The sequence below is a fragment of the Taudactylus pleione genome, unplaced genomic scaffold (genome assembly GCF_031769625.1).
Source record: "Taudactylus pleione unplaced genomic scaffold, aTauple2 ptg000959l, whole genome shotgun sequence".
Classification (NCBI taxonomy): Eukaryota; Metazoa; Chordata; class Amphibia; order Anura; family Myobatrachidae; genus Taudactylus; species Taudactylus pleione.
In genome coordinates, this window is record NW_028285360.1 from 6,362,626 (window position 1) to 6,434,714 (window position 72,089).

At 44.7% G+C, this 72,089-nt stretch overlaps 1 protein-coding gene across 6 annotated transcripts; it reads right to left on the reverse strand.

Moving 5' to 3' along the window:
- Nucleotides 1-1,195: 1,195 nt before the first annotated feature.
- On the reverse strand, nucleotides 1,196-39,913 carry L3MBTL3 (L3MBTL histone methyl-lysine binding protein 3). Of its 6 annotated transcripts, none has more exons than XM_088460021.1 (22): nucleotides 39,893-39,913; nucleotides 33,805-33,907; nucleotides 33,506-33,632; nucleotides 33,344-33,407; nucleotides 25,585-25,753; nucleotides 24,253-24,307; nucleotides 24,018-24,106; nucleotides 23,738-23,842; nucleotides 18,742-18,877; nucleotides 18,560-18,651; nucleotides 18,272-18,423; nucleotides 15,329-15,405; nucleotides 11,837-11,922; nucleotides 10,404-10,514; nucleotides 10,184-10,298; nucleotides 9,946-10,036; nucleotides 9,698-9,862; nucleotides 9,511-9,612; nucleotides 2,698-2,753; nucleotides 2,448-2,614; nucleotides 2,272-2,334; nucleotides 1,196-1,716 (listed from the first exon to the last, which is right to left on the reverse strand). In XM_088460021.1, coding segments are annotated over exons 1-22 (2,256 nt in total). In that variant the 5' UTR covers nucleotides 39,895-39,913; the 3' UTR covers nucleotides 1,196-1,587. The 6 variants fall into 6 exon arrangements, with proteins under 6 accessions (XP_088316147.1, XP_088316148.1, XP_088316149.1 ...); XM_088460022.1 differs by lacking the exon at nucleotides 39,893-39,913 and adding an exon at nucleotides 39,568-39,679 and having other exon boundaries at nucleotides 33,805-33,906; XM_088460023.1 differs by lacking the exon at nucleotides 39,893-39,913 and adding an exon at nucleotides 39,604-39,661.
- Between the last annotated feature and the right edge of the window lie 32,176 nt (nucleotides 39,914-72,089).

Below are 72,089 nucleotides of genomic sequence, written 5' to 3' on the forward strand. Positions count from 1 at the left end.
CATTAACTCTGTCCTCAAAATAGACAGGGCTCGTCTGAGACACATATACATAAATCCTCAGGCCCTGAATCCGAAATTATAAGACCATGGCGGATTGCCAGGATGAGTTTTAATACTCTGTGTGAACCCACATCCTGTTTCTTCAAGAAGGCTTCTACTTCCGAATCCGCCAATAACTTGCCTTCCTCGGTCGTGGGAGGGGTGATCTGCGTCAGTCTCATCCCCAGACTGCCAACTTCCGGCAGAAGTCTCTCTTTTGATGGACGACAACCGGAGGTCTCTGCCTGTATCCTCATGTTCTTGTAATATGTAATTTAATAAATAAAATAAAAGTGAGCTGTAGAAGACAGCCCAAAGTGCTAAGGCTCCCTTGGGCACATGTCTAAAATTGGGGCTGATGGGGCATAGAGGGGGAGGAGTTAGTCACACTTCAAAATATTTAAAGTGTCCAGCTCCACTCTACCACCGTCTATACCCCAGTGTCTTAAGCTTCAGTGGACGAAGGAGAAACCTCAATAATGGCAAAATGGATAAAGCATTAGGTAGCATTGCTGTTGCCCTATTTACACACTTCTATTTCTTTCCACTCTTAGATCATTAGCAGGAGGGGTACCCACATTAAATTAAAATTGTATGTATTAATATTTTGTTTTTTTTATATTATAATGGGTCATGAAATTTGATGACTCAGACAGACTGTTAACCTTGGGTCAACAGCTGGAGACAAGTTTAAGTGTAAGTATATAGGAGAATACTGCCATGATAAGTTATAGCTATCCCATTCACAATGGCATGCAGAATACATAGGTCTGTTGCATGTAATGTTCACATATGCAATTGATGGGACTGTGTGAGATACAAAAGCCATCTACATGTGGTCACCTATGACTGCACTTAGGGGCTTATTTACTAAAGTGGTGTGTCTTGTAAAAGCCTCCACTTCACAACATGTTAAAACACTGGGTGTATTGTTATTAAAAGCCTTGCCCTTTTACATTTCAGGTTTAAACCCACTGAGAAACGGCAGCTTAATAAATAAACCCCTAGTGCATAGAGATATGGATGATTCTAGAGACTGTTAATGTTTTGAAACATTTATGTCCGATCTGGCAATCTTTATATAACATGTTCATAACTACAATATATATAAAAGTCACTTTATAAAATGTGCTCTTAAAAATAAAGAGACGTGACAACAAAAAAAAAAATATTTTACTTTTTGTGTGAGAAACCAAAAATATTCTACTATACCTTAAACCCCTAGTGGACGAAATCACTAGGAATAAATGCAGCAAGGCACCACAGCAAGTTAATCATTGTGTCCCTTACTTCAGCACTGGAGTGCTACTACATAATGATTAAGCAGACACCAAAACATCTGAGCATATACAGAGAAATCCTCACACTCCACAAGTTCATCCCAGAGCATGGTTGTGCAACATAACTAGGTGGTAAGGATAGCCTCTTTAGTCGTGTTTTCTTGCAGCAATCTTACTTGGTGTGTGCCTTCCTGGCCTATGGCTGGGCAATTAAGTTGTTGGATTGTTGTTGTACCATCTTTTACATTTTTATCCAGCTCTGCACACTTCAATTCTGCGCCAGATTGTGGAACATAGTGATAGAGTTAGAGATTTTCAGAGCAGGTCCCAGTTTTAGCCCCAAGATCTTCACCAAGTCACTCTGAGTAAGCAGCAGGAAGGCTTCCCCATCTATCTGCTGTGAGAAATAGAAGGAGGCATTATTGCACGTTTAAAATGATATACAGTATGAAGTGGTCCCAGCCGTGCAATTTAAAAATGCATTCTGGTAGGTAGGGAGAGGGAATTCATATTTTTCCAGGAGAAAGAGCGTGGTGGGGACACAGACTGTGAGGAGTTCCCAAAGCTGCCCTTATGGGTGAGTATGCCCATAAATTGTGTTGTACAGGTCCTTTCCTTCAATACTAGCATCTGTACGCAAAAAAAGACACTTCTGAACCAAGGACCAGGTGGTCACCTAACACAGCTGCCCAGCTAAAGCCCCATCCCTCATGAGTTTTATAGCTCGCAAACATTTCAAAAGCTGCTCTGACCACTTTTCCAAGGTTTGCCATGTTAACCCATGCAGAGGATAAAATGGGTCTGAGGCATCCTACCAGCTAAACATAACGATGGTTTCCATTTTTCTATGGGTGCAAAAACATCCAGTACACAACATTTCTGTGGGTAAAAAAAAGCCTGTATAATGAGCAAGGTCAGAGGAGAATGACCAGACCGGTGAGTATCCTCCTACCTCTTCTCTGAAGATAGAGGCTTGTTCCATACACCCTGGCAGTTGCTGGACAAATTGAGAAACCTACAGAATAAGGAGGACGAAAGCTTCAATAAATAATGAAATAGGATGATTTTTTGGGGGGAGGGTGACAATCAATTCACTGTGTAGAATCTAGTCCCCATGCGGGATCTTACTTCTTCGGCATTCCACTTGCTGACGGATTTGGCAGTATATGCTGACACCTCAGGAAGCAGGTGACACTGCTGTTCCCAGCACAGGTGAATGCGATGACCAGGGTCTGAGGACAAGGATGTCATGAACACTGACTGATGCAGCGGTTGCTCCAAACTCAATTCACAATCTGGGAAATAACAGGGGAATTCCAACTGTAGCATCACCACTTACGAGAAGTAAACATTGTATAACAGTGATCAGACTACATACCTGTACCATCTCTATCCTGTCTAATCAGCTGCAGGCGGATATATGTATGAGCACCGCTAAAACAGAAACTGGTGTTAAAGAACACAAACTGCCAACACTATTATAAATCTGCATATATAACAAACAAATGACTGCAATAAAACATTATCATCATGCAATTAATGTTAAGAAATAGAACTAAATACTGTATATCACAAAATTGGGCTATGTCATTGTACCCAGCAAAATCTCATACTGAGAAGAAAATAAAATCCCACTGCTCAGAAGATTAACCACCTATGGGGGTATTCAATTAGCTGCAGGGTTTACAATGCAGCTAATTGCTGCGCCAGAGCTATTTAATTAACGTGGATTACCCCGCATTCGAGTCCCCACAGTCGGGCTGCTTTCCACGGAAAAAACAAAATCAGGTTCATGCACAGTTTAGTGGAATCAGTGGGTTTCCACCCAAGTCCCGACTTTTCCGCACAAGAAAAAGGCTATTTAATTGAATAGCCTTTCCCCATGCTGCAGGGATTTTTGCCGACAATTTTCTGTGGGGTAAATACAGATATGGCCCTAAGTGGAGCGCAACGGCACAGTATGTGACAACCTTTACATATACAAGTAAATGTGAAGTGCAGTAGTTTTTGACCCTTATACATATTAGGGCTATAAGAGAAAACAGGGAAAGATAGAAGCTGACAGCAGGGCTGGCTCCAGGGGTCGGAGCACCCTGTGCCGGCCCCCACCAGAGCTCCCTCACTGGGGGCGTGGCCTAATTACCATAGGTCACGCCCCCTACGTTACATTATTAGGAGGTGTGTCCGCCTCCAAATAACATCAGGCTGGGGGGAGCCTCACTAGCTGGGCTTCCCCCAGCCCTCTCCTGTTACAGAATGCGCGCATGCGCGCAGCATCCATTCAGAGTCTCCGGGGTCCGGCACCGCCGCACAGCTGCGGCAGTGGGGGTGTCCCCAACCTCCCGATTTAACCACCCGCGGGCCACTTCAGTAATGTCCCGCTGAAATCGGGATGTTGGGGGAGGGGTGAGCCATCTATGGGTGGCGCCCCTGTGCGACCGCTCAGGTTGAACACCCCTAGAGCCGGCCCTGGCTGACAGTATATGGAAAGCAGACAGACAGCGCTAGCATAAGTCAAATACAAAGCAGAAATAACATGGCTGCAAAGGGCACTACATTCAACTACACAGACCCAGTGGCGGGTAGGCTATAGCGCCACATAACCTGACTCTAGGGAGAGGTATGCAAGGGGACCGGACCTAGCGTTTCCCAGAGAGAGCTGTGGCTGTGCATTAGAGAAAATGGCCGGCGGGGTCTGAGGAGGAGAGCAGCTCTGAGCGGCAAGACCGCGGTGGAATGGCGCCTAGAGCTGGGGAAGGGGCAACTGAAAGGGAATGGCTGACCTCCCCATGACGATTTTTAACCCCCGGGGCACTGGATTCCCAATCCAGATGGTGTCCCTGGTGGTCTAGTGAATCCCGCAGGCCAGTTCATTCAGCATCTCCGCTCTGTCCCCTGACCAGAGGTAAGACTGCTAAACTGCGGGTTAACGCGAGGGGTAACCCACCTAACTGGTCCCCTGACTGTGTTGCAGTCTGGGGTTCTCCAGTGGGACCGGCTAGCTAGGTCCCCGGGAGCCCCTGCCGAAAGTACCGAGCCGTGGCTGGAGTTGCGGCCGCGGAGGGGTGATGGAGCGGCAGCACAGACGTCCTAAGGACAGTCTGATGCTGCGCGCTCAGTGTAAGAATAAGAAAAATGAATCAAACATAAATCTTTGGGCTGCATAAGGCAGCCCACTGTCTAAAAAGGTGACAGACTCCTCCCGAACACCAGCAAAACTGAAGTGCCTCAGGCCTAGGGGTAGGGTATAGGGGGAAGGACCGAAGCATTCTGGGAGCTAAAAAGCTTGACTGTCTGGTGTTCGCTCTTTAACCACTACATACACCCCATGGTATCCCTGTGGATCCCTATGGACCCTGAAGAAGAAATCACAACCCTGGATGGAACATAATGGTGCTCCTGTGTAACTTCACAAGTGGTCATCTGGAATATAGAAAATCTGAAACATTTGTAGTAAACCCGGGCTGCTATGGAGCACTTACAAGAAAAGGAATTATCAGGTACACAATTTAGTTTTCTCCTTCAGCATCCCATGGCAGCTTTTACAATGGGATGCACACAAGCTATGCAATAGGGAGAGCCACAAAGAAACTATTAAGCCACATATGCTGCAAAATCAGACATTTATATAAGCGAGTGTGTGAAGAACATAGTCTATCCTCTGCTGATTCTCAGTTTTGGAGATTATGTTTGCGATGGTTATAAAAGGCATGGACAGATGTCCGTCCTGCCACCTTGCAAAGTTCCGTCACTGACATCTGAGCCTTCTCCACCCAATTAGAATGGGCTCCTACTATTTCTAGCACTTTATGTCAACATTTCTTGTGTGCCTTTAGGACTACAGCTCTGATCTTTCTAGAAATGGTTTGTTTGGAAGGGACATAACCTTCCTAAGGTCTTTCGTCTTGGATGAATATGAAGCAATTGCTCTGACTAAATCCAGTGAATTCTGCTGCTTCTCTTCCCCATCCACCAGCTGTGAGCAAAAACATTGCAAAATAATTTCCTGGTTAATATGAAATGTAGATAAGAACTTTGGTATAAAATTTGGATTAGTTCTCAGAATCACTGTATCCTTGTTCCTTGCACCATAGTGCATGCAACTTCTCTCAAGGATACTTCCTGAACTGGTTCAAATTGAACATTTACTACAAAAATGGATGAACAATTCTTCTGAAGCCAATTTAGTTGGTAATAATGCCATAATGTCCATCTGAAGACCAACTCATTCAAACAGTAATTGGAAGACTTCCTGATGTAGAACAATTCTCCTGGAACCACTTGCCTGCAATTTAGGTAATCTGCCATTTAATTTTCCCTGCTTGCTGCATAGAATACTGAAAGTGACTGTAGGTTTATTCTGCCCATGGTATTAATTCACTAATTCCAACATCATAACTCTGCTTCGGGTGCCTCACTGGTGATTTATGAAGGCCACCACACTTCTCTTGCCTGAGAATGCCCTGAGATGCTTCCCTTGTGTTACCTTTGTATCATTGGAATCTGATTCCAGTGATACAAATGTCATAGGTGACAAACCCCCTGCCCTTAATCATGGGTCTTGCCACCAGATTACAGAGGGCCTGATTCAGAGCTGAACACTCTGACCAGAGCGCTCGCTCTGAATCAGGGCCCTCCTACCTGAAAATGGAGCGGCCTCATGGACACTCGCATAGCTGTGGGTTACCACCCACAGCTATAGCGAGCATCCATGATGATTGTCGCGATGGTCAAGACCATCGCGACCATCGGGCTTGCGACGAGACCCTGCGGTAGGGTCTCGGTGATCGCAAGCCCTGGAGTGATTTTGGCTCTATCAGAGCCAAAATCACTCCCACTGACATCACTAGTGATGTCAGTGGGGCCGGTCCCAGACGATAGGCGTTCCCATGGGAACGCCTCCGTCTGGCAGCCACGCCCCCGGCACGCCCACCAAAGGGGGCGTGCTGTCAGTCACCATCGACAGCACGCCCCCTTTGGTGCGAGACCCCGAGCGACGTATTTCTCGTCGCTCGCCGGGTCAAGCGCATGCGCACGACGGAGCTCCCTCCATCGTGCGCATGCGCATTCGCCCAACATCGACCAGCTTGCGAGCGACCTTCGCTCGCGAGCGGGTCTGAATGACCCCCAGAGTTCTTGACAGGTTCATGATATAATTTAGTGAAGGCTGTTTGTGATCCAACAGAACAAACAATTGTAACGTGAGATTGCTTATGTGCCATCTTTTCTAGGGTGGAGGAAAACATCCCAAACAACTGAAGCACTCTCCACACTGTTGATCAGTGATAAACCTGTATGCACCAAGTGCTGTACTTTAAAACGCCTCTGCTCCAGCAGAGTTACTTAGTTCTCTATGGAGTTTATTTTTACCTCTAGAAAAAGTATTTGTCGTTAGGGAACAAGTTGACTTTTTGTCCATTTTACAATCTAGCCATGTTATCACTTATCTATAACAAGGATGTCATCCACAAATGGCCAGATATAGACCCCTTTCTTGTCCCCGTCAATTTTATAAAAGGTTTTAGTTATATATTTATTAACTGTTATTTATATAGCGCATACATAATATGCAACGCTTTATAAAGAATATTTCATTCGTTCACATCAGTCCCTGCCCCAGTGGCTCTTAGGGGTATATTTACTAAAGTGAGTGTTTTTAGAAGTGGAGAGGTTTCCCATAGCAACAAATCAGAATCTAACTATTATCTTCTAGAATGTGCTAGTTAAATGTTAAGTAGAATCTGATTGGTTGCTATGGGCAACATCTCCATTTCTGAAAACTCTCACTTTAGTAAACATACCCCTTACAAATCAATATTCCCTGCCACATGTACACACAATAGGGTTAATTGTTGCCCAAAGTCAATTAACCTGCCAATATATTTTTGGATTGTGGGAAGAAACCAGAGCAAACTCATGTAAACATAGGGAAAACATACAAGCTCCACTAAGATACTGCCTTGGTGGTAAGTGAACCCAAGAGCTCAGTGCTGTGAAGCAGCAATGTTAATCAAAATCTTGAAAGCCCACGTGGTAGATGTAGAAGTAACCTTCTGTCTACTGTATTGCATTCCAGATGTATAACTTTTTGTGCCACCGACTTGCTGACATGGCGGAAACTGAAAAAGCTTGGAGCCTTCTTGTAGCAATTCCTTTAAAAAGGACAGATTAGCCAAACTATTCTGATTGGTTAACAGATGCCCATGAGTTTAAGAAGAGGGCTCTTCTAGTCATTAATGTTGATGCAATGTGATTAAAGTAGGTTCACAAAAAATAAAAATTATAACTCCCTTCTGTATAATTTCCAAACTTTGTAATAGGTTTTGCCCGTTTTCATTGTCCTCAATAACCATTTAGAGATCATCTCTCAGCAATCTCAAAGGCCTATCAAGAGGCTATGGTGATACCCAATTCCAACGTGGTTCCTGAGGAAATAAGGTTTCTTCTCCTAAGGAAACATAAGGTTTCTTCCTATCCATGGAGTCCTTCAGTGGACACCCTTCTTCTAGTGAGTGGGTAATGCTCCAGGCTGCATCCACTTTAGGACCACGGCCCATTTAAAAAAAATATCTTCAGGTCACTTAAGTTTGTCTATTTCTTAAAGATTAGAACACGTATTAAGTATTACATTCTTTGCCACTCTGTTATTGTGGTTGTGCTCCCCAGAAAGAGATTTTGTGATAAGGTGGATGTTATTAGGTCAGTGATTCCCAGAGACTTGGACAGTGTGGAATGTTTGCTGAGAAACCTGTACAAGTTAAATTTCCCCAGATTTTGCACTTGAGAAATCTTCTACTTTCCTGGCGAAATCAGTTTCTGAGTAAGAAACACCATCATCCATGCTAATAACCTTGTTCTTCTAATCCCATGTTTAACACAGTGACAACCAGGCAAATTATTCAGACATTCCTCACTTAACGACCTACCTGTTTAGCGGCCGTTCAGAGTTACGACTGGCGCTCCGACCAGCTTACTGCTTGCACTGATACAAAAAAAATAAAAAAAAAAGACAGACACTGCCGCGAGAGGGGGCTGTGGCTGCAGCGCAGGACACACAGGAGACCTTGCCTCCCATGAGGGAAAGGTCGGACAGGGATGCAGTGCGCTCTTGGAGGAGGTGGGGCACACACAGGCACGTGTCATCCTCAGCCTGGGTGCTGCTTCCTGGCCACTAGTCTCCCTCGCTTAACGACAGATTCGTTTAACAACAGAGTCGCAGGAACGAAACTTGGTTGTTAAAGTGAGGAATGTCTGTATTTTCTAAATTAGCATCCAGAATAAAAGACTCCTTTAATTTGTGCAGAAAAAAAACCTTTTATCCTCATAGAATCACAAATTATTCTGAATCGATGGATTTGAAAATACCTCAAACTAAAGGGGCTTACTTCCAGTGGGTGTCTTCTAGCCGTTTGGGATTGGGTTTAGGGCCTAATTCAGAGATGAACAGTAATGCATACGCAGCTGCATACTCTCATGGATTGCAGCTGCTAAATATGCAATGCTTTCCAAAGCACATCCGAGCACACAGACGCCCACTGCTGCCTTCTCGTATCCGTACGACAACATGCAACAGCATAAACATCAGTATCATGGACTCACAGCAGGCATCCATGCTTCATCGGCGGCAGGTCTGACCAGCCGAGGGCTCGGCAGCTCTCCTGACACGCAGTGAGCTCTCTTGCTGCTAAAGAGATCGCAATGGCTAATTTATGCACGCCCATGGAACAGCATTTAAATGGTCAGACACTCCTGCATTTTTCTAACCACCGCTCCCAGTTACCACCCAAACGCGGACTACCTGTCACTCACTTTGCAAGTGGGTACTCTGTGCGTTAGTAATCGCAATGCAATCGCTGTGTGTGTGCAGTCTGGCGTTTACGAATGCGTATCAGCAAACAATCACTCAATCTGTGTAAAAATCACCATTGCATCCTTCTCGGAATCAGGCCCTTAGACTCATGCTTCTGAATACATTTTCTTTCATTATGCAGAACCCTCATTTAGAGTTTACCGGTCTCTACCCAACTAAGAAAGGACTTAACCAAGTGTAAGGGTGGCCATGGAGTACTGGTGAAACTGAAAAATATATAAATATATTATATATAATGTCCATGATCTCTCACACGGAAAAAAATCTGAATATTTCTATATATATTTGCCACTAAAATATGAACTAGCAATGAAGACACACCTTTTAGTCTCTGGCTTAGTTTCTGCTTCCTCCTCTGGCCATTCTGCCATCTCCCACATGTTGGCTCGTCCCCATTGTTCCTCGGTAGGGGTTGGACACTTTCTGGAAAGGGATAGAGTTGAATTTTTAGTGATAATGGTTCCTCTATATTTCATTAGAATTAACAGTGAGTTTGCATCTAAATCACCTGGACTGTGGAGAATCAGGAGGGGGGTCAGGGATAAGGTTGGGTGTCCCTGGTCTACGGGACTTTAATGTGTTTTGTGTTGGCGAAGGCCGTTCCCCACCAAGACGATCCTGCAGTAAATTTTCTCTGTTCAGGTTTACCTCAGAGTAGGGACATCCAACAGCACTGTGATAGAAGATAGCATGTGTTGCTGGACTCATCTATACTTTCAGATGGTATTTTATTGCTATTACTATCAATTCACATACGTGTAATGGGTGCCATATCTCGGCCCTCGCACATGTCCAATTCCTTTGCATCCAGCAATAGGACAGCCCTGTCCAGGAACAGCAGTTGCGTCTGCAACATTGGGAAGAAAAAAGTGTGTTACTCATTCCATGCAGGTGACTAGGCTTTTCATGGCATTTCATTATTATTATTATTTTTTAACTCAGGGGCAAGTGTACATAAATTAACATATAGTTCCGTTTAGCCACTTCCTCTTACCAGGAGGCAACTGGAGGGGGTGTCCAGTCTTTGCACACCAGCCAACCGGGTGAATATCCGGACTGTCAGCATCCACCCAGAAGTCATAAAGAGAAGTCCAACCATCAAAATGTAGCTGAAACAGAAGTACACCAAGTGTCATTATGTGCCCCCCTTATTACCAGTACTGAAAAAGTATTCCTCCCTTTTAAAATAGCTTTCCCATTTGTTCTCAAGTCACCTTAATACGGTTTTCCTCTCTCTGTACAATACTGCAGACTCGGATTAACATAGGATTTCTCTTGTCTACAGCCTCAAGCTTCATGTTTGGTTGGAACCCATGAGAAGGGCGCTGGAAAAAAAGGGTAAGTGTAGATATGACTTCTTAAAACCAAGGGGGTATTCAATTTGGAGCGAAAAGTCTGGAGGTTTGGCTGGGGATAAAGTGTCAGGTGCGTGCCCGCATATCCCCGTATTCCATTCCAGTAGCTGCGGAATTGGGTCCCTGCGGAAAGGTAAGTATGGAAAAAAATGGGGAATTTTCGGGAAATCATCCAGGGACCCCCCCTAAAGATGTCCAGACATGTGGGATCACTATGGGTACCCCCGTTGTTGCCTGCTGAAGGTAATCGGGGTTTTTAAATAGCCGCGGCAGGTGCATAAATGCGCCTGTGAAGAAGGGATGCAGAATAGCACTTAGCTTTTTTTGGGGGGGGGGAACTACTTCCAGCAAATTTGGGGTACATGAAAATGGGTGTAAGCATATTTTTAAGTCCCTTAAATGATTTTTAAAAATTCTTCAAAAATGCACCTGCCGCTAGCTCCCGCAATGAAGAAAACACCTGCCGCATACTTGGGAACCCCCCTGGAATCTATTTAGCTATTTTAGGATTTTATCCCCAATATTTTTTTTTATTTTTACCCCAAAATTCAAGTACATTTTTTGGGGTGTCCCGGTTTTTTTTTTTTTACTTTTTTTGACACACATTTATTTTAGGGGACATTCCCAGGGGTGCAGGCTATTTTTTTTTAAGCCTGCACCAATAAACCACAATTCTGCACTTATTTTTGCCACCTATTGTGTGAAGAAAAGTTATCCCCGTTTTTTAACAAAGACTTTTCGCACCGGCGGCGAAAAGTCTTTGAAATTGAATAAAGGGGATAGTTAAAACAGGCGAAAATTACGTCAAGGTAACGGGTATTCGCCTCAAATTGAATGCGGGTCCAAGATGGATAAATGACTTGTACATGGGATTTGTACACATGTATCACAGTGTCAGGGATGTTCAGAGAGGTGGGAAAGAATTTAGTAGAGAATGAGGTAAACAGAGAATGAGGTAAACATACTAGGTACTTTTATTATATTTTATTTATTTTTATTATATTTATTATATTTTCAATTCAACAGTGAATAAAAATACAGCAAATTATATATATATATATATATATATATATATATATATATATAACACACACACTGTATATCTCTCAATAGTAGAACCAATTACAGTATCAATCAGGTTCTCTTTGCATAGGCTTCCAACCGCTTCTTTATGGAAAATCCTAAGAAGCAGTGCCACATGGGTATTTCAGTAGCCTGGAAATCGCAAGGCCTCTGCTAAAGGGCCAACACAGAACATAGGCGCAAATCAGCATATCACAATACATACTTACCACTTTAAAAGCCCTTGCTGGGGCTGCCTGAGCTCCAGTCTTCTCCAGATATGACTCCCAGGAGAAACTTTTAGGGTCTTTAAATTCTAAATATAGATACAGCAGTTATATGTACAAGGCAGATGAACACTTTGCTGACAAACATTTCGATAACCCTGCTCTTTGTGATCAGAGTCAATGTCACCTTCAATATTGGCTAATGCTTCCCATCCACTAGGCGATAACGACCGTCGTTATCACTCTATCTCTTGGTAATCGCCCGCAAATCTGGCAGTTTAATGTAAAAAACTACCAGCGATGCGCGTGCCCGCTGGTCGTTTTTGCCATCTATCATGCTGGTCAGCCTGACAAATTACGTCAGGTTCAGCATGTACGGGGGATGATGGATGTGCCTACACTGAACGACTGAACGTCCAGTGTAGGCACATCACAGACATAGAAACAACAATTACAATTACAATGTTGTAATCGTGCTGTCGTTTCTATGTTGTGTAGTGGATGGGCAGCATAAATCTATTCTTCCAATACTGTTGATGATAACACTTTATTGTAAATATTTAGTACTGTTGATAAAACTATTCTTTTATGCAAAACATATAGTTTTTTAAAAATCACATAAGTTTAATTATGTACTTTGTACATTTATGGTATTTAAGGAGGAAAAATTATTATATACACTATCTGTAATTACAGTTGTAAAAACTAATTTTTATATTGTTTACATAAAGGTTATATATTTTGTCAATATATACTTCATTAAAAAATAAATTAAAAAAATCAATTTTTCTAGATAGACTCCTTCTATAGCGAATCTTAATCCAAGGAAGTTGCCTCCACTGTTAGAACATGCAGGGTTTTTCTCTTTGCTTCCAGAAGAACACCATCAAACAGCGACTGCATTAATTTACTCTTACCTGGGACACCTGGCCAGTGCAGAGGACAATGTATGACTGCTATAAGCCTAGATACTCAAAAAGGATTGAAGTCATCAAATGGAAGCACTTTATATGTAAAAAGGTAGATTATCCACACTAGTACATGATAAATGCCTATTTCATGCATAGTAAGGGCATGATTTAGCAAGGAACGCAGTGGCTTATATGCACGCAATCTGTTGATTAATTCGCACTGCACATGCATCGCAGTGCGCAAGCCAAGCGCTGCACTCAGAACTGCGATTGCAGAGGCTACGCAGACCCATGGCAGAGTGATTGACAAGAAGTGCCGTTTGTGGGTGGCCTGGCGAATGAAGGCGTGCCAGTGCGTTTTAACGCTGTTGCAGGGGCGTGCATAAATTATCCACTGCGATACCAGATGCCGCCTGTGGCATATATATATATTTATCACACATACATACAAACATGGCTCCAAACGCTAGAATTCTGCAATTGGCAGTGATTTGTAAGTTTTCCTAAATTTTGCATCTTATTCGCATCGTAGCCGCAGACAAAGTCTCTCGCAGTGTACCAGACACACTAGAAAAATATTTTTTTCTAAAAGGATTTGGTATAAAGTTGCAGATTAAGAATAAGAATATGTGGCACGCAGCCTGGAGCAGTTGCTCATAATGGAACAATTTTTTTTTCCAAAATAGAAAACCTCTATAAAAGCATTTAGATAAGCCTCTGTGGAGGAATGATTTTTGAAACAGACAGCTCTTATGTGTAACACGATGGCTAAATCACAAAAAAATATTTTTTTTTACACTTTACAAAGATAAAAGTGCAAGTCTACTGTAACATGTGTTACACACTACTAAGATGCAATTGCATGCAGGCAAAGACCAAACGGTATGATGCCTATGGGACTATATATATTCATTTGGCTGGTGTGTACAATTTACATTGCACGGTGAGGTTTCTATGAACACTGCCTACTCCACTGTAACAATTTGGATGTGCACTTGATGGAACACATAAATTGATGTGTCTGTACATGTGGCGAGTGAGATCAGAACCCTGACATCTAATAGAAAAGGGAGGGCCACAAACAATCAATTTTCTCTGAAATGCCTATGATGATTTATTATTTGGTACGGAGGCACTTTATATTTTGCTACCTTTCACTGGCTATGAAACAGTATTACACTTTACTTTGTTCAATTCCTGAGGTATTTACAGATAAGCATGTGGTGTTCAAATGTAGTACACAGGCACTTTTCAGATGGGCGTGTAGAGCTTGGATAGATTAAACTACTGGACACACATAAACTAGTCTTTCACAGCAGAACATGGAGATTTTCAATTCAGGGCGCACACTGCGTGCATATTATAATTTTCAATCCTATCTTAATTACTACATTATCAGCTGCTTTTGGCCTTCTCTTTTCTCCATAAACTTTTTGGTACCTGCTTGAACAATGGACAACTAAGGCTGGGTACACACTAGGACGGCGGAACGGTCACCAAAATTGCGTCCCAGCGGCCGAATGGTAAGCTATACACACTATAGGCCACTTAATATATATGGGCTGACATCACAACTGGACGGGCAAATTGAGTTGAGATGTCGGCGGGACCTGCAGCAAGTGTATGGGTGGTAGGCGGGTCGCCCATATACACAGCCAGATGCCGAAATATCAGCATCGGAATCAGATACATTGGCATCAGCTGTGCTGCAGGGACGACCCGATATGTCTGTGAACAACGTCGTTCACAGACATATCTGATATACACACCCACCGATGCAATAGAACAAGCAATACATCGACAAGAGTTTACCCAGAATAAGGATGGCAGTCACTCTAAAAAATGGGGAAGTGTACTATTATCAAATCATCACTGACTAAACACACTCAACATTCTGTGTACTTCTGACAATATATCTAGACCATAGACACAAGTGCCCAGTCTAAACCATTATTGTAATATCTGTATGTACGACTGTAATCAATTCATATAGATATTGCTATATAACATACATATATAAAATTACACATACATACACACATGGCTCAAAATGCTAGTGTAACTTAGACGTTTTGCAATTGGCAGAGATTTGTACTTTTTCCTAAGTTTTGCATCTTATTCGCATCGTAGCCGCATACAAAGTCTCTCGCAGTGTACCAGACACACTAGATAAGTATTTTTTTCATAAAGGATTTGGTATAAAGTTGCAGATTAAGAATAAGAATATGTGGCACGCAGCCTGGAGCAGTTGCTCGTAATGGAACAAGGTCTTTTTTTTACCCAGATTAGCGACTTAGTCGCACATAGAAGAACACAAATGCCAGCATCAGTATTCAGTATACCCTTGTATTGGACTTTTGTCACATTAGTGATGTAAATAAGATGCATATTTTGAGAAAAATGTGGGACGGTTATGCAGATAAGTCGCAAAGTCTATGGTGTGCCAAATAGTCCGATTTGAGCAAAGGTGAATGACACATCTGTATATATATTTATCTAAAGTATACATATTTGGCAGAGGAATCTCGATTGTCATCACCAAATGTTAAAAATCACAATTGTTGATGAAATAAACCAACCTTACCTGGAGGGGGTGTCAGAGATATACCAAACTCTTTAGAGTGACCAACTGGTCGGATGTATGGACTGCTGGCATCACACCTAGGAAAGAAAGAGTATCAGGATGCTGGCTAGCCAACATACATTATAGACCCAATAGTGAGCTTCTAAAGACTAGAAAATAATATCAGATCATCTCTTCCCACCAGTCAACAGATTTGTGCAAAGATATCTGGAATTCAAATTGTGTCTTCAAAACGCAGATAAATAGCTGAAACCACTACATTTCGAAATAATAACGGTGTTAAAATAGGTTTAATGGTAAGTGAAAAAATCCTATTTCACTGAATCTATTTGCTAACCTTGGATATAGTAGGTTCTGCACATGAGTAATCACTCGTGTAAAACTAAAAACTTGTTTGCAATCTCTCTCCTACACACTCCACCATTCGGAGATCAGATTACAGACTAACAAAGCCCATTAGATAGAATAGAAAAAAGCAATCAAAGAAGAACAACACTCAAACATACACTAGTGATGTCAGTAGTGGACTTCCTGCTCTATTAGTGCAGGAAGTCCACTCGGGCTTGCAGCAGCTAGACCCTAACCCAGGGTCTCGTCGCAAGCCCGATGGTCACGGTAATCGCGACGGTCTGCAGCCCGCTCGCACAAGCTGTGGGTGGTCAACCACAGCTTTGCCAGCGGCCTGGAGACAAAAAACAAAAAGCCCACAGACCCGGCGAGCGGCCATCGGCTGCAGGCGGGTCTGAATCAGGGCTTCTGTCTTTGGGGAAGTTCCAAAACTGCCCCTATGGGAGGGCATGCTGAGACACTACAGTGCACAAATCCTGCCACCCAAAGCGGGTGTCTATGGACACAAAGACATTGAAGCTATAGAATTTGGAAAAGCTATGGAGGGAGGACCAGATTGCAGAATGGCACAACGGAATGGGTATGATATACCGTCGGCCGCATGGCCGGCGGTTCGATTCCCGTCAGCGGCAGCCCGACAGGAGCAGAGTGCGACGCAGCGGAAGCCCGACAGCGCTGGAAATCCCGATCGTGGATAGGTAAGTATCCACCAACCTAACCCCCCTAACCCTCCTTAGGGGTGCCTAACCCTAAACCTAGCCTAACCCTAACCCTCCCGGGGGGGTGCCTAACCCTAGGTCCCTAAGTCCACCCCGGGAGCCCTAAACCTAACCCTCCCCCCCCCCCGCGGCTGTCCACTCGCGGCGCTTGGCATCACTACAATCGTGATGCCGGTCGCCGGTCTCCCGGCGTCGGGGAAATGCGGGCGTCTACATCCAGACGCCCGGCATTTCAACGTTGCCGGGATAAGACAGTCGGGAAGCCGGCTGCCAGTATATAGGCAGTCGGCTTCCCGATTGCTTCCAAGCACAACTATTCCACTAAGGCTCAATGCTACGTGGCCCAGGATGAGTTTACTAATCTGGAACCAGAGATTGTGCATGTTTCACAGTAGGCACAATCCACCTGTTGCAGTGCGGACCATCCTCTCGTGTAAATCACAAAAGAAAAGGGAGGCTGTCTGTCCTAAACAAGGATAACATTATCTATACCTATGCTGATCCACAAAGCTCTGACAACAACCATGAGGTACAAAAAGATTTAATTGTTCAAGGCTATATTTTATCTAGAGCAAGGAGGACAAGCTCCTGGTGCAGATGGAATTTTAATGCCACCTGGGTTAGAGCGAATGTTAGGTGTGGAGAACAGATCTGCTACTGTGAGGTCGAAATATGGAGTTCTACATAGGACAGCCACGTTCGACACAACCTTCTTGCAGAAGCAATAGCCCTATACATAAAAATAAATGTAAAAAAAAAACAAAAAAAAAATCCGCACACACCTTCAGGGTCAGGAATTTAAAATCAAGAGTCCAGATGTCAGACCTATCTTAGGGCCTAATTCAGTTCTAAATTTTATTTTTATATTTTAACGAGTACATCAAAGACTCTTTGTTTCTCATGATAGACAGCAAAGCTTGAATTGGGTAAAGTTTACACAGCGCACTGATCCTTTGCCCTTGTCACTGCCTCAACTCCAACTAATTCAGTCACTGGTTGTTGGTCATGGTTTATTACAATTGACAGGGTGACTCTTCAGGAGGGAGCCTATAAGGAGGCAGTGTTGGCAGAGTAGCCCTGGAGTGGTGCTTATGCCCACCCTCCATAAATGGAGTTTCTTCTGCCTTGTAAATATGAGAAAATAAAGTAATACAGGCTGCTTGAGCAGCCAAAACAAGAAGGTGCCTACTCCTGCTGTAGCGCCTTCTATCCCAAGGTTAGCAGTGTCCCTTAAAGTGAATGAGTCTAGAGCCTAGTTTGCAGTGACCCTAGTTCTGATCACTGGCATATATGAGCTGACACAGCCTCCTCTTTTTATTAATTATTATCATCATCCTTTATTTATATGGCGCCACAAAGGTTCCGCAGCGCCTTACACAGTACATAAATGAGCGCACAAGAAAAAACAGTAATAGTAGTACAAAACAATTTAGGACAAGGACATGATTTATAAACACTGCTGCATACCACAAGCAGCAGGGCATAAGCAACCAAGTGTTAGGTGCCAATTGGGGAGTTAGGAGTACATGATAGTATAAGTAAGGAAGGAAAAGCACATGAGGGACGAGGGCCCTGCTCATGAGAGCTTACATTCGAAAGGGGAGGGGGGGGGGCATCTATCAGGATCAATAGGCATGTGGCCTGCTCATACAATTAGAGTAGTGCTTAGCCCAGAAAAGTATGAGACTGCAGGCTAAGTGGAGAATATTGAAACAGTCAATTACCTTTCACTTTACTATCTACACTATTATTCATTAATAACCCAGTATGTTATGTTACACATAAATCCATAGAATCGATGATCACTAGCAAGATGAAGTTGCATTTATGAAAATACTGATGTCACTCATTTTATGAATATAAACAAACCAAATACCAGTAATCATAGCTGTGGTCCCAGCTGTCAAAATGAATGAGCAATCTGTTCTCCACAATATCTGATATAGTAGCCACACAGAGCAAGGAGGGATTCTTTCGATCCACAGCTTCCAGTTTCATACCCACACGGAACCCAGAGGGAGTAACAGGCTGTAGGTGGAAGAAAGAAGTAACAATACAGGCTCTGGGAAACAAACATGGACAGATGGATGTGGACAAGGGAAGTTTATTTGTATAGAGGGATGGGGGAAGTTGGAGAGCACTTGTATCTAGTTTTCCTTCTCACCGTGTTGTAACTTTTAAAGAATATTTTTGGAGCAGCCTGAGCCTTACATTGCTTCAGGTATGTAGGCCAATTAAACTCCCCATCCTTGTAACCTGGAAACAGAACAACATGTCATAAAAAACAGTAAGTTTTGACTAATTCTCTACTACATTCTAGAAATCTCCTGCCTGCTGGTCTGTCACCTTTAGGGTGCATGAGCCGGTGTCCAGATTTCTCACACCATCCCACTGGGTGTATATCCAGGGAATCTGCATTAACCCAAAAATCATAGCAGTCAGGATAGCCATCAAAATGAAGCCGCATTCGGTAACCTTGAACCTATCAGAAAACAAAAGCACGTCAAAAACAAAGCTGTAATAGTTGCAGATAGACTGGGTGCACAAAGAGGATTTTTGTACTTGCCATATAATCTATTCCTTTGAGTCCATCTGTGAGACACTGCAGACTGAGGGCCCGATTTAGAAATTAATAGTCATGTGGTTAGCGCACATCTTCGATTGTTGAAGGACTGCACATGCGCAGAATGTGTACTGCGCATGTGCGAGTCCTCTCGCAGTGTCTCCCCCGACAGACAGCGGCATTTGGGGGGCATACCTGGCCACCATTCCTGGAAACATGATGGTCGCGATGGTAATCCGAGGCAGCATCTACTGTACAAACCTTGCACTCTGATCTCTCAGATGCTGCAATGAGGTGTATATTACCTCCACACACCTCCTGCTACATTTACATTTTGTTGGATAGTATTGCACAGCCGCTTCTGTGTGGCTGTGCAATTCCATCCATCTCTGAATCAAGCCCAGAGTTTAGAAGTGATGCTCAGGTGTAATCACTAAATAGTTAAATTATTGAAACTGAAACTCTGCCTCGTCTATTCCCTCCTACCCAATCCAGACCTGCAACAGGCACAACAACTACCAGTGAGGGAACGCAGTATTACAAAAATCCTCTTTCCTCCATACCTTGGGCACACTGCACACTGTGGTAATTCTAAAAGCAAGCTTTAAGTGGAGAGAAAAGGTGCACTTTGTGATGGTATGCACAGAGTACAAGTTAGCTGATCGGCACAGCTGCTCAACAGAGGCACACTGCCAAGTCACCCTAGAAGCACTCACAGCCTGAGTAGAGTGAGCACCAATGAAATCAAGCATTGGCTCGCCCAGAGAGACAAGTCTGTCTTATATTAGAGGCAATACACCCAGCAATGGACTACATATTGGTCGGTCAGCCACGCTTGTGAACATCAAACAGAACCGAGAGACAATCAGACTTGTGAATAGCTGCTGTCCGATACACATAAATGTGCAATGCCCTGACAAAATTCAGGACATGGTGAGGATTATAAGAGGAGCCAGACTGCCGGAAGGAAGATTTACTGGTTCAGATGAAAACTAGAAACCACCTTAGGTTGAAAAGACAAAATGGTACACAAGACCACTCCATCTGGCTGAAATATCACCAGAAGAGCGAGACGCAAATTCAGAACACCGTCTTACCGAAGCATTGACCGGTTGAAATTAAATCTTCCAGGTGAGCAACTCCACCGACTCAAAAGGTTCAAAAAAGGTCAGTTGAAGTACCTCAAAAGTCCAGATTCAGGTCCCAGGGCATAACAGATGGAACATAAGGAAGCTGAATGTGCACAACACACTACATGAAAATATGAACCTCAGAAATAAATGCTAACTACTTTTGGAACAGGAAAGACAAGGCAGAGATCTGACCCTTCAAGGAAGAATGCAGAAGACCTTGGTCCAAACTGACCTTCAAGAAGGAAAGGAGGCATGGGAGCCTGAATGATGGGCATGAACACCCTTGTGCTCACACCATCCAATGCATGTTCTCCATACTGATAATTAACGGCAGCAGCTGGTTTGGTAGATTTAATCATGGTATGGACCACAACCCTCTAGGATCTCAAGATTTGGGCTACGATCCATGCCATTAAGACCAAACAAGGTAAATCTGGGTGCATAAATGGTCCTTTATGTAGAAGATCCTCCTTTAAAGGCAAATGCCAAGAAGGTTCTACCAACATGGCTAGCAGGTTAACATATCATGCCCTTTTGGATCAATCTGGAGAAATAAGAATGTGTCTGCCTTCTCTCTTGATGCACCGGAGTACCTGTATTAAAATGGAGATCAGAGGAAACATACAACCCAAGCGAAAAGACCACCTGGTGGACAGAGCATCCCCCAAGGTCACATGAGGGTCACTGGACCCTGCACCATAACCAGGAGGTTATTTATTCGACTTGGAAGCCACGAGATCGATATCTGGAGCCACCGTTCTACTATCAGGTTGAACATTTCTTTGTGGAGTTTCCACTGTCTTGGGTAAACAGTGTGCCAACTGAGGAAGTAAGTCTTTTTGTTTTCCACTTCCAAGATGAACATGGCAGAGATGACTGGGACAAACCTTTCTGCCCACCACGTGATGCAAGAGATCTCTAGCATGGCCAGATGACTTCTGGTCTCACCGTGCTGTTTGACATAAGTAACTTCCCTGGAATTGCCTGAATGGATGCAAAAGGAGTTTGAGCCTGCATATATCATTCAAGGCTTCCTGCAACTCCAGTCTACTGATGGGAAACAGAAAGGCAAAAGCTCACTAGATCTTGATTTGCAACAGACCGTGAAATGCCAGGTCTCACAATCCTTATGACTTTCTGGATTTTAAGCAGGAGGTGTCAGAAACTGGGGCCCTGAGGTTACGTGCCAAGCCTGACAGGCTGGATTCCGCTGTGCTCAGTACCGGACTGAAAAACAGAGGTGTTTTTTGATGTCCAGAAACACTAGGAATTCCCTGCTCTCCATAGAAGTTATAACGGACTGCAGAAATTCTTGAATTATTCCACCTGAAGATGAGGGTTCAACACTTCAGGCTGAGGATTGGGCAGAAGGACAAGTCTGTTTTTTGAACCAGCAATAGTTTGGATAAAAACACCACCAATCCCCTCTGCCCCTGCTAGAACCGGAACAATGACATCTGAAATCAGCACAGCATTCACAGCCTGTTTTAGGGCTGCCCTCAAGACTGAATCCCCTGGAAGGGAAGTGGCAACAAATTTGCATGGACGAGGACTGGTTAGGCCCAAGATGCAACCTGCTGAAAGGATGCCTCTCACCCAGAAATCTGACAAAGATGAAAAGCAGACGTCCGAAAATTAAAGTAGGTGGGCTGCCGCCATTGGAGTTCTAGCACTGACCAGGAGACCATAAAGCCAACCGTTTGTCATCTGGCTTAGAACCAAGGTGTCTGGACTCCATTGACATATGGTCTCTGTGTGCTGTGGACTGCCACCATGAAGGGCATAGAGTGAGCGTGCATAGGAAAGTGAAAGGGACTATACAAATAGGTTTAGCCTTACTAGGTAGGATAGCAAAAAGACTCTTACCTCCTCCTGGCTAGAGAAATTATACGTTCCAGTTCTGAACTAAACAGCAGATCTCCCAGCAAAGGAACGATGTAAAGTGTCTTGGATTTAGGGTCTGTGTGAAATGACTGCAGCCACAGAGACAGTCTGATAAAAAAGGCCAGTGTAGACATACCCGAAAGAAAGGAAGCCACAGGATTCAAAGGCCTTGTTGGCCCAGTCCGAACTGAGGTCCTGCCAAAGAGTAGTCCCTGCAAGAGAGCATACACATTTCAGGATGGCCTCAGTCTAACGGCCAATGGGTTCAAAATTGGTAGTAAGCATAACCGTACATCCTGGCAATGGGAGCGTCAACTGTAGGGGGAACCTCCAAACGCATCGTAACTACCTCTTCAAAGAGGTAACTTTTTGTCTGGTTTAAGCCAGGTATTCCCCAATAGATCCTCAAAATGTGAGAAAGCCAGGAGGGAGCCACAGTAGTAGAAGGATCACCCTCCAAGATCTGAATGGTCTGGTGGTTTGCTAAAATTAGATCCTGAACCCTCGGACTATCAGGGAAATTCTCCTCCCGTCCTGACTTGTCTATCCACTCTTGGTCCAAGATCTCCACAAATTATTTCAAGGAGGAATAGACTCTGGAAAATTCCCTCCTAATATCAAGGGCCCATCTGGGTTCTTGTGAGGGACCAGTTACTTCTGGAAGGGGAGACTGGGGAACAGTAACTGGCTGTGCATAAGGTGGAGTGGAGTCACTTACCTCTCTTTGGCTAGGTACCTCATAGTTAGATCTATAATGGACTGAGCCATGATCTGAGCCCAACCAGGTTTCACCTCTGCAGCTGGGGAACTCTCAGACGTGCACTGACGGAGTGCCTTGCTCACACAACCTGTTCTATGTTGCAACCTGGAAGCTTATTTTGAGCAGCAATATTGCAAAACATTGGTGACCACCTTGGGTTGCCTATCTCTATTTTCAGCAATACTGAAAGAAATTCAATAAACAGAACAGAAAAAAAAACTGCCTAGGCTCAGGCAGAGATAGCGCAGAATATATGGACAGGACAGACAAACTGCCTAACTCAAGCAAAGATTCCTTAGTGCCAACTCCTAGCTAAGAGATGCCTCCAGCAGGGACACAGGGCATCTAACATCTGATCTATGGAATGCCAATCAGGGGTCCAGAATAAAAAGGACCTTTTCCCATTTAGTGCGATGGGGCCATCCAAGAAAATTGTGCCTACACACAACAGCACCCACTAACACTATGCTGCTTAGCAACAGAGCTTGAGAGACAGGATCTGCTATCCATAATTGCCTGCCCCCTCCACCAACATTAAGGTGGAGGCCGTGGTCAGTGATAAGTAACAGTTGCAGTACCCAAGATGGTAGCTATTAAGGCATTTAGGATTGAATCCAGCACGGGTCTCTGGTTTGCCTCCTGGTGCCCAACCAGAGTGAGATAGCAGCAGAGGACAGACTCTTTTACACCGCTTTGAATTGAGCGAGTACCATCAGGGGACTGAGCTTCCCCTCGAAACCCAGTGGGTGCAGTATCTCTCAGATATACACAAAAGAAGAAGATGCAAATAAATATTTTGAACTGCCAGTTAGTTCTTTTATATAATAAAATACACATTACTCATAATGTTTAGTTGCACTGATGCAGACAATTAAGCTCTTTAACGGTTGACTTCAGATAATAAAGTTGAAATAATAAACTGAAACCTGAAAATAGATGGGGGTTTATCTACTGCTGGACAATACAAAATGCCAACTAGCATGCATAAAACTGGTCACTCACCTCTACCACAGTCAGGACACAGTACAAGGACGGATGTTCTAGATCTATCCCTTCCAACTTTAATCCCACTTTAAAGCTATTCCGTGATTGCGGGAAAGACTGATGCTGAAAGCAGAGAAAAGGGTTTGCAAAAGAGGAACACTTAATAGATAAATGAAGATTAACAGAAAGATTTCTGTGGTCATTTGTGAAGATTCGCAATGCTGCTTTAATTAGCCGATTAGTCTCTGGACTTTTCCGGTCATCGCCTCAAATACTAAACATTTTACTCATTTTATACCTCTTTGAAGCATTTGAGTGGGGCAGCTTGCATCTTCTCCTCATCTAGATAGGAGACCCAGTTCCATAACTTTTTCTTTGGTAATTGCGCTGAATTGGATAAAATAAATTACTTATACATTAGTAAAAATATATAGAGTGGATTTAAGATAACAGCAGGAGTCAAACCAAGGATAAAAAAATAGACAGTAGGAGGGGAAAAAACAAAACAAACTTCATATGCTCCACTACTGTACCTGCTTTTATGTGCTTAGCAGCTTTTCGACTCTTCTGGTGCCCTCTGATTTTATCCTATTAAAAAATAAAATAAAAGGGATATAATACAGTTGCATTGAAAATTTGGGGCCACCAAGTTAACTTCTTTATTGTGAAACTGCAATTTAACAACACATAAATAGGGTACAAATTGAACCCCCCCAAAAAAATACAACCCAGTGAGTGTGTAATAAGCAACAGTGTAGAAACCCTTCAAGTTGTAATGCAATGTATTATTTAAGGCTTTACTGGAGAGTGACCCCTTATATGCACTGGTGATAGGTTTATATTCTGGATTAGTTATAATTGGAGAGAACGCCTTGATTTTCAGTATATGCATGGTAGGTTGCCTACTCTGTTGCCTTGTAGCTTCCACAACAGTTTGTGAAGTTTATGTTCTCGGCTGTGGGATGAAATCACAAGTTATTCTTCATTGAAAACATCAAGCAGTTATTTCAATTTTAGCAAGCTAATACATAGGCAAAACCTCATCTATCTGTCCTGTCATATTAATCTTTTAAAAATATTTATTCTCTCATATATAACCCTTTATTTAGACTAGGGTGTAAATTAACCTTGGTTATTCCTGGTTTCACTTGTGATGGACAGGCTAAACTGAGATTACCTACTTTGAAGAAGTTAAGTAGAGTGGCCTTACACTTCTAAACCTTACAATATATTACTTAGATATGCAGCTTAGCTATATATCACACTAGTTGCAAACAGGTGATGGACACATACCAGAGAGACGGTACATTACAAAAACCTACAAAGGTGGAATTATGTTTATTATCATAACTTATGATAATAAACATAATTCCACCTTGTAGGTTTGTTTTGAGCCAACACTCTCTATAACCCCAACTAATAGATTTTTTGGCATTCCATGCTAGCAGACTTGCCTACACTCATGGATATAGGGGAGTTTTCCCAAATTCCTGGAAGAACAGGGCATTCTCCAGCATCCTGCCCACTTTTTTAGTGAAATGGGCAATTCACGGCAAATCACAGAATACTGCCCATCCCCAATGTGCGAAGCACCCAACACTTTTTACCTGAATCGCTCAGAGGGAAGGTAAACAAATATAGGCCAATATGCATACATGGGATCTCCAGATTTCAGTAGAGCTCACTATAGCCATCTTAAAAATGGATCTGTGGTCCCTATTTATCAAATGGGATCAGTTTACACTAAACAACGAAAAATGAAGAGGCTGAAGCATAAGTTCTAGACAGAGAGTTAATATTCAGTTAGAAGACACAAATGTTCTGAATAAAGACATGGCATGAGAAGAAAAAGGTTCGTCCTTTACCTCATCTTCCTCAATTGCCTCTTCTTCATCCCCTGAATCCATGAGAAGCTTCCTCTTTTTCCGCAACCTCTGAGGACGTTCATTTTCTGTAGTGGTCACAGGGCCTGTGGTCAAAGCGGGCGATGTCTGTGAAATTGTTTGCTCTTCCAGAAAGGGAGCTACTTTTTCACTGCAAGATAAAAGTTATGCTATTGTAAATCTGACCTGTTCAATAAACACATATGCACAAGTTGTAAATGCTTCGTATGCATGCATAAACTACATTTATTGAAATAAACCTTGAATGACTTTTTACATAAGATTATTAGAGTTTGCTCTCATCCCATATTTTCAATGTTAACTGCCCGGGAGGAGTCTCACTTCATGGTTTCTTTAAACTAATAGAATACTGCATTGCAGCTTCACTTTTAACCTAGGCACGGACAAATTAGATACAAAAATATCCCCAGAGCATATATACCCGTCACCTCGACTTTATCTATGTCATTCAGTAACTTTCCAAGTTGTCTCAAGGAAATAGAATTATCTGTAAATAGAACTCCCCGTTTTCCTCCTCAACCCTCCATGGCAGCTATTACAATTGAATGTACCCAAGCAGCACAGTAAGGTGAGCTACAAAATTAACTTAAATAAACTCTTGATTTATACAACATATGTGGCTTAATTGGCTGGGTGAACATGAATTCCAAATTGAGTGTTAATACAGGACAATATATCTACAAGATAGTAACTAGATAAGTGTACATAAGCCTGAGCTCTTTTTGTCAAAGATGTTGCCAATTCTTGTGTTGAGTGAGCTCTCAGTATCTCTGGCACCTTACACTCATTCTACTTGTATTCTTGTATGATTACTTCTCAGATTCATCTGAATATGCTTAGCTTTGAAAGGGCAAGATAGCTGTTCTGTATTCCTAAAACTGTATGTTCCGAATAAATATATAGTGAATGCTCTTATCAAATCTAACTAGTGAAGCTTCCTCTCCTTTTCATCCACCTGTCATGAGTAATAGGATGGTAAAACAACCTCCTGGTTGATATGAACTCTAGATACAACTTCAGCAAGGAAATTGTGTCTGCCATCAGGAACACTACTTTCAGTGATATTAATTTTAGAGAAACTTGAGGTGCTGGTTCAAACGGGGCATCCATCAGGAGCATTAAGCACTAGTCTGAGGTATCACGGAGCCACAAAAGGACCTTATCAAGGAAAATTATTTTAGTCACTTGGAAGAGGTGTATGATTAATTCTTCTGAAGCCAATTTGGCCTCCAATAAGACACACAGTTCTGACAACTGAACTCTGAGCGTGGATAAGACAATACCTTTACTAAATCTATCCTGCAGAAAGTCAAGGATGTTTGGAATGCTTGTCTTGGTTGGATTTGTTTTAGATTCACACCATGTAGTAAATCTCCTAAGATACTGTAAAACATTATTAAAAGGATTGTTTTTTCTTGGCTGCAAGAGTGTGCCAATTACAGACTCAGACAATCATTTATCTCCAAGCAAATGCTGTTCAATTTTCATGGCAATGTAGTTATTTTAAATTTGGGTGAAAGTCTGGACTTTACTGCAATAAATCTGAACAAAGAGCAGGGTTCTAATATCTTCAATGCTACTGAGAACCATGGACATCATGACCAAAATGGAAGGATTTCTATAACCTCTACTTTCTCTTTTTGATCTTTCTTAGCATGAAAGATATGCAAAGAGACAGAGGAAAGACATAGGCTAGCTAAATTGTCCATGTTACTCAATGCATCCACTGCCTTTATCCCTAGAACGATGGAGATCTATCAACAACTTGAGGAACAACTTTACTTTGCTAATCTGCCACTGCATTTTCCTTGCTCACTACGTAGAATGCTGAAAGGGACTTCAGACTTTCTTCACAATAGATCATTTTTGCTACTTTCACCATCATAGCTTTGCTTCTAGTGCCTGGTGATTAATGAAAGCCAAACATTATTTTGTTGTCTAAAAATACTCCGAGATGCTTCTCCAGTAACTGTTGAAAATGTTGAACTGCTTCTATAGTGCACTCATTTCCAGTATCTTATATGTGAAGTTTCTGCTCTTCCTTGCACTACCCTTGTCAGGAAGCCTGTTGTAAGTATTAGCCATTCAGGGGTATATTTACTAAAGTGCGGGTTTTTAGAAGTGGAGATGTTGCCCATAGCAACCAATCTTATATAAAGCTTTATGAAAGAACTCTTCATCTTCCTATCCATGGGGTCTTTTAGAGAACCCCCATTTGCAACTCTATTTTTGAACTTCCGCATGACTAAATGGAGTGAGCCAGTCTTTTAGAATTAGAAAGCTTTATCACCAGCATCCATTTCATATGGATTAAAACCTTCCCCACTTGACAAAACAGGAAAACACTATTTTTACGACGGTGGGCCTCAAAAAGATTTTATGGATGCGGTCATCTCATTCATCCATATATCTATATTTCCAGATTAAACAGTCTGGGTGTTTTGTTTTTTTTCAATTTCTCTTCATTTGTTCTTGAATAGTCTTCTAGAATCAGTGACTGGTGTTCCCAGGCAGCCAGCACAGCCCACGGCTTACATCAATGAAATTGCTGTGTGCAAAACTTTCCATCCAAAATAATTGTCTTCTCATGCAAAAATTATGAACTTGTAGAACTTTGTGAACATATGGCCCAGCACAACACAGCTGCTCCACATCTTCCACGGCCTAGCTAAAGGTTGCCACAGAACCAGGTTTTGCCATGCGAAGTACCCTGTGGCTATTTACAAGCGGAGTAAACTCAGCAATGGGCAAAACAAAAACCTGTATCAGCGAAAATGACCCACCAGATACAGCTCTGGAATTACACTTTTTATCAGATGTGAAAGGAAAAAGTTAGCAAAGTGGACAGATGTATTACATAATCACAGTGAGAGTGTGAAACTATAAGACCTCACAGAAAGTATACATAACATGACAAATTCATAATATTCTATTACTTCTCTGGCCAGTAGATAAAGAGTACAGCAGCACCGGCTTTCTCAGTGTCTGTCAGCTGTAAGACAGGCCTTTCCTGTAAATCAGCGAAGAACAACTGTACAAGACAGAAAGAAGCTTGCCATCCCTTCAAATCCAGTACAACCATTCAATGAACAGGCCCCTGTCTTATCTTTCAGGCAGTCCCTCACCTGATATTTTACCTGGTACCAGAGTTATGCACATAGCATAATGTACAGAAATATTCATGGACTTCCCAAAATCAATATTAAATCATATTAAAAAACACTAATTTATATAAACCCGGATTGAGGAGTGTTTCAATAATCAATGTCCACGGACTTCCTGAGAACAGTAGTGCTTAATGGCTAGAATGCTGGTATTTAACTTGTGTCCATATATTTTCCACTTATAGCCAAATATAATAGTCCTGCTTGAACAGTTTGATGACACCGCTGTTATCAAAGACATAGGGCCGTATTCAATTAGGCTGCAAAATTGGGTTAATCGGCGTTAATTTCATCACCGATGTCATCATTTTCGCCTGTCTCACTTATCCCCATATTCAATTTCATAGACTTTTCGCAGGTGCGAAGTCTATTAAAAAACGTGAACAAAGTTTTAAACTAGCGAAATTGATTCACGGGGGGCCCAAGTATGCTGCAGGTATTTTCTAGAAAGCGGCTGGTAGCGGCAGGTGCATTTTTGAAGAATTTTATAAAATGACTTTAGGGACTTAAAAATATGCTTGCACCCATTTTCATGTACCCCATATATTTGATGGGACAAGTTATTTAAAAAAAACAAAAACAAAACACAAACCTAAGTGCTATTCTTCACCCACTCTTCTAAAGCCGCATTTGTGCGCCTGCTGTGGCTATTAAAATCCCTGACTACCTTCAGCAGCCCAAATCGGGGGTATCCATAGTGATCCCCCTTGTCAGAACATCTTTAGGGGGGTTACAGGAAGATTTCCCGAAAAATGAATGGACTTTGATACTTACCTTTCCGCCGGATCCTAATTGAATACTGGGATAAAGTGAGCACACGCCCGATACTTTATCCCAGAAAAAGAAGCGATGATGGCGAAAAGTCCGACCTCTGACTTTTCGCCTGTAATTGAATATGCCCCTTAATGTTACCTCTTGGCACTGGTCTGCTGGATCACATAGCGGATAATTACCCAGTGACTTGTGCTCAAGACTTTTCACACACAGGGGGGGGGGGGGGGGGGTCCTGTGCTCAAGACCCCTATCCCCTTGGGGAGTCTTTTTGGATTACAGCCAGCTGTTATATGAATGGTCAGCACTGCCTCCGATCAGTTTGTGCCTGCAGGCAACACTTGTGGCAGGCTGTCACTGCTGTTCAGCGGGGAAGAGTACATGGAGTCCAGTAAAGTAGCAACACTCAGTCCAGGAGTCGCCAGAAAGGTAAGTATAATCACAATCACGGTGTTCACATAACAGGGAGTGCAGCATTGACGCGTCTCGCCCTACAATCGAGGGGCTCTTTGAAAAAGAATGGGGGTAGAACCTTGTTACTGAAACAATTAAAACATTCAAGCTAAGGAATATAGCTGAATGAGCTCAGATTTCACTGAGATTTTCTTAAAGTGTCTAAGCTCCTCTACGCAAAGTTATACACCACAGTTTCAGAGTCCCCAATGAGTGCAATAGAAAAAAAATAAAAGGAGGCTATAAAATCAAGTTATTATGGGTCCCTTTTACAGTCTGAAGGGAACCACATGGGTGCCATTCTGAGGTAAAAAAATAAATAAATAAAAAAGTATTAAATATATACGACCAAGTCCATCACAATATTTAGGGTAGCAAATCCCCAAAGATCTCAGTAAGTTGTACACACCCAATTTGAACTATATTATACAAGGTGTAAGGGAGGATGCAGGGAAATGGCAACATCCTAAGCCATCATAGGCCGAGCTAACTTGGTAAAGATGATAATATTTCCAAGAATCCTTTACCCTGTTCAGTCTCTTCCCATATTATGATGTAGACGTGATGCCATGGAGATTGAAAGAATAACATGTACTTTTATTTGGAATGGTAAGAGGGCTAGAATTGGTCTTGTAAAGCTTCAGCAGAGTAGATCCAATGGAGATAATATTAGCGCTTACAGTCATGTTCGCTACTTGAGAGTTGGTTTAATAATAAAAGTATACATACCAACACTAATTTGGAGCCTGAGTTCTTGAATGGCATTACCTCTTTCTTGCACTTACATGATAGCAAGATATCCATATCGGTACAAGCCACTATTAATGTCTACCCGTAAAGTATGGCATATTTTGCATCATAAACGTTCTTTGCACCCATATGTATCTCCATTTCTTTCATTAATAAGTAATCAGAATTATCGAAGTGGGTCTGCAGGTTATCCTTTTACATTGTGGCACAGACAGGGCAGTGTCTGGCAGATTATGAATGGTGTAACAGGGAAACCAGTGTTGTTTACACAGGAAGTGGAACAATATCCGATATGCAAGGTGCGTACACACTGGGCGATTAGGAAAGACCGTACGATGAAGACATCGTAATCGTACAGTCGTACCTGTTCCCCTGTAGCGCCTACACTGAACGATCAGTCGTTCAGTGTAGGCACGCTCCATCATTAGCAGATACAGTGTAGCCGCGCTAAATGAAAAGCAGCTCTATATGAAATAAATAACTTGATAAAAAATGATAAGAGCGCTACTGATGTAGCGCTCTTATCATTCATCAGAGGAGGCTATCAGTGGAGACCACCAGGACATTCTGCACACCTAGCGGAACTCCCCGCATCCACACCGTCACCCACCAAGTACATCATCACCCTCCGCAAGGCTGGGCCGGTCACGCCGGGATAGAACGCTGTAAACAACCTACCGCTGCAAGCCGTGAGAGAGACGCTTTACCACCAAGAGGCAGCAGCGGGAAGGAGCGCGGAGATTAACATCTCAGTACCATTGGCAGGGATCGCATCATCACCGGGACAAGACCAACGGGACTTTACTGCCACTTCCATTCCAGGATAGAGGTAGGGAAAGTCAGTATGTGATCCCTTGCACACCTTTTGGAATTTATCCTAGTAGGTCTCCATTGAATTATCTCAAAAGAGCTATAAATCATCTATGGTGTTTGTCAAACTTTTTTCTTTTCTTCTCTCTCCTTTTTTCCTTGCTTGGTTTATTTTATTGGTTTTATTACATCAGTAGCGCTCTTATCATTTTTTATCACGCTCCATCATTCCTGAACATGGCAAATCTGTCTTTATTGGCAGATTGGTCTGCAAGTTCAGGCGATGGACAATGTCGGGAACGACCAACGGGAGCGCGCATCGCTTGTCGTTTCCGTCATTATATTGCACGATTTGTGCACGATCTCTCTTTGAAAAAGCCCCCATACTGCAGTGCGAAACGCTTCAGTGCCGATATACTAGACCCACTGTGGATACTCGTTGATACCTGTTATTTAGCTGTGGAGCCCTGGAGAGTCAGACTCTACATTGTACAGCTGGACGCGCTGTTGCTAATAAGGTTGAGGCTGGGCTTAATACGCGATCTATGGGACTGTGTACATCTGACAGGTTGCCGCTGCCGCTGCCTCCCTTTGTCTCTCCTTGCTTCTATTGTGTGCTTACTGCATGATATGCGCTCTGGAACCAACATCTTTATTGCGGAAATCCGCAGGACTATACAGAACCTGTAATTGAGTTCTATTGAACAAGTTACGGGACTCCAATTAAATTGCATCTATTACAGGCGTAATCTATAATCCTAGAGTATTACATAAAACAATTTTTACACTGGTATTATCAGGTTTTTTAGGATCCACCTTCTTTAGGTATAATGTAGATATTTTAGTGTAACAATATTAATTAATTTATCAAAGTTATCTTTTTCTGTTCAATATCGCTATATATACACGAGATGTTTAACTTTTTGACCGGTCTAATTGTTGTTTTAGGATATTAAATTTATTATTTTTGTGATATACCTCGAATATGTGCTTCATTTCAGCCAGGTCTCCTTTTCTTTCAAATTAGCGCAGAGATTAATATTAAAGATCTGTGTCTTACCAGTTTTACAGGTGTGTGTTTGTTGTGCTTCCACAAGCACATCTTTTTTCTGCTGCTTTAATATATTCTTTAATCTATGTGTATTTTTTAATTTTTGATTATTAATTATAATATTTTCATTATATTGTTCAATATATGTTCACTAGTGCTTGGTTCTTTTTGTTACTAGTAAAGTTACATAAAAACCCTCTCCCACTCACTTAAGGAACAGATATGGAAGTGTTCCAGAAACACACTATGGTGTGAAACTCGTGTATGTTCTCAAGACCCTCCGTTTTCCCTCACAGATGACTAGACTATGGCCGATTTTAATCATAGTGGAAAAATTTAAATTTGTTACATAGATATGGACAGGGTGAAGAGTAGACGATATGAATTCAGGTTCACACCATAATTATTATTATTTATCTGTAATGTAATGACCGACTAACTTTGATGTATATTGGTTATGTGTTCCAGAAATGTATAACGTTGGATTTCCATTGAATTTACTAAATGACGTACCATTTAAAAGGTTTTCAAATTTTCCTTCAGCATAAGATCAACTAGTTTACATTTCATACTATTATACGAGAAGGTCTTTCTCTCTCTAAAAACACAGCAATGGTTAAGAAGTTACTGTGCATGCATTGCATGCAAGTGATCCACTTATTTACATTCACATACAAACAGCCAAAAGATCTTGCAGCCACTGACAGGGCTGAGAACCTACCCTTCCATTAAGTCTTGCTTTTTCTCCATCTCGTCAGGTTTTGTTTCACTGGAGATTTTAACCTCTAGGAGAGTGAATAGCAAAAAGTCAAGTATTCATCATAAATGTGAAGTTTTCATGAAGCCACATAAAGTTATGATCACAATCATCCCATACACTTACCCTGGTCAGATGTAGGACAGGTAGAGCTTTGAACAGATTTTGCTGGATCTTGGGAGTTAGAGGAAGTAGCCAGAATGGTGTCAGAATTTGTAATGATTTCCAGGGTGCCAAACTCACTAAGCCGGAACTGGAAGCATAAACAGACTATGAGACAGGTACTAGACAAGATTCTTCTCAGAATCAATACAGATTCAGGAAACAGCTGCTTGGAAAATGAAAAGTAAATAGGTGAAGGATAGTAAAGTTCAGTTCCCAGAGATGCTTTGGCAGTATATGTAGAGTGTGTAGTCAAGCCTGACCCGTATTTGACTTCCAGGAAGGGTTGCAATGCCGTCGCTCCAATCTAGTGCATTCATCAGGTCAAAGTCCGCAGCAGATCCCTGAGACATCTCCTTACGCCACCTGAGGACAGACAGATACTGTTATAAAGACCATAGCATGTTGAAAATGCCATAGTAAAATGCTGCCAATAAAAAAAACACAATATCATTTCTTAACATTCAGCAAGTACAAATAGGCTACATTTCATCAATCACATTCCATAGCATACCTCCCTATATTCAGGTGTTTAGAGTAGGGAGGGGGAGTAGGCTGCATCATGCTGGGAGTAGGGGCCACAATATGGCCATGTCATCGTTCTAGGGGAAAAAAAGCGCCATTTTATTGACATAAGCGCTGGAGGCATCTAAGTATAGCCACACATGATCCAAGGTCTATTATTGAATTGGACACTTAAAGTTCCCCTCTTCTTGATTCCAATATTATCTTATGGCAGCAGCAAAAAAAAAAAAAAAAAAGGGGCGGTTTGCTACACACTGTTAAATCCATTTCACTGAATTCACTGGGGGGACACTAGTACAATTTGGTGTCTAGAGGGCGCCAGACCATGAGCAGGAAATACATTTTAATTCAATTTGTTTGAAAGCTTGCTTCCTCCCCTCTACATCCCATGAGACCATTGGATCCATAAGAAATCAGTTGCAACTTAACAGCCCATAGGAGAGCTAATAGACTACTCAACCAGAAACACGCTGAATGAGAGGGAACAGAACAAAAGTTAAATGGGGATGCAGTCAGGGGATGCAACTGTCACAATACAGACAGCAGCAACCCGAAAGTCACAATCCCGACAGATCCTGACGGAAAGTATTTAGGGTTAGCAGGGCCGGCTCCAGGGGTTGGAGCACCCTGTGCCGGCCCTCAATAATGCAAAATTTGGGGGCGTGGACTAATTACCATAGGCTATGCCCTCTATGTGACGTTATTTGGAGGCGTGCCCGCATGGCACACCTACAAATAACGTCAGGCTGGGGGTAAAGCCCAGCACTTAGTCACTGCCTGGGCTTCCCCCAGCCCTCTCCCGTCAGTGAATGGACGCCACGCGCATGTGTGCGGCATCCATTCACACTCCGAGGGTCCGAAACTGCCACACAGCAGCGGCGGTGGGGGTCCCCAACCTCCCGATTTGACCACCCGGGGGCCACTTCGGCCCGCGGATAGACTAGCGGGACAGTACTGTCCCGCTGAAATTGGGATGCTGGGGAGGGGTGCGACCTCTACGGGTGGTGCCCCTGTGCGACTGCACTGGTCGAACACCCCTAGAGCCAGCCCTGAGGGTTAGGGTACTACTGGGAGAGATAGGTTGCGAGAGGGGTGGGTTAGAGGAAGGGTTAAAATACTTTCCAAAATCTGTTGGGATTCTGACCGTCAGGATTCTGACTGTTGGCATTGTGACTGTCAGGATCCTGTACCCAATCCAGTTAAAGAAGGGGAGGGAACAATGTCCACACGATGAGTAAGGAACTGCGGAACCCTTGTGACACCATATAGATAAAGGAAAATAATAATAGTAACCAGCCACCACCAGCAAGCATGCGCAGACTGAAATTTTTTTTTTTTAAATCAGGCCTTTGATCTGCTACCCGTTTTTGCCGCTATATAATTTCGATTATAATCCTATGCCTCTTGCTACAAGCACATGTGAAGTGTTTCAGATTTCCTATAGACAAAGCCTTCACCGATGTACAAATTACTTTTTGGACATCTGCACGCAAAGAACTGACACCATGGAGTATATTTAGTAAGTGGCTGCTTTGAAAAAAACCTGCTTGTCAGCAGTACTGGATGCAGGATTTAAAAGGGCAATAATATCAAATGCAAAACACTCTTGACTTTTCATTTAATATTATTGACCTTTTAAATTCGGCAACATCTTAGAAAAGCCGCCACTTAGTAAATATTCCCCCAGAAGACTGACAGTGCCCAGTGGATAATTACTCCAGATGCAATCCTTTGTGGCAGTTACAGATCGTAAATCCTATTTTCGCTACATAGATTTTTTTTATTTTTTATTATATAAGTGGCTAATACGCAGACATACATCTTATAGCAATAATAAAATAAACCTGGATGATGTTAAAAGGCATCTAAATAAAAGTATTGATCAATGTCCTATTTCCACCAGACAGTAAGATGTATAAACGATGTATTTGCCAGCCCTAGACTTGAACCACCCTGCAAATTCATTGTCCACTCCAGAGGTTCCCTAACTTTTTTAAATCACGGCGCCCTAAAGTATCAGTATTGTTTTTACGGAATCCCTAAGCCAAACATTTGTTATTGAGAAATTCAGAAAAAATTTAAAAGTAGTACAGTGAAGTAAATTGTGCTTACCTGTCATCCTTATGTGGTGCTGGACAGGTTTGAGCTTCTGTTTGTCCACATATTTACATTACATTGTCCATAAATAATTTGATTTGTTGCTGGACCACCAACCTGAGGGAACCCTGCAAGTGTTCCGAGGCACCCCAGGGTGCCATGGCGCACAGTTTGGGAACCACTGGTCCACTCCATTAAGCTAATTTAAGTAATTTGCCATTCAATTTAGAAAGCTCCAACTGAGATGTAGTTATCTTATAAACAGTTAAAATGTTGACAAGTAGAAGGGTGGCAGTGGTATGTCGAACCCGACATGCTGGCATGCTAGTACTGCATTGAACAGCACTGTGACTGTCTTAGCTTTACATCTTTATACATGATGTCTTATTAAGTTTAAACTGCTAATTCCAACACTGTTACAATTCTGTACAGCGCAGTGCTAGCATGCCAGCAGGTCGGGGTCGACATACTGCTGTCCCCATTCTACTTGTCGACATTTTAACTGTCGATCAAGCTTACAGATCTCCCATCAAAAGGAGCAAAATCTTTCACCCCTGCAGTATATGCCATCTTGACATGCCACGCCATGAGCCAGCTCACCCATGAAAAAATAAGCACAAATTTCCGAAACATGGCAATTGCAACAACAACCGATGCATCTTAAATATTAACTACTTGTGACTGACCAACTTTTGAACTATGCGTCTTTTGAATGCCCCTTTTTTTTGATAAATGGAAACTTAATTCCTAAACTAATAATGCAATAGTATCCATCCTTGTATAATGGCTGTTTTAATGATATGAAAAAATAAATACATAAAAGCATATCTTGTCATGACAAATCTTTACCCCTTTACATAATTCATCATAACTCATTTCAAGTAACAATCAATTATGTAATACTTTGGGCCATATTCAAGTAGCCGACTAATTGTCGCGCTGATTCAATTCAACTCGGGGGGGGGGGGGGGAATTACCCACGCAACAGACCCCCGTAGTCAGACTGTACCACGCCCCTCGTGGAGGGGCGAGGTCACGTCCGCTTAAAAATATTAATTGACTACCCTTCATTTCTCCTGGAGAGGAGTCCTAAAGCATCAGCTTCTATTGGTCTATGTACTAATGGTGCATACACACGGTCAGATATGTCAGATGAACGATGAACAACTGAACGATTTGACCAACGATTAGAACGATTTTAGACTATATTAATGGAATCATCCAAATCTGACTGCAAGCAAATCAGACGTCAGATATCGTTATCTGACAAGCGAGAATGCGCATCGTTCATCGTTGCAGGCTCACATGTCAGATTTTCTTTCAGATATGAACGATTGAGCGATATTTAAAATCGTTATCGTTCAGATCAGACAGAAAATCTGACCGTGTGTATGCACCATTAGCCTTGGAGCGAGAAAAACGTAGAGAAAGATAAAGTAACAACCAATCAGCTCCTGTCATTACTCTAACAGCCTGTAAAGTGATAGTCAAGAGCTGTTTGGTTGGTACTTTATCTCTCTCCAAGGCTTAAGATGGGTACACACTAGGACGATTGGTAAGTGCATAAACACTTATCAATCGTCGGTCTGATGTGTCGTGCCTGACGTCACAACTTGGCGGGCATTTACATGTGCCCGCCCAGTTGTGATGTCAGTCACCTGGGGCATATGCAGCAAGTGTACGGCTGGTCGGCTGACCCACCATACACATAGCATGATGTGCCAATATATTGCCCATCAGCTATGCTGCACAGCCAACACGATATGTCTGTGAACGATGTTGTTCACAAACATATTGCTGGTACACACCCGCTGACGCGCCCACGATATATCGGCCGTTCAAACGAATGCCCGATATATCGGCCAGTTTGTATCCAGCATTAGTACATAGACCACTATGTTCCTAATAAAATATATTATCACATGTGCACTAAAAGGAATCTAAAAGAAAAATATGCAGCAACGTAGACATCATGGTAACCAGTATGTAGTCAGAAAGTCGACGGTCTAAATGCCAACCGCCGACATCCCGACTGTCTAATCCCGGCAAGGTACTAATGACAGGCATCGAAATCCCGACGCCAGTCATTAGATCTACGCTGAGAGCCCGACGCCCGGCATACTGAACAAAAGGTAAGCCAGGCGCGGACAGGAGGGTTAGGTGTTAGGGGGAATTCTGGTTAGGTACCGCCCCCGGGAGGGTTAGGTTTAGGCTAGGAGAAGGGGGGGTTAGGGTTAGGCACTCCCAGGGGGAGGTTAAGGTTAGGCACCCCCCAGGAGACTTAAGGGGCACACATAGCGACATTTTACACGATTTGGCTGATTTCGACGAATCGTGACGACGAATCGGGTAAAAAAAAAAAAGTACAAATCGTGAGTTTATACTCACGAGCACGATGCCGATGCGCGTCCCTGCTCGTCGTATATCGCATCTTCTGATCTGCCGTGCTGTAGGGCAGATTAGCCAATCTAGGATACAATGCATTGGCTGCAAGATAGATCTTTATTAGTCAGATTGGACATTTTTGACTCCAAATCGTGATCACGACGGCAAGGGAGCTCCTGTGAAAGTTCATGAGGAAATTGGCCATAAAATCGTATCGTGATGACATCGTTATGTGTGTGGGCACCTTTAGGTTTAGGCTGCGGGGAAGGGGGGGGTTAGGTTTAGGGACTTAGAGGAGGGAAATTAGGGTTAGGCATCCCTAAAGGAGGGTTAGGGTAGGGAATTAGGTTAGCGGTACTTACCTTAATTAGCGATCAGGATCTTCACCTGTCGGGCTTGCGCCGTGCGGCCGGCGGTAATACCTACTACACCCTGGTAACCCAGTACTCCAGATCTGCTAAAGAAATGGACTATAATCTCACAAGTGGAAGAAAACACACCAAATCTAACAAAAACAACAGAGAAAACGATGGTGGGACATTCTACAAAACAAGTCACATTTAATTAAATTCCAGTAATTATTCTCCAAACACAGTAAAACCTTGCACTTGTGGCCAGTTACGTACGGCTACTTTTCATAAGCAGCAGGCAATTCCTGGCCTCTACACAACACAACAGGCATCAACTACAGAGCCTGCAGTCTCCTGCACTACTCACTGCTGGCCGCTAGGTGGCGTTAGTGACCTCAGGTGAGAAGATGTAGCACTAGCAGTAACATAGTTGCAATAGGAACGTAGCGAAGAACTGTTAGATCTCACCGCTCCCATTTCTACTGTGCAAAGTTGTATGCGCCCCTTCTATTGTAAAGACAGGTAGAGCATTGCTGTTTACACTATGTAGCCACCCCTCTCACCGCTAGTCTGGTTTCCCGTGACCAACTAGTCCTGCTCTCCGTGCAGAGCATTTCCCCTCTCTCTGGCGCTGCAACATATTATTTTGTAACTGCAACGCAAAACTCCCCTTTCACTTTGCAGGGCATCACTCCTAGTCCTCACCACTCTCCTCCTGTCCCAAAGCCGCCTCTTCCACCATAAGATGGCGTCAAAGGGCGGAGCTAGTATCTAACCATGCCCACCGTGCTCTTATTTCTACGGCAACGATTCTGAAGCCCTTTTACTTCCAAACCAGCTGGGCCGCTGGGCAGCCAATCAGCGTACAGGGCCGGGCGGCCCCGGGGCACAGTGTTATTATTACCTTACCTCTCGCTATACCGGCCACACAGTGCTCTGAGTACATCTCGCCAGCTTGCAGGTTTAATCAGCGTTATATGTTAGGCCCACTTACATTGCAATTTACAGAGGCACTATGCAGCACTGTGGGTCAATTCAATCAGGTGAGTTAGGTCCTGCGAATCGTTCTCGCAGTGAACTTGCACCGCAAATTGCATTTGAAGTGGTTTAAATAGCATAACTTGGGCAATCAATAAATGTCAGTTTTAAAGTGAATATATTTACAAACTTGTATAAAAACACTGAAAAATTACTAAACATAACATTTTCTGTACCCCCAAATGCTGGAAACGTTGGTGTATGTATAATGGGTGCAGGGTGGGCAGGCCAGGGGGACCCACACCTCACACCCTGTACCCATTATTTATATTTACCTCTCCGGAGTCCCACGCAAATTACAGAGATAATGGCATGGAAGTAATTTTCCCAGAGACTTGCTCATGCACAGGAGAGGCGTTATTAGGACCCTGGCGCAGGTGCCACGTTACCAGAGTCCTGTGCATGCACTGTAGACTCTGGCACACGTTATTGAGATCCAGGATAGTGTCCCCACTTTTTCATGCACCTCTCCCTGGTCGCATTTTGTAGAAAGTCGCACAACCTCACCATGAATTGGCATTTGTGATTAAATCGCGCATTTCTCGGGTGCACGCATTCAAGTGATGTATACAAGTTTTATGAAACAAACTAGTTTTTGCAAACTCCTAATTGAATTGACACCTATGTTTCCCCCCCCCCCCTCCCACCCACTGTTACTGGCAGACAGGCGGTTTTACAAAATGTGAACAATTTTTAATTACCCTCTTGCCACATTGCCGAGTTTGAGCCTATTTCAGAGATGTAGATGTACGGTAATCCTGTTGCAACTTTTACGCAGCTGCTATGCAAAAGTATGCAAATGACGCAGCAACGGGAGATGTATTGAGAAGCTCACCTGCGGCTTTGTGAATCCAAGCATCTGCGTAAAATGTTGCAACATCGCTTGCAGATGAGTTGATCATCGGCCTTCTAAATAACCCTATGGCTACTCAGAATGGACAATGGAACTAAGATGCAGACAACATTGAAACTACGTACAAAGACAGAGGGCCTGATTCGATGGTGCCCTAGTGCGCATGCGCACGATGGAGGGAGCTCCATCGTGCACATGCGCGAGACCCGAATACCGATGGCCAAGCCGTCGCTATGGGTCTTGCACCAAAGGGGGCGTGCTGTCGATGGTGAGTGACAGCACGCCCTCTTTGGTGGGCGTGCCGGGGGTGTGGCTGCCCAGACGGAGGCATTCCCATGGGAACGCCTACCGTCTGGGGCCGGCCCCACTGACATCACTAGTGATTTGCTGGCTGTGTTGGCTGCGCTCGGATCGCTGCGGATCCCCAAAATTCGGGTGGGTTCGGATCTCTGAGATCCGAACCCACTCATCTCTAAATATTAGCATGTCGGCATGCCGGGGATCAAGCTGACTGTCCCCATTCTGAGTGAAGACATTTTGAATGCGGAAATTGGAACTGCATCCTGAGGTTAGGAAACAAAATTAGGATGGCTGAATCATGGAATGTTGACTCCCTTTTTGGAAAATGTATAATTACATGAAAGAGCAGTGTTGTCTATGCCTATAAAACAGAGAGGACCCTTGCAAGGCCGTACACCCAAATTGCAGTGTCCAAATGAATGTTGGGCACCCACCCTGATGAACAATTCACTAGCAATGTGCCCTGCTCCCCTGAGTCCTCTACTTCTGTGTATGGGCAGGCAGTGCTAGTGGTGTGGCACTTGAGGAATGAGGTGTTATGATGTCATAACAGCTAGATAGGCAGAGAAGAATGAAAGCTGCCCCAATCAGTCTGAGCTCAGCCCCAGCAACAAAGAAAGGAGAAAATAAGACAGAAGAGTACAGAAAGAAGCAGTGGGAGGAACTCAAAATCATTAAATACATACACCCATCAGCCATAAAATTTCCTAATATTGTGAAGGTACCCCTCGTGCTGCCAAAACAGCTCTCCCTCGTTGAGGCATGGACTCCACAAGAGCCGTCCACATGATGTAAAACAAAATGTGATTCATCAGACCAGGCCACCTTCTTCCATTGCTCCATGGTCCAGTTCTGACGCTCAGGTGCCCATTGTAGGCACTTTCGGTGGTGGACAGGGATCTGCATGAGCACTACGCACCTTTCTATCATTGTTTTTTTCAGCAATTTGTACTACAGTAGCTCTTTTGTTGGAACGGACCAAACTGGCTAGCCTTCACTCCCCACATGCATCAATTAGCCTTGGGTGCCCATTACACTATCGCCAGTATGGTTGTGTTTCCTTGGACAACTTTTGGTAGGTACTAACCAGTGCATACAAGGAACATCGCACAAGACTTCCCGTTTTGGAGGCAACCCGGTTGTCTACTCATTACAATTGGCGCTAGTCAAAGTTGATCAGATCCTTACATTTGACCATTTTTCCTGTTTCCAACACATCAACTTCAAGAACTGACCGTGCACTTGTTGCCTAATATATCCCACCCTTTGGCAGGTGTCATTGTAATAAGATAATTAATATTATTCACTTAGCCTGTCAGTGGTTTTAATGTTATGACGGATGGGTGTATAAGGTATTGCAATAGGTTTAATCTGCTTCTTACCACACTAAAGATATCACAGATTTGAGATATAGGGGTATATTAAGTATTTACTAAGCAGTGGATTTTAAAAACCCTCGATTTTTGCAGATTTTGCCAGCTAGGGTAACAATATTTAATGCAAAACAAGAGTGATTTTGTATTTACTGTTATTGTACTTTCAGTTATGGCAGGCAAAATCAACAAAAATCGTGGGTTTGGTAAATATAGGAGAGAGTGAGAGAGAAAGAGATTTTACACTATGTAGACAAAGTGATTGGAGACAGGGGGTTTCAGCTGGTTTGGCATGGGTCCACTAGTTGTAATGCATTGTCACATAAACTCTGAGAAGTATAGAGATGTTCTCGATAACTCTGTGCCCCTAATTGTTTTTATCAGAATTTTCTGTATACCAGCTGGACTGGTATACAGAAAATTCGGTAGCCCGGATGGACTGGCCAGCTCAGAGCACAGATCATAACCCCATTGAGAACCTCAGGGACGAATTGGAGCGACAGGTGCATTCTAGGCCGACTCCACCTTCTTCAGTGTCACAGTTGGTCATCTGCGTGACCATCGATCATCTGAGTACCCCTCAGGTTACTCAGGATAGCCGGTGTTTTCACACTGCTGGGTCAAGTGAAGCTGCGTCGGAAGGCACAGACCCTGGCCTCAGCACGCCTACAAAACAGGGCTGATGTCCCCAGTTTGTAAAACACTCTCCATCGCTGCCCTTCCCCCAAACAGCTGCATACTGTCACTCACCTGACGTCTGCAGCCACACTGTGGACCTTATTCAGAGTCGTTCGCGAGCGCCGATGCACTCGTAACCGACTCGATGGTTATGCCTGCGCACGCGCCTCGGCCGCACTACGCGTGCGTGAGCCCCGGAGTGACAGAGAAACTCTGTAGCTCCGGAGCTCGTTACCAAAGGGGCGGCTGTCGATGTTGATTGACAGCTCGCCCGTTTGGTAGGCAGGCCGGGGGGTGGTTTGCAAAATGTTTTGTGGGCGGCAGCACTGACATCAGCAGTGATGTCAGTGGGCAGCTTCCTGCTCTTTCAGGAAGCTCCCTGGGGCTTACGAGTGCCCAGACCCAACCTTAGGGTCTGGTCGTAAGCCCCGATGGTCGCAATGGTGATCACCATCGCGACCATCAACCTGGTCGGTCGTTAAGCTGTGGGTGGTAACCCACAGCTTAACGATCGACAAGGAGGTGGCCTTTCAGGATGCAAGCGGCCGCCCTGATTCAGGGCGACCGCTTGCATCTAACGACCACCTCTGAATGAGGGCCTGTGGGCCTGATTCAGAGCCGCTCGTAAGCGGCTGCTCGTTCGTTCTGACCGATGTTCGCACAACTGCGCATGCGTACGGATTTTAATACGCATGCGCGAACCAGTCAGTGCGGCCGAAAATCGTGTGCTCGCTAAATAGCGAATGCCTGTTGTTTTGAGTGACAGAATGAGGCGTTTGTGGGTGGTAACAGGGGAAGGTGCTTGAAAACGGGGAGTGGTGATCCGAACGCAGGCGTGCCAAACGGTCAAAACGGGCGTTTTAAGGGTGTGCATAATTAACAAAGCAGCGTCATTGCCCATGTCACTTGGTTGTTTTATAGTTAGAACTGCTCGCATGATTGTGGTAGGAAAAACCAACCACAAGAATAGCGAGCAGTTCATACGCCGTCCGATGTACTCGATTAATCTAATAAATAGTGGACATGACGTATGATGCGAGCGGCCAGGGGACGTTTTTTTCAAAATTACGTTCGCATGTTTCGTTCGCTCGTTCAGACATAGAGGCGTGAACAGACCGCAAAGAGCGAACGGTTAATTTAAATAGCCAGCCCCTTTTTCTGGACGAGCGAGCGCAAATAGCGTCCGGCTCTGAATCAGGCCCTGTGTCTGTTGACGCAGGACCCAATTTGTTTATTGGAGATGTATGTAGAATATCGTGTTTGTGTACATCTCTGAATTAGGCCTATGGGCCCGATTCAGACCCGCTCGCTAGATGCGTTCGCACGCAGCCGTCAGCTGCCAAAGTATGCAAATCCGGCGATCACACGGCAAGACATTAGCATGCCTACTATGTCTTGGCGTGTGATCGCTGTGTGTATGTAGACGCCCATCATCCTGTCACAAGACTCCCACTTTCCCTTAGTAGTACACGTCATCTCCAGGAAGTGTATTAAACAATCGGTAAAATCGAGTAACATCGGACGATACGCAGGACTTGTGGCTGACCGTACCCTACCGCAAGTACTGCGAGTGCTTCAGTGTGTAATTCAGCCATGTCACGTGTTTTATGACGCTGCATCTTAATTATGCACGCCTCTGAAACGGCGTTAAGATGCACAGACACGCCTGCGTTCGCACCACCACACCCCCGTTTCCATCGACCAACCCCTGTCACCACCCACAAACGGCTCAACCTGTCACTCATTTTAGCGAGAGATCTGTGCACAAGGGGCGATCGATTCGCAATCACAGTGACTGGTTCGCGCATGCGCACTGCATCTTATACGCATGCGCAAATTGCAAAATTCGGCAGGCTGCATGTGAACGCATCCTAGTGAGCGGGTCTGAATCGGGCCCTATATTTCGAGTTTGGTCCATGTGATCACATTTTACTAAATTATATGTCATATCCTACTTTTACATCAAACCATCCTAAAGTGGAAAGACACACTGAGCCATCTGTGAACATGACACAGATAGTAACAGAGCTAAATAAAATGTCCCACTCAGGACATACTGAGAAATAACAGTTGGCAATAGCAGGTCTAGAAGACACTGGAGACTAATGTCTCCCAAGTGTGATGAGGAGTGCTGTGCAGTCACTACCAGACTCGCTCTCCTATGATTTATCAGGGACTGTGGGTAAAGAGCTGGAAGCACACTACTGGCAATATGGTGCTGGTGACAGGTACATAGAAATATAGCAGGTAATAGTAAATGACTACACAAAACTAAAAAGAGACATTCTCTTTATTAGAGAAATCTAACACCCCCTGACTTTTAGCAGCTCATACTCGTACTTCTAGTGCCACGACTAGTCACTGACTGCTATAATACATCTTGTGTCCTTAAAAGAGACCAAAATGTCCCGTCAGCTTCAATTTACTGCTCATGCTGCAGTCCCACCGGCAGCACCTCCCCTTTGTTCGCAGAATACTTCATGTTGTCCCATCAGCAGAAAAATAATCAGTCAGATTAAACCCCACCCTTTCCTCCTGTTGCAGACTTCACAGATCACAAGCTAGGTATAATTTAGAAACACTCAGACAGGTATACAGTAGAGAGACATTGGTACATGGTGCCATCACACCTCCAGTATTTTCATGGGGGCACAATGACATGCAGGAGCTTTGCTTGCCTACCTGGGAGGGCAGGCAACCATAGAGCCTCAGAAATGCCCACTAGTCCTGGAATTCAAGACACGTGTCCTGCACAGTATCAGAGACAGGCATATGTGTGTGCCAGTGTGCCTGTAGAGCAGAGATGAGGTGTGTCGATGGGGGGTAATGGACCACCGCTCCCTGAAACCATAACTCACCCACAGAAATACCCTCTACATTACACCCACTACATTACACCATATCTCTCCTGTTATAATTCCCCTCATGTTTACTCCCCATATATTACCCAATGAAATTATCCTCACCCACCATAACTCCCTGGCACCATACCTCACCTATTGAAATACCTACTGTAATTTTGCTTACTTCCTAACACCAAGCGGTATATCTACGAAGTGACCACCTTTTTAAGCCTCCAATTCTTGGCGGGTTTGAGTTCAAAATTGAAAGCATCATGCCAGGCTTGTTTTGCATTTAATACTAGTAGCAATTTCGATTTAGAGCTCAAACCCACTGAGAAGTGATGGTGCTTCCTAAACATTCCTATTTACTTCACATTGAAATAATAGTCACCGTCACTTCCTGGTATCATACCTCACCCACAGTAATAATCCTCACTCACCATCACTTCCTGGCATCATACCTCACCCACAGAAATAATCCTCACTCACCATCACTTCCTGGCATCATACCTCACCCACAGAAATAATCCTCACTCACCATCACTTCCTGGCATCATACAACAGAAATATCCTTTCCAAAATCTGACCAAACAAAAAGAAAATAAACCACACATAAAATAATTGTACAACACTTTTAATTCTTAAATTAAATTGCTCAATGGCAGCCGATGCTATTCATTCTACCACCTGCTGGCTGTATTTCTCTGGTTATTGTATTTAGCCTAAGTTTGCCACTGTATTACAACACGGACCTTTGCACAGAGGTAGGCAGTATCCAAATAAATAAAATAAAAATAAAGGTAATGGTAGGTGACGTTACCATGCAGACTTGCATCAGTTGTAATCTGACATCTCATGAGTCAGTTTGAACAGTGGCTAGGATGCTCATTGCAAGGCGACGTGAATTATCAGAGTTTGAACGGGGCATGATAGTGGGTGCCCAACGGATGGGACATTCCGTTTCCGTTTACGAAGTAACATTGTTCGATCTATGGTGTGACATGTGTACCAGGAATATCTCATGGAAGGCATTACCACCCACCAAGGACATCACAGTGGTCGAAGATTTTGTGTACCAGCCTGCAACATTTTGTCATTGAAAACTGCACTGTTCTGTTTACCTGCTTGTGGTGAGGAAACAAAGCTTCTGTTGGATTTTACCCGGTCTATGTGATGCTTGTCACATTATATATATATATATATATATATACATATATATATACTGTGTATACATGTATATATATATATATATATATATAAAACTGCTTCGCTTACACATCTTATGTCTATATAACTACTTCTTTAACCAGGGCCGCAATTAGGGGGGGGGGCTAGAGGTGCACATGCACCGGGTGCCGGCTTGTGCAGGGAGTGAAAAAAGCTGACTCGAGGTGGCTTGGGGGCTGCAGATTCCACCGCCAAAGAGGAGACAAATGCTAGAGGTCCTTACTGGCCTTCTAGTGTCTGTCTCCTCCTTGGTGGCGGCCATTTTTAGCAGATTCCATGTGGACTAACAGTCACATGGACTCTGCTGAAAACAGCCATCCAAAAATGGCCACCGCCTAGGAGGAGACAGATGCTAGAGGTCCTACTGGATCTCTAGTGTCTGTTAGGCCAGCGCAATGCACACAGCGTTCCCGGCACCAGGAACGCTGGCGCTGCCGGGAGAAGATGCTGAAAGCTGCATCTTCTCCCGTGAAATCCCCTGGCAATGAGCATAAACCCCCCTGGCAACGAGCATGAAACCCCATGGCAACGAGCATGAAACCCCTGGCAACGAGCATGAAACCCCTGGCAACGAGCATAACCCCACTGGCAACGAGCATGTAACCCCTGGCAATGAGCATAAACCCCATGGCAACAAGCATAAAACCCCATGGCAACGAGCATGTAACCCCATGGCAACAAGCAGGTAATTTTAAAGTAATTAGAAGCCTTACTGTGGGCTATAAAATGCTGTCGGGCAAATATGTAAGTGGCACTTTGGTAATAGGCATTACAGTGTGTGGCATAATGTGTAATGGGCATTATGGTGTGTGGAATAATGTAAGTCACTATACCAGGGACGTCTGACAAGTGCACTACCTTATGGAGGAGCAAGGACAAAATCCAGGTACGGGAAGGGACAGGGCGCAAAATTACTTGTTTGCATCGGGTGACAGATATCCTAGTTTCGGCCCAGCTTCAACTCATACTATTTCCTTACTGTATATGTAGCTGTTTCTCTTTCTCATCCTCCAAGATGATGAGAATGTTTTGAAGATTGAAAGTTTGAAACTCATTTTATGGGTCTGTGACCCTGTCTTGTTGATTTACTTACCATTGAGTGCTGCCACCACTTTTCTATATATATATATATATATATATATATATATATATATATATATATATTAGGGGTGTGCACCGGCCACTTTTCGTGTTTTGTGTTTTGGTTTTGGATCTGGATCTTTCTTCGTGTTTTGGATCTGGATTGGTTTTGCCAAAACCACCCTTCCGTGTTTTGGGTTCTGGGTTTTGTGTTTTGGATCTGTATTTTTTTTTTAAAAAAGCATAAAAACAGCTAAAATCACAGAATTTGTTGGTTTCTCTGCTCCTATGCTATTATTAACCTCAATAACCTTAATTTCCACTCATTTCCAGTCTATTCTGAACACCTCACACCTCACAATAGTGTTTTTATGTCCAAAAGGTTGCACCGAGGTAGCTGGATGACTATGCTAAGCGACACGAGTGGGCGGCACAAACACGTGACCCATCTAGGAGTGACACTGCAGTGGCAGACAGGATGGCAGTTAGAAAAACTAGGCCCCAAACTGTACATAATGCAAAGAAAAAAAAGAAGTGCAAGATGGAATTGTCCTTGGGCCCTCCCACCCACCCTTATGTTGTATAAACAGGACATGCACACTTTAACAAATCAATCATTTCAGCGCCAGGGTCTGCCACACAACTGTGGCTGAAATTATTGGTTCGTTTGGGCCCCCACAAAACAAGCTGGCAATTAATGTGTCCCTGCACAAACTGGCTCTACGGAGGCAAGATGTCATCCTCATCCTCCTCATCCACCGATTCCTCACCCTCTTCAGTGTGTACATCCTCATCCTCACAAAGTATTAACTCGTCCCCACTTGAATCCACCACCACAGGTCCCTCTGTACCTTCTGGAGGCTGGTCTCCCTGGAAGAGCTGATAATTCATTTTGATGAACATCATGTTCTCCACATTCTGTGGAAGCAACCTCCTACACCTTTCGCTGACAAGGTTCCCGGCTGCACTAAACACTCTTTCGGAGTACACACTGGAGGGGGGGCAACTCAGGTAAAATAGAGCCAGCTTGTACAGGGGCCTCCAAATTGCCTCTTTTTCCTGCCAGTACAGGTATGGACTGTCTGACATGCCTACTTGGATGCTGTCACCGATGTAATCCTCCACCATTCTGTCAATGGTGACAGTATCATATGCAGTGACAGTAGACATGTCAGAAATTGTTGCCAGGTCCTTCAGTCCGGACCAGATGTCCAAACTTGGTCCTGCCTGCCCTGCATCACCGCCAGCGGGTTGCTTAGGATACCTAAGTTTTTTCCTGGCAGCCCCAGTTGCGGGAGAAAATGAAGAAGGAGCCGTTGACGTGTCACGTTCCGCTTCAGCTGACAGTGTGTTCACCAGCAGGTCTTTGCACCTCTGCAGGCTTGTGTCGGCCGGAAAGAGAGACACCACATAGGCTTTAAACCTAGGATCAAGCACGGTGGCCAAAATGTAGTGGTCTGATTTCAACAGATTGACCACCCTGGAATCCTGGCAAAGCGAATGAAGGGCTTCATCCACAAGTCCCACATGCCAAGCGGAATCGCTCCGTCTTAGCTCCTCCTTCACTTTCTCCAGCTGCTTCTGCAAAAGCCTGATGAGGGGAATTACCTGACTCAAGCTGGCTGTGTCTGAACTGACTTCACGTGTGGCAAGTTCGAAGGGCTGGAGAACCTTGCACAACACGGAAATCATTCTCCACTGCGCTTGAGTCAGGTGCATACCCCCTCCTTTGCCTATGTCATAGGTGGATGTATAGGCTTGTATGGCCTTTTGCTGCTCCTCCATCCTCTGAAGCATATAGAGGGTTGAGTTCCACCGCGTCACAACCTCTTGCTTCAGGTGATGGCGGGGCAGGTTCAAGAGTGTTTGCTGGCGCTCCAGTCTTCGGCACGCAGTCGCTGAATGGCGAAAGTGGCCAGAAATTTTTCGGGCCACCCAAAGCGTCTCCTGCACGCCCCTGTCGCTTTTCAGAAAATTCTGCACCACCAAGTTTATTGTGTGAGCAAAACATGGGACGTGCTGGAATTTGCCCAGATGTAATGCCCGCACAATATTGGTGGCGTTGTCAGATATCACAAATCCCCAGGAGAGTCTAAGTGGGGTAAGCCACTGGGCGATGATTTCCCTCAGTTTCTCTAAGAGGTTGTCGGCGGTGTGCCTCTTACTGAAACCGGTGATACACAGCGTAGCCTGCCTTGTAACGAGCTGGCGTTTCTGAGATGCTGCTACTGGTGACGCTGCTGCTGTTGCTGCGTAAGGTGATACATCTACCCAGTGGGCTGTCACAGTCATATAGTCCTTAGTCTGCCCTGTTCCACTTGTCCACATGTCCGTGGTTAAGTGGACATTGTGTACAACGGCATTTTTCAGGACACTGAGGACACTTTTTCTGACGTTTCTGTACAGTCTCGGTATCGCCTGCCTAGTGAAGTGGAATCTAGACGGGATTTGGAACCGGGGACACACTACCTCCATCAATTGTCTAAATCCCACTGCACTAATGGCGGATACCGGACGCACGTCTAACACCAACATAGCAGTCAAGGCCTCAGTTATACGTTTTGCTTCAGGATGACTGCTGTCGTACTTCATCCTCCTCGCTAAGGACTGTTGGAGGGTCAATTGTTTAGTAAAAGTAGTGGTGTTCCTACTTCCTCTCTGGGATGATGAACGACTCCCAGCAGCAGCAACAGCAGCAGCGGCAGCAGTAGGCGTAGCAATGCAGGATCCTCCAGAGGAATCCCGGATAGGAGAGTCAGTCATGCCAGTGACATGGCCTGCAGGACTACTTCCGATCCTGACTAAGGAGGAAATTGACGAGGAGGGAGTTGACGGTGTGGTTTGCAGGCGCTTGGATACAACAGGACAACGGGATTTAGGTGTCCCTGGACTGCTTACGGTCTTAGCCAAAGTTTCTGAACTTGACAGTAACTTTTTATGAACGCGCTGCAGGTGCCGTATAAGGGAGGATGTTCCTAGGTGGTTGACGTCCCTACCCCTACTTATTTCACCTTTACATATGGTACATATGGCAAGACAGTTGTTGTCCGGATTTGGATAGAAATATTGCCAGACCAAAGAGGTGGAATGTTTGGTCTTCTGCCCAGGCATGACCGTGATGGGCTTTTTCATCCCACGGACAACAACTGTCTCCCCCGGAGCCTGATTTAAACAAACCACATCACCATCAGAATCCTCCTCGCCAACTTCCTCCTCAGCGCCAGCTACACCAGTATCCTCATCCTGTTGTACTTCAACAGTGACATCTTCAATTTGCATATCAGCAAGTGGACTGTGGGTGCTCCTTTCAGCACTTGCAGGGGGCGTGCAAATGGTGGAAAGAGCCACCTCTTCCCGTCCAGTGCTGGGAAGGTCAGGCATCGCAACCACCACCACACTTGGACTCTCCTTGGGGATTTGTGATATCTTCTTAGAAAGCACAGTTCTTCGCTGTGCTTTTGCCAGCTTAACTCTTTTGATTTTTTTAGTGGGAGGAGGGCTTCCATCGTCATGTGAAGCTGAACCACTAGTCATGAACATACTAGGGATCGACCTTAGCCGTTCCTTGCCACTCCGTGTCGTAAATGGCATATTGGCAAGTTTACGTTTCTCTTCAGCTGATTTAAATGTCTTTTTCAAGGTCATTTTCCTGAACTTTGCCATTTGGGATTGTATGTGCCCTCTACTATGACATTGGGCATCGGCCTTGGCAGACGACGTTGATGGCATGTTATCGTCTATGTCATGACTAGTGGCAGCAGCTTCAGCACTAGGAGGAAGTGGTTCTTGATCTTTCTCTATTTTATTTTTATCGGAGAAAGTTTGGTCCTCCATTTATGTTATATCGATTTGATATATACGTGCGGCTAAACCCAGAAAATATTTTTTTTTTTGGTTTGGACTGGAGTGTACTTTGGGGGTTACAGCACCCTTTAACGGTCAAGCCAGCCGGCCCTTTACTTATGACACAGGCGCACTCTTGGCACTACTTTGTTGATGCACGTGCGGCTACTGCGCACACAATTCACAAACACAGAAAATAATTTTTTTTTTGGTTTGGACTGGAGTGTACTTTCGGGGGTTACAGCACCCTTAACGGTCAAGCCAGCCGGCCCTTTACTTATGACACAGGCGCACGCTTGGCACTACTTTGTTGATGCACGTGCGGCTACTGCGCACACAATTCACAAACACAGAAAATAATTTTTTTTTTGGTTTGGACTGGAGTGTACTTTGGGGGTTACAGCACCCTTTAACGGTCAAGCCAGCCGGCCCTTTACTTATGACACAGGCGCACGCTTGGCACTACTTTGTTGATGCACGTGCGGCTACTGCGCACACAATTCACAAACACAGAAAATAATTTGTTTTTGGTTTGGACTGGAGTGTACTTTCGGGGGTTACAGCACCCTTAACGGTCAAGCCAGCCGGCCCTTTACTTATGACACAGGCGCACGCTTGGCACTACTTTGATGATGCACGTGCGGCTACTGCGCACACAATTCACAAACACAGAAAATAATTTTTTTTTTGGTTTGGACTGGAGTGTACTTTCGGGGGTTACAGCACCCTTAACGGTCAAGCCAGCCGGCCCTTTACTTATGACACAGGCGCACGCTTGGCACTACTTTGTTGATGCACGTGCGGCTACTGCGCACACAATTCACAAACACAGAAAATAATTTTTTTTTTGGTTTGGACTGGAGTGTACTTTCGGGGGTTACAGCACCCTTAACGGTCAAGCCAGCCGGCCCTTTACTTATGACACAGGCGCACGCTTGGCACTACTTTGTTGATGCACGTGCGGCTACTGCGCACACAATTCACAAACACAGAAAATAATTTTTTTTTTGGTTTGGACTGGAGTGTACTTTCGGGGGTTACAGCACCCTTAACGGTCAAGCCAGCCGGCCCTTTACTTATGACACAGGCGCACGCTTGGCACTACTTTGTTGATGCACGTGCGGCTACTGCGCACACAATTCACAAACACAGAAAATAATTTTTTTTTTGGTTTGGACTGGAGTGTACTTTCGGGGGTTACAGCACCCTTAACGGTCAAGCCAGCCGGCCCTTTACTTATGACACAGGCGCACGCTTGGCACTACTTTGTTGATGCACGTGCGGCTACTGCGCACACAATTCACAAACACAGAAAATAATTTTTTTTTTGGTTTGGACTGGAGTGTACTTTCGGGGGTTACAGCACCCTTAACGGTCAAGCCAGCCGGCCCTTTACTTATGACACAGGCGCATGCTTGGCACTACTTTGTTGATGCACGTGCGGCTACTGCGCACACAATTCACAAACACAGAAAATAATTTTTTTTTTGGTTTGGACTGGAGTGTACTTTCGGGGGTTACAGCACCCTTAACGGTCAAGCCAGCCGGCCCTTTACTTATGACACAGGCGCACGCTTGGCACTACTTTGTTGATGCACGTGCGGCTACTGCGCACACAATTCACAAACACAGAAAATAATTTTTTTTTTGGTTTGGACTGGAGTGTACTTTCGGGGGTTACAGCACCCTTAACGGTCAAGCCAGCCGGCCCTTTACTTATGACACAGGCGCACGCTTGGCACTACTTTGTTGATGCACGTGCGGCTACTGCGCACACAATTCACAAACACAGAAAATAATTTTTTTTTTGGTTTGGACTGGAGTGTACTTTCGGGGGTTACAGCACCCTTAACGGTCAAGCCAGCCGGCCCTTTACTTATGACACAGGCGCACGCTTGGCACTACTTTGTTGATGCACGTGCGGCTACTGCGCACACAATTCACAAACACAGAAAATAATTTTTTTTTTGGTTTGGACTGGAGTGTACTTTCGGGGGTTACAGCACCCTTAACGGTCAAGCCAGCCGGCCCTTTACTTATGACACAGGCGCACGCTTGGCACTACTTTGTTGATGCACGTGCGGCTACTGCGCACACAATTCACAAACACAGAAAATATATTATTTTTTTAGCACTTGGGGGGAGCACCCCTGATGGACAGAGCACCCCCTGGACAACACTGCAGCACTCCTTTAGGACTGGGACACTGCACAGGACTTTGGAGTGGACACAGCCCCTATGGAGAACTGACTGCACAACACAGTCCAGCCAGCCCCTATGGACTTTGAAGTAGTAGTGGACACAGCCCCTATTAACAACAGCAGCACAGCACAACACAGCCAGCCCCTATGGACTTTGAAGTAGTGGACAACAGCAGCACTACACTACACTACACTACACAGCCCTAACTCCCACCCTCCCTCTTCACTGTCCACAGCCGAGTGAGAAAATGGCGCCGACGTGGGTACCTTATATAGGATCCAAAACCCGCGAGACTCGGAAGGCGGGATGATGACGTTTTGCCTCGATTTCAGATCCGAGTCAGGCGGGAAAAGTCGAGCCTGATTCGGATCGGACTCGGCTCGGGGGGGTTCGGATTTCAGAAATCCGAACCCGCTCACCCCTAATATATATATATATATATATATATATATATATTGATGTAAGTGGCGCTCTGAATCAGGGCCCTCCTACCTAAAAATGGAGCGGCCTCCTGGCCGCTCCCATAGCTGTGGGTGACCACAGCTTATGCGAGCGGCCAAGAAGATGGTCGTAATGCTCAAGACCATCGGGCTTGCGACGAGACCCTGCGGTAAGGTGTCGCTGCCGCAAGCCCAGGAGTGCTTTTGGCTCTCACTAGTGATGTCAGTGGGGCCGGACCCAGACGGTAGGCGTTCCCATGGGAACGTCTCCGTCTGGGCAGCAACGCCTCTGGCACGCCCACCAAAGGGGGCGTGCTGTCACTCACCATCGACAGCACGCCCCCTTTGGTGCGAGACCCATAGCGACAGCTTGGCTGTCGCTATGCGGGTCTCGCGCATGCGCACGACGGAGCTCCCTCTGTCGTGCGCATGCGCATTAGGGCACCATCGACCCGCTTGCGAGCGCTCAGTGCTCGCGAGCGGGTCTGAATTAGGCCCAAAGCTCATACAAAAGTGATTACAAAACACAACTAGCATTTGTGATAATGGTAATCAAAGTGAACACTCCCTATTGAAGGTGGCAGCCAGTTCTTCCCAGAAATTATCTATTCAGTAAATCATCAAAACAATTGGTGAGAAAAAGATGAAGGAACGGCGCTTTCAGTGTACCAGTTCAAACATTGGCCCTCATTCAGAGCCGGACGCTCTGAGCAGAGCGCACGCTCTGAATGAGGGGCGTCCTCCATAATTATGGAGTGTCCTCCTGGACGCTCGTATAGCTGTGGGTCACCACCCACAGCCTATACGAGCGTGCAGGTTGATGGCCGCGATGGTCTTGACCATCGCGACCATCGCCACTGCGAGCCGGAGCCTGCGGTTGAGTTTCTCAACCGCAAGCCCAGGAGTGCTTTTGGCTCTCACTAGTGATGTCAGTGGGGCCGGACCCAGACGGTAGGCGTTCCCATGGGAACGTCTCCGTCTGGGCAGCAACGCCTCTGGCACGCCCACCAAAGGGGGCGTGCTGTCACTCACCATCGACAGCACGCCCCCTTTGGTGCGAGACCCATAGCGACAGCTTGGCTGTCGCTATGCGGGTCTCGCGCATGCGCACGACGGAGCTCCCTCTGTCGTGCGCATGCGCATTAGGGCACCATCGACCCGCTTGCGAGCGCTCAGCGCTCGCGAGCGGGTCTGAATTAGGCCCAAAGCTCATACAAAAGTGATTACAAAACACAACTAGCATTTGTGATAATGGTAATCAAAGTGAACACTCCCTATTGAAGGTGGCAGCCAGTTCTTCCCAGAAATTATCTATTCAGTAAATCATCAAAACAATTGGTGAGAAAAAGATGAAGGAACGGCGCTTTCAGTGTACCAGTTCAAACATTGGCCCTCATTCAGAGCCGGACGCTCTGAGCAGAGCGCACGCTCTGAATGAGGGGCGTCCTCCATAATTATGGAGTGTCCTCCTGGACGCTCGTATAGCTGTGGGTCACCACCCACAGCCTATACGAGCGTGCAGGTTGATGGCCGCGATGGTCTTGACCATCGCGACCATCGCCACTGCGAGCCGGAGCCTGCGGTTGAGTTTCTCAACCGCAAGGCCAGGAGTGATTTTGGCTCTATCAGAGCCAAAATCACTCCCACTGACATCACTAGTGATGTCAGTGGGCCGGCTTCTGACGGTAGGCGTTCCCTTGGGAACGTCCCCGTCTGGGAGGCACGCCCCCGGCACGCCCACCAAAGGGGGCGTGCTGTCAATCAACATCGACAGCACGCCCCCTTTGATCAGACACAACGAACGAAGGAAAGTCCTTCGCTCGTCGCGTCTGGCGCATGCGCACGACGGAGCTCCCGCCGTCATGCGCATGCGCAGTGCACACCATCGACTCACTTGCGAGCGGACAGCCGCTTGCGAGTGGGTCTGAATCAGGCCCATTGTTCAGTAAATTGTTCAAAACAGAAATCCATGAATTCTCTGTGTAAATTCCTGAGGTGTCTTCATGTAGTGACCCTCACGATGTGCATCTCAGAAAAAAAAAATAATAAACATAGTGTAACCAGTTTATGAATATTAATTGTGCTCACGTGCAAAGAAAAATGTGAACAAACTTTGTGTAAAAGCACTCCACTCGTGCTAAGGACAAAATTCCAGCACCAAAAATCTAAAATCCTCGTACCAACTTTATATATTCACAGCTCAATATGGGTTAATTCTTGTCCACCTCAGGTTCCATTCAATTCCATAGACAGTTCAAACATGTATGGAAAATACAAAGAAAGGAGCCTCCAATCATGTGATATGTTTTAAAACACACATACACTTTAATAAAACCTACTATAAAGACTCATACAATAATGAAGTAAAAAACAGCTTATCTGTCTAGCAGTGTGGAGGTGACCACAGGAGGTCCAGCTCAATGCGTTTCGTCCAACTGTGGTTTCTGGGGACTTCAATACATGAAGACACCTCAGGAATTTACACAGAGACGTCATGGATTTCTGTCTTGAACAATTTACTGAACATTGTTTGAACTGGGACACTGGCCCCTTAAAAAGTGGGAGGCACATATAGAAACCGTTGTAATTCCTACACCGTTCACCTGATTTGGATGTAATTACCCTCAAATTAAATCTGAAAGTCTGCAGTTAAAGCACATCTTGTTTGTTTCATTTCAAAGCCATTGTGGTGGTGAATAGAGGCCAAAATATGAAAATTCTGTCAATGTCCCAATATTTATGGACCTGACTGTATATTATTAATGGAATAAAACTGTAAAACAGGCACTGGAAATGTTGCTGTGGAGCCGACAAAGTTCTGGGTACACCTCTAGTACTACATACTGCAAATTGGTCTAGGGAGATTGTAAAGGCTCTTGATGGGCTACATGATCTAGTCATGCAGCAATGTTGGCCTGGGGTCAGTGGGATGTGTGAGTGTAAAATAGAAAATAGTATATAAGTTTTATGTGTACTATGTAGAGGAGAGATAATTGGGTAGAATAACTTCTGGGGGTTATGTGGATGACTCAGTAATATGATAAACTTGCCTAAAAAGGTGAGTTTCCAGGGGATGCATTCAGTTTGAAGGTTAGAGGAAAGTCATGTTGTGTGAGGGAGGGCAGTCTACAGAGTGGGTGCAGCCCCAAAAAAGACCTGTACAGTGAATGGAAACAGGTAGTGAGTGTGAATTAGAAACACATATCTTGTGGAGAGTGAATAAGAGATGAACATTTTGAGGAGAGTATGATATGGGAGACATTTTGAGATAAGTGAAGCGATGTACGCTGGTGTAGTTTGTTGATTGCCTTACTGAGATGTGCTAATCCATTACAGTGCACCATTGGTCCACCATTGGACGCACCATTGAAACTTGCACCAGCCCCATGGCAGGTGCATTTTCTCCATCTGAACATGGCATCCTGTGTCAGTGCTACTGCTTTTTTATAAACACGTCTGCGACTCGCCTGCATCTGGCTAGCCACCCCCATGTTACCTTATATTGGCCAACTGCGTGGGCCATTGACACTGTGTCCACCTCTGAATCAGGCCCAATGAGTGCAAGAATGAACATCTATGTGATACTGGTGAGACATGTGCATATTCTGAATATGTTGGTCAGATATATGTAACATGATTTAATTTGGATACCGATTGAATGTGGGGAGCAAAGGACGGTTATGAGTCAAGGATGACACCTAGGCAGCGTGCTTGAGGTGTAGGGTTTATTATGTTGTCAACTGAAATAGAGATGTCAGGTCGGTAACTACTGTTGGCCAGTGGGAATATTATTACATCTGTTTTTGAAAGATTGAGTTTGAAGTGTTGAGTTGAAATATTAGAAACACATTTAGTAACACGGGGCAACACAGATGGTTTGAGATATGGAGAGGATAGGTACATTTCGGTATTATCTGCATAAAGAGCTGATTAATTTTTCAAGAGGAGTGGTATAGAGAAAAATAGAGGACCAAGGACTGAACCTTGTGGTACTCAGGAAGAGGTGAGAAGGTGGATCTAGAGAAGCTAACATTAAAAGGGCAAATGAAGTAGGATGAAAACCAGTACAGTGTCTTCAAGACCTAGACATTGTAGCATTCATATGGGAAGAGAGTGGTTAACACTGTCAAAAGCAGCAAAAAGATCAAGGAAAATTATAACTAAGTAATAGTCTTTAGATTTAGCAGTGATCAAATAATTAACCACCTCTGTGGAGTTTTGGGAATGAAAGTCAGACTAAAATGGGCCTGAAAGGTTGTGTGAGGCAAGAATGTGTGTGAGGTGGATGTAGACAAGTCTCTCAAGAAGCTTGGAGGGACCAGGGAGATGAGAGATGGGAGGAGAATTTAGTTTTTTTCAGAAAAGGAGTAATTACTGCATGCTTGAATAATGATGGAAAGATACCAGTAGAAACAGAAAGATTGCAGATATTTCTAAAAGTTTGGGAAGAGCACAGCAGTCCTGGCTTGGTGATTTGTGAGGGTATAGGATAAAGAAAAGATGTGTCATACATCAAGGTCCAATTTCTCATTACCGGGTTCGGCGGTGTCACCTTTCTGCCATCTGCGTCCCCGCTGGCTGCCTGTGGCATTCCTGAGACCTAGGATCACTCATCTGTAAATGTATAGTTCCTGCTGTTCTGCACCATGGGCGCTGCCATCTTGGATGGCATCACATGATCCGCTCTGACAAACCAGTCTCTAGCAAATCCAGTCACATGGTTCTTTTAGGTCTAATGCTGCCCTATTTAAACCAGGAACTGGTGACTGCTCATTGCCAGAACTTCTCTCCCTAGAGATCAGCACCCTGGCTCCTGGTACGTTTGCTTCCTGCATCTGTTCCAGTCATCAGTCTCCCAAATTGCTAACAGCATTCTGCACTTGTCCCAGTTACCAGTCTCTAGTATTTGTAAGCATTCTTTGCTTGTTCCAGTCACCAGTATTGCTAACAAGCATTCTGCATCTGTTACATTTACCAGCTTCCAGCATTACTATTACCATTTTGCATCAGTTCCAGTTCCAGTGGGTTCTTCATAACACTCGGTTCCATCACCTCCTGCAACCTGCTTCTATTGTGAACAGCACGAATTCCAACATCATCTGCAGTCCATTTCCATTGTGCATAGCACTCAGGCCCTGATTCAGAGCCGGACGCTCTGAAAGAGCACTCGCTCTGAATCTGGCCTTTTTTTTTTCTTTTGTGTGCCCTCCTGGCCGCTCGCATAGCTGTGGGTGAAGACCATCGCGACCATCGGGCTTGCGACGAGACCCTTGTGGTAGAGTCTCGTGGCCGCAAGCCCCAGAGAGTTTCTGGCTCTAATAGAGTCGGAAACTCTCCCACTGACATCACTTGTGATGTCATTGGGGCCGCCCACAAACAGCAGGCGTTCGCTTGGGAATGCCTCCGTATGTGAAGCCACCCCCCTGCCACGCCTACCAAACGGGGCATGCGCACGACAGAGCCGGCTCAGCGCTTGCGACCGGGTCTGAATCAGGCCCTCAGTTATAATATCTCCTGCAACCTGCCTCTGCTGCATTACAGCCTCAAAGTCCAGCATTTCTACAGCATGATCCAGATTGTGCTACCAGCCCCAGACTCCAGTATCTCTTTACAGGCTATTTCAGATTTCCCACATACTTGCCATCTCAGGTTATCCTGGTACCTGCATCAGTCCTGTATCCTGTTAGATTACAGTTTCTGCCTATAGCTTTAGTCAAATGAGGAGAAACAGGCGTGCACGCAGGGGGGGTTTCAGAGTACCTAGAAACTGCCACCTCGCCACCAATTTATCGCTGCTGACCAGTGCTCAAAGTGCACTTCACTTAGGCACCTGGCACTATCTATCACTGTCCCCTTTAAATTTGGCCGCTGGTGCCGGTTGCGTGAGCCAATCACAACTCGCGGACCAGCAGCCAATCAGCGGCAGCTGCTTGGCAGCCCCTAATTAGCTGTCGGTCTGGGCGGCCAGTACCATATTCAAAATACAGCCGGGGACTCAAATGGGAAGGAAGCGCGGCTCAGCGCTCCACTGCTAAGAGGTGAGTGATGCTGGGCCATGATGTGTGTAACTTTGTACAAACGAAGGAGGGAAGGGGGCTGTGTGGAAGAGGGAAGGGGGCTGTAAGTGCACAGATGGAGTAGAGAAGAGAGCTGTGTGTGTACTGATGGAGGAGGGAAGGGGGCTGTATGTGTATAGATGGAGGAGGGAAGGGGGCTGTGTGTGTACAGATGGAGGAGGGAAGGGGGCTGTGTGTGTACAGATGGAGGAGGGAAGGGGGCTGTGTGTGTGTACAGATGGAGGAGGGAAGGGGGCTGTGTGTGTACAGATGGAGGAGGGAAGGGGGCTGTGTGTGTACAGATGGAGGAGGGAAGGGGGCTGTGTGTGTACAGATGGAGGAGGGAAAGGGGCTGTGTGTGTACAGGCTTATTCTCGTTAGACTTTTTTTGTCATTGTAACCAATTATTTGGAAACCCCCCTTTCAAAGTCCTGCGTTTGCCACTGAGAAGCATAATCAGGTCATCTAGCTTTGTTTACACTGGGAATCCCAAAAAATGCAGGGTATTTCTAAACCAGGGCAGTATCCACTTCAACTGCAGCCTGGGACATTCCCTACAGCAAGAAGATTGCCTATATTATTTCATTACTCTCTGAGCAAGTCCTGGCATGGGCATCTCCACTGTGGGAAAAGTCTGATCCTATTTTTTCTAATTTTGACAACTTATTAACCACTTTCCATAGAATCATTGATGAGCCCTGAAAAACCACATCAGCCTTATACAACGTTTTGTGATTGCACCAAAGGATCTCTACTGATCACAGACTGCAGCACCCCTCTAATCCTCGGACACAGCAGCGGACCACAGAAGCTTGCAGGAGAGCATGTCTATTTACACAAGACGTCTCCTGCAGCATTAGCCTATTTACACAAAGTAGCTGTGCTGTGTGTACTGTGTACAACTCTGAATCAGGCCCTGTATTATTTATGCAACTCTGAAACACCGAATGAGGTCAGAATATTTACCAGTCCTTCTTGACTCAGGAGTGGCCAGGAACTTCATGACATCAGCATTGGCTAAGAAATTGGCTGTTCTGTTAACCTACATATCAAGGGACCACTGCTGGGGGCTCTATAAAAAGAGCAATACTGGGGGTACTGCATAGGGGGGAGACTACAACTGGGGACACTATTTAAGGGGCACTGCATAAGGGTTACCACTATTGGGGGCACTGCATGGGGTGTGGACTGCTACTGGGGGCACTATATAAGGAGCACTGCATAGGGGGTACCACTAATGGGGGCACTATATAAGAGGCTTACTACTGGGGGCACAAGGGGCACTGCACAGGGGGGACCACTACTGGGGGCACTGTATAAGGGGCACTGCATAGGGGGATCACTACTGGGGGCACTACTGCAGGCCTGCATAAGGGGGTCCTCTCCTGGGGCACAGGGGGGCACTGCATATGGGCACCACGACGGGGCTGTTCCTAATCTTTTTTTTTACTTTACATTAATCCCATATGGACCCGCCTCCTGTCTGGAACACTTGAGGGGGGGGGCGCCGTAGCATGCACGTTCTTCGGGCACCCTGGCTACACGCTACCCCTCTGCCAGGGCCGCCTGCATGCATTTGCCCCCCAGGCTAAAAGTTGCCAGCCAGCCCCTGCTTGAGACTCTTGGAGGGAGTCAGGCCTACTAGGCACAATAAACTGGGGTGGTCTTAGGAATGACCTTTCCATGAAACTCAGTAGCACAGGATAAAAGTAAAATAGAATTCATTCACAAAAAAATTATAATCAGCAACATCTCAAATAAAGTCTCAAACAGCACAGAGGTTCACATATGCAATTATAAGTATAGGAGAGAATCCCCAGATAAATATAAGCAGTCTTTAACATATAAGAACTAACGTGGTAGGGAACCCCGAGCCCAGAATGAGGCTAACACCTCAGGATGACATTGAGGACCTTTGCCAGGGTAGAACTCTGTAGTAATGGAACTTCGGAGCACAGCAGGCCCTGCAGTATAATATAGTTCTGGGACAGGGCCGAGCTCTGTGGTGCAGTGAGAGATGAAGCAAACTTGAGCCTTGTGGGGTAGCGAAGTCAGAGCAGGGTTAAGCCCTGTAAGGCGATGAGATTCCAGGACAGGGTTGAGCCCTGCGGCGTGGCTAGAGTTCGGAGCGAGGTTGAGCCCCGTGATGCAGAGAGGCTTGTAGCGGGGTTGAGCCCCATGATGCGGAGAAGATTGTAGCAGGGTTGGGCCCTATAGTGTGGCTAGGGTTCGGAGCGGGGTTGAGCCCCGTGATGCAGAGAAGATTGTAGCAGGGTTGAACCCCATGATGCAGAGATGATTGTAGCAGGGTTGAGCCCTGCGGCGTGGCTAGGGTACGGAGCGGGGTTGAGTCCCGTGATGCAGAGATGACACTGTAATGGTGCAGTTAACTGTAACAAGGATGAGTTCAATATCCACAGGAACGGAAAGACAAAAGGCAAAGTAAATAATGCACCAAAATGGTGAAACTGCAGTGATGGAGCAATAAGCAATACTTAGGCAATAGGAATGCTGGGGATCTGGCAGGAGTCCAAGAAAAGACCTGAAAGTAACGTTGCACAGACACTGAGACACAGTTAGTAACAGGCTTTATACTAAAGGTCTGTAATCCATAGGAAGTTTCAGAACATGTGACCCAAATGGAATCAGGTTTGAAATAATGAGCAATCTAGGCATCCCACAACCTGACGACACCTGGGAAACAGATGATCACTTTAACACTCTATCCCCTGAATGAGAAGTATGGCAGCAAGCAGGATAGCTCCTCCAACGACCACAATGGAACTTTGGCAAAAGTAGTCTATCTTTATGTACTGAAATAGTCGCAGTCCTGACACACATAGGTATTGGGATTGTCCCATAGATCTGATTCTGAGGAAGACTCCCCCCCGATAAAGGGATTATCCTCTCTCCCTTCCAGAGACCCAGTACATGTTACAATACATAAAGGAGAATCAGGAAAGGGGCTTCATTCACCCTGCTACCTCTCCTGCCAGGGCAGGATTTCTCTTTGTTAAGAAAAAAGATGGGTCTGCAAGCATCCTTCCTCCCCTGCCTTCTTTAAATATGTTTAAAGGGAAGATACACAATATTTTTCAAACGGACTGGTTGGAGATGACCTTAGACAAAGAAAAATTGGTTTAAAAATGTTTTGAGTCCTGGGAAAGTTATATTTCTATACTCCCAGCAGATTTTCAGGGTCGAATTAGACATTCCTTTAAAACTACAGAATGGTACAAAACCAGACTGCTATTGGGTGATCCCATGATATTGGATAGTTAGATCCTTAATACCTCTGTCAGGGACTCCGTTTCCAGGTCCCGATGCAGAGCCAAGCCAACAGCCTTACTTACCACCGGTCTCCGGTTCGGGGCCCTGGGCAACAGCAGATCATCTTCACGGCAATGCTCCAGCCGCAAGCTGCAGGACTCTCTCTCCACACTGACAGGCGGGACGAGGGACTCGTGCAGTCTGATGTCATCCTCCATAGTTGCCAGTGGTGTCCTCAGTTCATGGGCACAGCCATCTTGTTGTTGCCAGTGTCCATCAGTATTTCCTGGTTCTCTAGTCAGCTGAGAGTCAGCCACCAATCAGCAACAGGCACTGCCTATTTAAACCCTTGATGCTCATTCAGTGCCTGTACAACGTCTCTTCAAGTCCTAGTATTTGGCTCCTGTTACCTTCCAATGTTGGATCTGCTACGCATCTTTATGCCACTTTGGGTCAAAATCCACAGCACCAAAGACGCTACTTTGGGTCAAAACCCGGAGCACCTAGGAACGCACATCTGTGTGTTCTATCTATATTGCCAGGACATATCACAGTGTTCTACACCCGGAGTTTGATGCACCTTTGTGTACTCAAGTTCTACACTTCCTTCAAGCCTACCATTCCACACAGTCTATCTGGATATAACTCTACACCTTGTGACCTAGGCTTCCTGTCTCGTCTTACTGGGCGTACCCTGGTGACTCGGACTCAGGATATCTCCTATCATCTAGTGAGGATAATTCAGTGTCATCTGACTCGTGTCCTGCTTGTTGTGGAAGTTTATACATCAGTACTAGTCATCCTACTCCAGCTAAGTTGTTATTCATCCTGGACTTTTATTTTCGCTCCTACTCAGCGTTCCCGTCAGTTCCTTGTTGTTTCAAATAAAGCCTTCTATCTTCCACCATCGCTGTGGATATTACTTCTCCTATGAGGAAAAGCTATTTAAAACCTCCTCAGTTTCTACTACCACAGTCCCAGCCCGCACAGTCTGATTCATCTCAGGAGGCCAATTTTCCTGGAGTCCTGACAACCTCATTATTCAGTTCAGATCTTTGGCACCTCCCATCTCTAGCAAGGATCCTAGTGGGATATGGACTTAAAGCTGTTATTGTATTTGACATTTACTTACCAGTGGTTCTGGACGTATTAGCATGGGTGTAACTACCATAGGTGCAAGGGGTGCAGCTGCTATGGGGCCCAGAGCTAAGAGGGACCCATCTTACTTGTCAGAGTTAAATTTTTCACCATTCGGTGGTGCATAGGGGCACTTAAAAACTTTTGCTATGGGGGTCTTCAAATACCTAGTTACACCCCTGCATATTAGCCATATGGATGATTAGATTTATGTACATTACTGTATATTACTGCTTATTTATATACTGTATATATATTTTTTCCTTTGCATACAACATTTTTCTGAGGACTATATGTGGATTGAATTCTCTGCTAAAGAAGGTCCTATGAAACAAGCACACAGAAAAAAAATCACACTTAAAACAGGATTGGAGCAAGACTTTTTGACCTTTTTATTTGTATTGTATATTATATATCAAGTTTGGGTGACTTGTGTTAGGTCCTAGTTGCAGCCTTTCTGGATGTGCCCAGATTGGTTATCTTTTCACTACTTGTATTTGGTGATGCTGTTTGGTCTGTGTAATGCTCTTGCTGTGTTCCAGAACTTTGTAAACACGATCTATCAAGATTTGCTATATGTCACTGTATTAATATATCTAGATGACATCCTCATCTTTTCTAGAGTCATTGAGACTCATCGCCAGCTTGTCAAGGAAGTCCTTCGGCGGCTTACACAAAATAATCTGTTCTGCAAACTAGAAAAATGTGTGTTTGAGGTAAATGTCATTCCCTTTCTTGTGAATACTATCTCTATGGTTTGCGAATGGTTTAGAAAAAAGTTCAGGTGATTCTCAACTTGCTCCAGCCCGGGTTTGGTATAAAAAATCTACAGTAAAAAGATAGACAATGTCTAGATAGACCCTAAATGGTAGACAGGGACAAAAGGTCGACATGGTCAATATTGAAATGGCTGGCACAATAATGGTCGACACATTTTTTTTTCTAACCTTAATCTTCACCTTAACCCTCCCCTTGGTGCCTAACTCTAAACTTCCCCCCTGGTGCCTTATCCTAACCGTTGGGGTAAGTGCCTAACCCTAACCATATCTCCTAATGCTTCACCCTAACCATCATTGTAAGTGCCTAACTCTAACCCTCCCACCTGGAGCCTAACCCTAACCCTCCGGTTAGTGTCTAACCATAACAAACGGAAAAAAAAAACATGCGTCGAACATTTTTTTTGTGACGACCTTTTGACCCAGTCAACCTTTTGAACCTGCCTAACTTCATCAACATCGACCTTTTATGTGGCGACCTTTTGTACCTGTAAGCCTTTTGTCCCTGTCAATTGACTGTCTACCATTTGGTGTCTATCTAGACATTGTTGACCTTTTTAGTGTAGATCTATCGAGTAGAACCCACCCAGTCCACCACCTTGAAAGCAGTCCAACAATTCCTAGGCTTCACCAACTACAGTATTACTGCAATTTTATATGGGGATATTTCACGGTGGTATCTCCAATCACAGACCTCACCAGGAAAGGTGCCTATCCTGCCAAGTAGTCTGAAGAAGCCCAAGCTGAATTTCAACAACTCAAGCATTCACTTTGGCACCTATTCTTTATCAGCCCGTCATTTTTTAACACCTTATCTGTTGGAGTGGGTGCTGTTCTCTCCCAGACAGAGCAGCTGAAGGTAGACTTCATTCTTGTGGGTTCTTCTCTCAAGTTACTGTATTGGGGATAAAGAACTACTCACTATAAAGTTGGTACTCGAGGAATAGAGGCATTTGTTGGGAGGGGCAAGCTACCTGGTCACTATCTACACGGACCACAATAAGCTGCTTTATCTCAGCCCAATCATAAATTTGCACAATACACGGTAGTCCCTTGTTCTTTTCACGTTTTGACATCCAAGTGTCTTTCCACCTGGATTCCAGTAACTGCAAAGTTGATACCCTTTCACAATGAGTCCCTCAGCTGTGGGGAGACATCCCATCTCATCCCCAGTGTATGGCAGCAGTCACTCAAGTCTTCACCACTTCTCAAGGACAACCTTCACTCCTGCAATGGACCCACTGCTCCCGATTTGCCGATCATGCTGGGGTCCGTAAGTCACAGGAGCTGATACTTCAGGATTACTGGTGGCCTACACTCCAACAGGAAGTGAAGCAATTTATGGCAGCCTGCTCCAAGAGTGCTTGGCATAAGGTTTCCAGTTAAACGCCCACAGGATAACTTCTTCCTCTAGCAATCCCAAGTACCCCTTGGGCCCACATATTGATTATTATTATTCTTTATTTATATGTTGCCACAAGGGAATTATTATTCTTTATTTATATGGTGCCACAGCACCTTACAAAGTACATAAAGAGAAACAGTATTAATAAAACAAAAAGTGACTAATAGTACCAAACATTGCAGAACGTGGACAAGGTTTATAAACATTTCTCAGCAGCAGTCATAATACCCAAATGAGCAGTGGGGTGCCAAACTAAAAGGTTTGGTGTTGTTGTTGGCATTGGAAAGGAGATGACTATAAATGACGGAAGAAATAGCACATGAGGGACCATCTGGGTTGTTGTAGATTGGTTCTCCAAAATTACGCATTGTGTCCCACTCCAATGTCTTCCTTCCACTCCATACATGTCACAATTGTTCATCAGAGAGATGTTCCACCTCCATGGGTGCCTAGACAAGATTGCATCAACCACAGTGTCCAATCTGTGGCTAAATTCTAGCAGTCCCTGTGTAAAGCTCTCCAAATAATGCTCAATTTCCATTTAACATATATTCTATTCTCATCTATTGTACCGGGATGTGCGAGTGAAAAGTTGACTGTCTAATACACACAGATCTCTTCCTCATTTTCCCGACAAAATAGCTTATTAGTGGTTGAAGACCTGACTGGCTTTCATCCAAAATCAGTCCCGTTTCATCACCAAATAGTTTGATTTGTTTGTAGGGCAGGGAGAGGAAGCTGGACAGCTGTAGGTAGTACAGGTAGAAATCTCATTGGTGAACTGCTTGTTGCAGTAGAATTGATTTGCACCATATGCTTATAGTCAGGCCGACGATTACACAGACTACAAAAGTGTGTAGGGCACTATGCACTACACAGAGCCACCCTGCCAGCAACTCACGCCGTTCTCCCAGTTCCAGCACAGAAAGATTTCCCCGCCCTCCCTCCTTGCCTCTGTATCACTGTTCAGTGAGGTGAGAGGGGAGAAGGAGGGAGGAGGGGTTCACAGGGAGGGAGAGGGCGTTCGGGAGAAGTCCTGTTTACCTGCTGCATTAATGTCTGTCCGCCCCTGCTTATGTTCATTGTATGTTTCTAATGCTTGTATGCCTTGTTTACTATGCTGTGCACGTCTGCTATTGTAGTTCAAAAGGTAAGGAGTGTTATGTTGATATAGTTTGAACTAGTTTATGATGTTATCATAGAGTCTTTAGCACTGTTTCTTTTTCTTAAACTAGAATTTGTTCTGTTCAAGGTGATAGTTACAGAATGTTAATAGTTTAGGGTAGTGTAGAGAGGTTCCATTTTTTTTTTTCAGGTGCTGCACGATGTGGGGCAAGGTGACAAGAGATTAGCAAGTGATTAGCCGCTCTGTGTGTGTCTGTCTTCCCCTTCTTCCCCATACACAGATTCAGTGCTTCTTACACACACAGGGTGACAAAACAGGGTGCCTGAGTTCTTGTGCATGTGATGATCATTCACCTATCCAGTGAAGATTATGGTTATCCTTAACTTGTTCCCTTCCTCCTTTTTGTGCAAAGAGAGAGAGACAACATGTATTAATTGTATGTGTTTGTCTGTTCCTTAGCTGCAGAGCTGCCAGGTTACCCTCATGTGCCGCAGTTACACCGATTTGGAATCCTCTGCTCGGGGATGAACCATGAGTATCTCATAGGGGACAATAGCAACTGCCATGTTTGGCATAGATGACAGGATAAGCCACGATGGCAGCAACAACCTGGACCAAGGCAACGGTGCTGAGAGCCCTCTGTTCAGACGTAGCGCGGATTGGAACAGTGTGTCTGGAAGCTTGGTCCAACCATCTAGTTCTTTGGACCTGGCAACTGCGGCTCCATTAGTACCTTTGGGCTCCATCTTGGGTCATCTTCCAAAGTTTGATGGTAACAACATGATGCTGTCAGATTGGAAGGAACAACTGCATGGGACAGAGAGTGACTGTACCAAGTCAATCCTCTGATGCAGGCAAAAGTAGCCCTGCATGCTCTCAAAGGTGATGTGCGTAAGACAGTTCTTCTGAGACCTGAGAGTGAATGGATGATGCTGGATAACATCTTCAAGATGGGGACACTTCCTCTGATGCTGAGACGATTCTGTGCCTGGGAACTATGGCAGGATGAATCTTTGCCACAATTTGCCAACGCCCTACAAGAACTCTTGGTGAGGTGGTCAAGACCAGCGATGCCTGTTGGATACCAGTTCTCAAGTCACTACCATGACCGAGAAATGTTTTCGCCAGTGTTATTCACATTTGCAGAAGCCACAGGTGGAGACCTGGATTGCAGACTGTGACTAATAACCTCCCGATTCCTGTGACTGGAGTGATCTGGATAGATGTCGAATTGTGGGGAATTTCCTTAGGGTGAATAGGGATTTTGATGATGAGAACATCTGACCTCAATTACGGACCCATGATCATCGGGATGAATGTGTTGCAGGACCTTGGACATGCATTGTATCAGGAGAAAGGTGCACTTGCTTGGAGGGAGTTGCCTGCTCTCTCCAGCAAGCAGTCCAGACTGTGATGTGTTGTTGGGAATAAGATAAGTAACTTGGTGGTGTGGCAGAAGTGGGATTAATCAAGTCAAGCCCAACTACCAGCAGGAGATAGTGGTACTGCCCCAACAGGAGATCATTTGGATATAAGGACGCGACAGAATTTGGAGGTTTTAGTGGTTATGGTGGAAGCAGTTAGGCTTCTAGAGGGCGGAGATAGAGGACAGTTGATGGAACTAACTTTGGCCATAGTCACTGATGGGAGGGTTTCCTTGCGACTCTGCAATATGGGAGATCAACCACAAAATATTCCTGTGGGCACTGTATAGACCAGGGTTGTTACTGTCAGTCTGACTACAGCATTTAATCAATGTTGGATCGAATTGGAGCCAGTCCTCATCCAATCCTGGAGTATGACAGTCTGGGTTGAACTGGAAGAATTAACATCCGCTGAATGGAATGGCTGAGCCATCTTGGAGCAGATGGATATTCCTAATACAGATCTGTCGCCGCCAGATGGTTCACATGTGGAACAAATGTTGTGGAAGAGGCAGCAAGATTTTTAGCACTATGAAGGTGATTTGGTTGTATAGATCGTTTGGAGCATGGTATTCGCATATAAGGATTAATCGAGACCATCGGGAACCATCTGAGCTGGTCGTAGAGCTTAAGGTTGACCATACCCTCTCTTAAGCACTACGATCAAGTCAGTGTAAAAACCTCCCATGTCACATGTGCCACGACACTATTTAGATAATTATGCACTCCCATAAAACGCCGTTTGCATAGTCAGGCACACCTGCGTTCGGATCTCCACTCCCCCGTTCACAAGCACCTTCCCCTGTTACCACCCACAAACGCCTCATCCTGTCACTCAAACTAACGACCTGGCCAAGTTGAAGGAGAAAGCAATTTCTGATCGTAATAGCTAGTTTGCGCACGCGCATTGCGAATTTTATGCATGCGCAGTTTAGCGAACATCGGTGGCGTACGACCGTGCGGCCGCAATGACCGACTCTGAATGAGGTCCTCTGAGCGATGTAGACAGGGAATAAATGGAAATACCCAACCTCACTTGAGTTATGCAGTCTGAAGTTCTGGGTGCACTCACTCTGACAACTGTAGTCATCACTAGAACTTGGGAAGAGCAGACATGAGAACAGGACCTGGATCCTGATCTCAAACGATTATGATATTGGAAAGGGCGATGGCAACGGCCCATTAAGTGGGATTGAGAATAGTTGACTAGTCTGAGGAAAGAGTGCTAAGGCACAGGGATCGTCTCGATGATCGTCTAGATGTCAGGAATGGCCTGTTTTGTAGAAAGGAGTACCTGGATTGTGAGGGACCTTAAGTCTAGAACCTTGTTCTCTTCAAGAGTTGGTGCAAGAGGCTCACCAACAAGGGGCCCACCTGGGTGTGGAGAAGACTTTCCAATGGCTGCGGCGGCAATACTTCTGGCCAGGAGTGAGAATTAGTAGAAGAGGTGTGCAGAGCCTTCCTAAATTGTGGGAGAGCTAAACCCACAGAGCAACATGCACCAGTTCTGACCATCCAAACTGGTAGGCCCTTGGAATTGCTCATAGTAGACTATGGCCCTCATTCAGACCCACTCGCAAGCGGGCGCACGTACGTTAGGCGTACGTACAAAATTATTTAAATTCAATGGCTCGCTCGTATTTTCGTTCGCATCTAAAATTCCTCCCTAAACTCAGGCGACCCCTCCTCTAACTAACGAGCGTGCGAAATAGCGAGCGTACATCCCCGAAATGGCTTGAAGGGAACGCACGCACAAGTGAAACCGGAAGTGGCCTTGTCAGATGTCGATTACCTGCTCCTTTATTCTGCCTACCTCCCTCAATCGTATCATGCCAATCAATGTATCAATTAGCTTAATTGTTTTTTTTTTTTCAACACAATGCAAGAAACTTTACTGTTGTCCGTGTTTGTGTTTACCCGCAGAATACGTACGGATGGAACATTCGCTTTTATTGTTCAAAAAACATGTGAACCACAATTAAACAATTGTTCTATTGCTGTGGATCCCCGCATATTTTCCGGGGTTCATTTCTTTATTTAAATTTGCAAACGCATGTCACTGCATCAAGCCTATCATAACTCTCCAGAGATTTCTGGCCCTGTTGAACACATGACTCATA

Bases quoted from the DNA above. Each gene is read 5' to 3' on its own strand.
- L3MBTL3 (XM_088460020.1), bottom strand. From the start codon at position 34,105: ATGATGCAGCCTACTCCCCCTCCCTACTCTAAACACCTGAATATAGGG. The intron at 18,652-18,741 runs GTGACAGACCAG...TTCTGTTTCCAG, and splicing joins CCGGCTCATGCACCCTAAAG to GTTACAAGGATGGGGAGTTT. The intron at 10,299-10,403 runs GTGACTTGAGAA...CTTCTGTTTCAG, and splicing joins GAGAGGAAAACCGTATTAAG to CTACATTTTGATGGTTGGAC.